Source organism: Symphalangus syndactylus, chromosome 11 (genome assembly GCF_028878055.3).
Source record: "Symphalangus syndactylus isolate Jambi chromosome 11, NHGRI_mSymSyn1-v2.1_pri, whole genome shotgun sequence".
NCBI lineage: Eukaryota > Metazoa > Chordata > Mammalia > Primates > Hylobatidae > Symphalangus > Symphalangus syndactylus.
Window position 1 is genome coordinate 17,533,704 of NC_072433.2, and position 70,020 is coordinate 17,603,723.

Here is a 70,020-nt window from a genome sequence, read left to right on the forward strand (position 1 = left end):
AGAGAAACCCTTCCTGAACCCCCTCACACCTAGACCAGCCCAGGCCTCCATGAAAACTCCCAGTTCCCTCACTGCCTGTGTGAGCCACCCCAAGCAAGGACAGCAGCTACATTCCCCACACTCTTCAGAGCCTGGCTCGGGGTAGGTGCTCAGAAAATCATGAATGAAAAGCAAACTCAAGCAAAAATCTTCACCGACCTAGGGGCACTCCCTGGAGGCTCCTCCCAAACTTTCCTATGGTCCCAGGCAGGTGGTTGTGGTGAGTGGGGAGTGCAGCAGTCCTGCCTTGGACGCAGAGCTTCACCTCTTAGCACATCTTCGACTTTGGGTGCATCCCTCGTCCTCTCAATTCCAGGGGAACATATTGAAGATCAAACGAAATACTACCCTGAGGCTAGGTGTGGCAGCTTACGCCTGTAGTCCCAGGACTTCAGGAGGCCGAGGAAGATGTATCACTTGGGCCCAGGAGTTTGAGACCAGCCTGGGCAACATGGGAAAACCCTGTCTCTACAAAAATTACCAAAATCAGCAGGGCATGGTGGCATGCACCTGTAGTCCCAGCTACTCGGGAGGCTGAGGTGGGAAGACAGCTTGAGCCCGGGATGTCGAGGCTGCAGTGAATCAAGATTGTAGCCTGGGTGACAGAGTGAAACCCTGTCTCAAAAAATAATAACAATGAAAAATATAAATACTGCTCTGAAATTATAGCTCTTGGTGTGCACTGAACATCTTTATTATGATTCCTTAGGAGGTGGCAGCCGATCCCTTGGAAAACTCAGGGACCCTGTGGTTTTGCTGAGCCCATTGTCGGGTGTGTGTGTGGGACTCCCAGGGTTCCCTACCCCATCCAAATGCAGTGGAGCCTCACACCAGCCAGCACAGAAAACATTGCTTTATTAACTGCGTTTGCCAACACACGAGGAGTGCAAAGGGCTCCCTATGACACAAGCCCTGGTGGGGCCGGGGTCTGGAAGCCCCCATGAGTGAGCAGGACAGGATGGGGCTGGGAACTATGCAGCAGCGGCAACACAGAATCATGCAGGGCACAGCGGGCATTGGCCACACCCAGGTGACCATACATTCTATTGCTCGTTAAGGGTTGCGCACATGGACAATGTACAAAAAGGAGAAATAGGTCTTTGCGTTAATGAAAAATACATTTTTTCTCTACAAAGGAATCTTTTCTAATACAAGAAAATAAATATTGCAACATAAGCCAAAAATAATTTAAAATTGCTCTTTTCAATATATTTTCAATATTTCTCTTGTATATTAACAAATGGCACATCTCTTTCTTTGAAACAAAGACAGAAGGTGTCTCCTCCTGTGACATTCATATCATCCCCCCACCGTCCCCTCAAACTGACATGGAACACAAAGTGTTTGTGCCTCTGAGGGAGAAAGTGGCAGGAGGTGCCTTAAAGAACAACCAAAGGTCTCAGATTCCAGCCCTGGCTCATTGGCCAATGTGGCCAGCGAGGCCAAGGGCATGGGAGAGTGCCCTCCCCAAGGGCCTTGCTACAGAAATCCAGATCATTTTTCAGTGGTTTGTGAATGGACAGAGGTTGGCCACATCTGGCAGTTAGCAACGAAATGCCAAGTTCAGCTGCTGCCAATGTTGGTTAGAATTGGGCAGTTGAATCTCTAGGAATTGTCCCAGCTAGTCCCACGGTGCGCCCATACACAGTACACACAGGCGTGCCTGCATGCGGACACACGAGATGTGGCCTGGCACACCCCCCACAAACAATTCAACATCTATGTCTGGAAACCTGGGGTGGCTTCTCCAAGGAAGCTGAGGCCCTTACATTGCAAATGCTCACACACTGTCACTAAGTCAGGCTCATTTAATAAAATAAACCCTTCTACCTTTCTTCTTCCCATTTGTTTCAAAATACATTTATGATACATAAAAATACTTTTCTTGCACATTATCCTTTGTCATGTGATGAGGCGGAAGGAGGTGGTGGGTGGTCAGGTCAGTGAGAAGGGGGACGATAGCCAGAATGAGTTACAGAGCCGCTTCTCCCTCCCTGCGGAGGAGCAGTGTGTGTAGGCAGACGTGGTCGAGAGAAAGATCCACCTCCACCTCTGGCCTGGAGAAGGGACCTGCCTCAGTCTCGGGCAGCAAAGCCCTCTACACTGGGAACAGTAGACTGGAAAAAGAGAGAAGAGGCTGTGACTAACAGGGGAAAGGCTGGGAACTGGGGAAGGATGGGTGGCTGGCATCCTTCTCCTTGCAGCCTGGTGGACATCCTGGAGGTGGAGACAGCTGCCTGGAGAAGACTGCTCCACGGCTTGGCCTGGGAGTGAAAGGGCCCCCCAAGTGAAAGGCCAACCCGCTCCCCTCCCAGCAGCCAGCCAGTCTAACAGACATCTGGGTTCTGCAGGACACAGGCTCAGCGACAGTCCAGTCCAAAGCAATAGCCAATGAAGAAGGGCCAGAATCCAGAGGCCAACGATGTGAGCAGAGCCCTCTTGGAAGAACACCAGCCAGCCCGAGGCAAGGGGCCAGACTCGTTGCACCCTCTCCCTAATTCTCCCCCCACCCCTGCCACCAGGGAGGCCCAGCCCCTGCCCCAGAATGCTGTGAAGGGGCAAGGGGTCAAGTGCTGAGACTGCTGGACCCTGGGCTTTCCGGGACCCCTGGCAGAGTTTGGTTGTTCTTTAAGCTCACCTCTTTGCTTCCTGCAGGGTCAGACCGGGCAATCTGGCACAGACAGGGTTGCAGCCCGAGGTGACCCAAAGCATGGGGAAGGAAGAAGTTCTGTCCAAAGGCAGTAAACAGAGACTGGGGTTGGGACACTGATGCTGACACTGACTGGTCACTACTACCAAGGCGGGCAGGCAGACTAAACTCTACGGGGTAGCTCATGCCATCCCAACGCCCAGAATTCTTGAAGCCCACCCCACTCCCTCCGAGTCCACCCGGACTAGACACATTTGTCCGATCCTCTGAACTGAGTCATTATCTTTGTTTCCTGTTTTGCTAAAATTCACATGAAATTGAGTGTCGATGACAATGCCACTGTCGTACCTTGATAGTTTTGGAGTTAGGGGTGGATGAAGGTCAAGCTGTTCCCCATCCTGCTTATTTGCTTTATGTATTTGGGGAGGAGGGAACCACATGGTAAAGACGTTTTCCATGCTGGTTTCACCATCAGTATCTTTCCCCTCTGTGAGTCTCAGAGTTTAGGAAAGCTCACAGTGGGCTCAGCCCAGGATCTGAAATCTAACACCCAGGTACACTTCAGCAGCAGCAAAGCATCCTCTTCCAAGCACTTGAGCTCTTCTCCTTGGGTGTGTGCAATGAACATGTTTCTATACTTTGTTGCTAAAGAACTCCATTTAAAAAAAGTCCAAGTGACAAGTTGTCAGGTCCAGGCTGTGCTGTATTATGGTCAAAATATTCTTTGGCATCCACATAATGATTCGACTGATTCACTGGACTTTTTAAAAGGTTCTTGTTGGAGAAGTTCTGGCTTTACCAGTGGCGGAAGTGACCCAGGAGTAATTCATCAAAGAAAAAAAAAATGTTTTCACGGAATTCCTTTTTTGTTGTTCCCTGAGCTATCACCCTGGGGCCACTCTACTGAAACTCTTCGGAGCAACTACCTGGGACCTAAGGGTGGGGTGGGGAAGGCAGGACAGGGGGGATGGCTGGGCGAGGGGTTAAGGCTCAGGAACAGGGGAACATCCAGCAAGACTTACAACAGCCCCAGCGGCCAACACCGGCCCGCCCTGGGCCCCGGGATCCCACTGCTTGTTGGAAGGAGGGGTTTCCAAAAGGAAACCACGGAAGAAGCTCATCTCTTAGCAGGACTAGGAAACTTGAAAAGGCAAACGGTCTGGTCTGGTCAGCTCTGTCTGAGAGTGACCAGACTTCGGCCGAGACTGGCCCCGAAGGAAGGAAGGAAGTTGGAGCCCCAGAGTGATTCTCTACAGTGGGCTGGTCTGAGCCCCATGACCCTGTCTGGGCACTGGCCCTCCCCTACAGCCCTCCACCTGCACTGGCAGCTGGCTGTTTGGGAGTCCCCTGAGTAAATGACACAGCTCAGGAGGGATTCTGGGAACCCCTTCCCAGAGCCGCTGGGCTGGGCACTGGCAGGGGCAGAGCAGCAAGGGAGGGGAGGGTGGCAGGGTGGGCAGGCAGGCCTCAGATGATACAGGCTGATCAGGAACAGCTTTCGGTTCCCCTGGAACCACCGGGCCCTCTGCACCCCCTCAGTGCTTTCTCATATAAACTCGTTGTGCTTGTGACAGTGAGTAGACTCTGGCTGGGTATCGTTTATTATACTTCCTTGGGGATCGGTGGAGTGCAGCAGGACCCCCCCAAATGGACCCCAGTGGGATCTGGGGACAAGGCGGGGTAGGCCCTGGACTGGCCCATCTGCCATGAAATAATGCCCAAACGACAGTCTGTGTCACCCAGTGGCAGCGGGCTGGAGTCCTGAGCTCTTCTCCACCTTGCTTGTATCTAGCCAGGAGCCCAGCAATACCACGTGGGCAGGGCAGGGATGGTGCACGGGACCTGGCAGGGTCCTGGCGGCCGGAGCCGTGGAAGGAATCCTAATGTCCTAGGCCAGCACAGAGGAAAGACAACAGTGTAGAATTCAAAACTCTCTCTATATTAAAAATAAAACCACGACGGAGTGGCAGCCTCGAGGGTCTGGGACACTCAGCAGAGACTGGAAATGGCAGTTGTGACTGGGCTGAGGCCTTGTGGGGGAACCAGGGCAGGGCCCGGGACAGGGAAGGGGGTGAGTTAGGAGGCCAGTACGCCCATGCGGACCACCTCCTCTGCCCCTGCCTCCCGGGGACCCCGCTGCACCCCACCGTCCTCAGCCTCTACATCTGAGTCGCTCATCTCCCCATCAGAGAAGTAGCCATCAGTCTCAGTGTCAAAATGCAGGCTGACCTTGGGCCTCTCAGCCACAGCTGAAGGTGGTCCCATCCCAGCATCAGGCCTGGCACCCGGCAATCTCCGGGTTACCTTGCTCTCACGGGGTGGCCGGAGCCGGCCCAAAGGCTTAGGGCTCGCTGCAGGGCCAGGCACTTGGACATCTGAGTCAGCAGCTATTGAGGCTGCCTCGTCCAGGGTCTCAGGGGCCAGTGGTGGGGGGCTTTCAGGGGCGGCTAGGATGGGACAGTCCCCAGCTGCAGGGCTGGACGGCAAGTGAGAAGACGTCCGACGTGGTGGCTTCCTGGTAGGTGGCCCTTGACCCCCCTTGCCGCTGCCTGCATCCTGGCCCCAGGTCTTCTTGGGGGCTTTGTCTGGAGTCGTCCGTGAACCAGGCCCGTCCTGCGGTGGTGGTGGTGGTGGTGGTGGTGGTGGTTTCTTCTTGGCAGGCAGGCGGGTGCGGCCTCGGGCCTTCCTAGCAGGGTCGCCAGGTCGCAGCGAGGGGTCCCGCATGAAGCTGAGCAGTGTCTCCTCGTCCTGCAGCAGCTCCTCTGACAGCAGCCCTGGAGCAGGGTCCTCACGGTGCCCATTGTTCAACGGCCACTCGCTCATGGCCATGTTCTCTGCTGTGATCTGCACCGACTGTGCCAGCCAGCTGTTGAAGAAGGTGCCATCGATGGGGAATGAGGTGGACAGGCCTGCTGAGGGGAGAGAGAAGGCAAGTGAGACGCCAGCAGACGTGTGTCCTGTCCCACCCTTTCAGGAAGCCCGCTGACGCTCCCAGCACACCACCATGCGTCGTCTTCTCTCTGTCCCCCTGTGCCAGACCCAGGTGAGCTATCTTGTTTTGTCCATCCCTCCTGCCAAAGAATAGGGACTACTTATACCTTTCTCTCCACATACACCACCCTTATACACTACTTATACCCTTACACACTACTACATACACTACTTACACCCTTACACACTACTATATACACTACTTATACCCTTCTCTCCTATACACCACCAAAGAGTAGGGACTACTTATACCCTTCTCTCCAGAAGGACATGCTGCCTCAAGATGGGCTTCATAATTTGTGGGATGGAGTGTAAAATGAAAATATAGGCTCCTTGTTCAAATATTATTAAGAATTTCAAGGTGGAGTGTTATAGCTCTATTAGTTTGTCTAGCAGGTTTTTTGGATTTTACCAGAAAGCCTGCCATGGGAAAGAAAATTCAAGGTGGCAGCAGCAGAGCATTAAACCAAGAACAAGGACCCCGTGGAACTGCACAGGTTGCTACCCACGAAGTTCGCCCTGCCCACTACCCCCATTCTGGTGGGGTTGCGGAAGGAGGAATCTGTAGGAAAATGCCCTCAGGCCACCAGAGGGCGCTCAGTCTTTATAAGCGTTGCAAAGAGCTTGGATAAAGGGATCAGGCACGAATAGGGGTAGCAAGCAGTATGCAGTCCCTCCTGGATGTCAGGGAGAGGGGAGGCAAGTGAGACGCCAGCAGATGTGAGGGCGGCAGAGCCTTCCTTCCTTACCGAGGTCCTGGGAGGGGGCAGCTGGCGAGACGTGAGACTGGGTTTCCTGTTAGACACCCAAGTTATCCCCTTCTTTTTGCGGGAGGGGTGTGAAATGAAGGAACATGGTCTTGCTCTGTCACCCAGGCTGGAGTGCAATGGCATGATCATGGCGCACTGCAGCCTCAACCTCCTGGGCTCAAGCGATCCTCCCAACTCAGCCCCCTGAGCAGCTAGGAATACAGGCATGCGCCACCATGCCTGGGTTGTCCCCTTCTTGAGACAGAGGGACAGAAAGGATGACCTGAGGCTTCCGTCCCAGAGGCAAGGTCTGGATGGGGACTCCATGATGCTCCCTGAGATCTCTGGAGGAAGCATGTGAGGTCCATGAGTCACACTGCTCCCATTAGGCTGCTCTGCCTAACAGGAGGCCTGGGACAGTGGAGGTGGTGGGCAGGGCCAGGCCCTGCAGCCACTCCTCTGGGTAGCTCCAGGAAAGTCTGCTGCTGTTGCGGGAAGGGCCTACTTAGAGGATTCTGGGAGAGTAGGACAAGGATGGGGCTTTCTGGCAGATCCTCCCCTCCCAGCATGGGGCTGTCCCATGGGCCTCTGGGAAAATCCAGCACCCAGGACCCCCCAGCCAGGGGAATGACTGGACAGTTCCTGAGTGGGCGTGGCCCAGCCTCCATCCAGGTCTACAGAAGGGGCATTTCCCAGGATGTCACACGTGGCTCTGAGATCTGTCTCCTTTGTGGGTGGAAGGTGTGTGCACCTGGGCAAGCAAGGGCCTGGTTACCACTCTTGAGCCTCAGTCTCCTACTCTGTGCAGCTGGCCTTCCGCAGGGCAGACAGAGCTGCAAGCGTGGTGATGGTCAAGCCTGCTGTGTCTGCAGGCCAGCATGGCCCTCACTCACCCAGCTGCCCCAGGACTGAGTCAGGCCCCGCCTTCACTTTCTCTTTCTTCTCAGTGCTGCCCTTGGAGCCCTCGCAGCCCTTCCTCTTCGAGTCACTCTTCTTGCCCTTTGCTCTCCTCCCAGACCGCTCTGTGTCAGGGAAAGTGAGAGGAGGAGGGAGATGGTTACCCTGAGCGGCCTCAGTCAGCACCAAGATCCCTGCGTGGCAGCCCAGGAGTCCTCCATCAGCCAGTGCTCACCCTCCACAGCAAAAAGGTTGGAGCCAGGGGATGGCTGGCATGGTGGGGTGAGCCAACTGTCCACTGTGGCCTGTGGGGGACTTGGGGTGGCCACAGGGCCACGAGGAGAGGCCCTCGCCGGACCTGGACTCCAGTCTGACCTGCACAACCCGCAGCCTTGGGAGAGAGTGTGGGTGGTGGGAAGAATGGCTAGAGGGGAGTCTGGACAGGGCAGGGCCTTGAATGCCAGGCTGAGGAGCTAGACATGTAGGTGGAAGGAACACTATCTGAGGGGTCAAGAGGCTTGGGTTCCATTCCTAACCCCAGGGTCAGCAACCCTGAACCAGTCTCCTGCCGTGGTCTCTTGGGTTGGCTTTCAAAGTCAGGCAGCAAACTAGATGGGAGATTCAGGGTGCACCCCGGCCCTTGTATCCTTTCAGTTCAGGCCAGGCCTCAGTCTCATCTGTTTTGGTTTGTTTTGAGACAGAGTCTTGCTCTGTTGCCCATGATGGAGTGCAGTAGTACAATCACAGTTTACTGCAGCCTTGACCTCCCAGGCTCAAGTGATCCTCCAGCCTCAGCCTCCTGAGTAGGTGGGGCCACAGGTGCATGCCACCACATCTGGCTAATTTTCAAATTTTGTAGAGACAGGGTCTTGCTATGTTGCCCAGACTGGTCTTGAACTCTTGGGCTCCAGTAATCCTTCCACCTTGGCCTCCCAAAGTGCTGGGATTACAGGTGTGAGCCACTGTGTCTGGCCACATCTGTTTATTTATTTATTTTTTAGAGACAGAGCCTGGCTCTGTTACTCAGGCTGGAGTACAGTGGTGTAATCATAGCTCGCTTGCAGCCTCAAACTACTGGGCTCAAGCAATCCTACTTCTGCTCCCTAAGCAGCTAGGAATACAGGCATGTGTCACCATGCTCAGCTAATTTTTGTATTTTTTTTTGTAGAGACAGGCTGGTCTGGAACTCCTGGCTTCAAGCGATCTTCCCACTGTGGTCTCCCAAAGTGCTGGGATTTTAGGCATGAGCCACTGTGCCTGGGCAATCTCATCTGTAACACGGCATGCAACCAATGCCTAGATACTCTGGAGGCAGGCTCCTGAGGCTCCCCACTGCTCTCAGGACAGTGTAAGCTCCTCCCCCAGGCTACAAGAAGATCTTGCACATGTGACCCTGGTTACCCGTCATCCCCACTTTAGGAATCTTCCTTCTGCCCGGTGCAGCCATTCCAGCCTCCTTCCAGTTTCTCTGCCAAGACATGCTCTGGCCACTAAGTCTCCAAATATGCTGTTTTCTTGTCCTATCCTTCACCTGATTCAGCTCACAGGCCAAATATCATCTCCACTAGGAGGCTTTTTCCAGCCGCCAGGCCAGACAGCCTCGTCGATACGCACACAGCCCATGTCCCACCCCAGGCGTCAAGCCTCTCAACACTGTGAGCAGCAGCTTTGGACAGGGCAAACCAGTCATCTCCAAATACCCTGCCCTGCCCTGAACAAAGAGCTGCCTGTTGTTGACACTCAAGACAAGGAGTTGCAAATGTCCCCAGAACCAATGTGGGGATGTGGACCCTCCAGGCTCTTGCCCATGCTTCTGGAATCCTGTGCCTGAGGGCACTGCTCGTGGCTTGCCACCCTCTGCTTCCTCAACTGTGGGTGCCTTGCATGGGCTTCTCCTTCTGCAGCCGATATGTGGCCACAGCCAAGCGCCTGAGATGTTGTTGGAGCATCACTGCTTCTGGGAAGATATCCCTGATACTTCTATCCCTACACTGGCAGCAACTGGAGCCTCTGCGATACCACATTCCTTTCTCTCTCCAGATGGTGCATTCCACAAGGGCAGGAACCCTATCCAGTCCATGCTCAGTTAATGCTGGCTGAATGAATAAACAGAAGACAGGGGGCCTGGAAAGCTCCAGCAGCCAGGAAGCTGCCACAGTCTTTGGGTACACTGTGAGCTCTGCATGGCCATGACTAGCACCTGAACTTGGCAAGGCTAGATGTTGGGGCCAGAGTGGGTGGTGATGCCAAAGCACAATCAGGTCAGCTCAGCTCTCGGGCAGAAGTAGGGGCAGCAGCGGTCCTCAGTCATTTGCTCCAATGGTGGCTCAGCAGCTTTCCTCTCCAGGCCCAGCTCAGCCCTGAGGCTGAAGTGGCATTGGCAGACCCTGGCTCAAAATCTCTCTCCATCCAGCTATTTCTGCTGCATGTAAATGCAACACTGGGGTACCGTTTTGGGGGCTAAGTGTTGCCCTTCTTAACATGTATACGCTCCAAGAAGCGCCCTGTGCCTGGCAATAACCACAATTAACAGATAAGATTAATGTCAAAGCTTCCTTCAGCCTTTGATTTCCAGATCCATTAAACGCATGTGACGCCAAGAGAATAAGAAGAATAAGAATAAAACAGTGAAAAACACTGCGGATGCAGAGCATGAATCCTGTTAGGGTCAGAGAGAAACAACAGCCAGGTCCTGTCACATCTCTGGGGCAGCTGCCTTCTTCGGAACTGACTCCCAGGCACACCAGGGTTCAGGCAAGCTCACCAGCTTCTGGCCCTTCCTGCCTCAGCACCAGCAGAGAGCCACTAGGACTTCTTCTCTGTACCTGTTCACATGCAATCAGCTCCTGAACTGCTGTGGCCTAGTCAACCAGAAAGCTCCCTGAGGGCAGGCCTGATGCCCACATTCCAACCTCTGGCTCTTTGCCTAGTGACGCACAACCCAGGATCCTGGCAGGCCCCCGTCTGGGCCTACTAATTGGATGGTGAAGGGTAGGAGCGGGGGCCAGTGGCCCTTGGCTCCAAGCACATACCCCACCGGGATCCAAAGACACGCCCTCCTTGGGACCCAGCCCCGCAAGAGAGGGCACACGGAGGTGGCGGCGGCAGGTGGGGAAGGCGCCTACCTCGACACAGATCCTGTTCAATAAGTTTCATCTGCAGGTGGAATATCTGCTCCTGGAGTTTGCAGATGGCGTGTTTCGTTCTCTCGCGCCTTGTCACCATGTAGCACAGATTTCTAACCTGAGAAAACAAGAGAGATTTTCCACCTTACTCACAGGCAACCACCCCAGACCTCCCAGCTCTGGGGACCTTGCTATGGGTGGAGGCAGTGCCAGGGGCACAGGCTACCACCACAGCCTATCCTGCCCAGAACATCTGCAAACCAATTCCCAGACCCTGAGCGCATCCTCAGCCCTGTGCTGCATGTCTCGGATCCAAAATCTAAGACCAAACACAGCCTCAGCTCTGTGGTGCCCGGCTGAGCCAGAGCAGCCAGGCGAAAGCATCTGGTTAGATCAACCCGGCATGCCCACCTTCCTCCTCTGAGTCTTACCTTCCTGGTAAGGTCAGCCAGGCTGCCTCCCAAGGCCCTGCCAACATGGTTGCTCTCCTTTATAACCACAGTGCCCGCAGACTCATCAGGGTCTCACCAGGTCACCAACTTCATCCCTCTGCCTCCTGTCCAAGGCCTTTCTTTCCCAGCAAAGAAATTCTTCAGACACAAACGGCCTGACAAAAACTAACACTTGTCCTGAGCCACAAATGGCCCCGGTACTTGCAGCCAGAGAGAACGCCATCGGAAGAGCTTTGAGCAGAAAGTCCTAACCCACCTGTGCCCAGCCTGCAGCCAATCCATGTCTATCCGCTGCACTGGGACCTGAGCCAGGCTCATGCCGTGCTGGTCAAGGCTTCCACATCCACACAGCCACCTTCACTCTGCCACAGTGACAGAACCCCTCAGCAGAGAGGGCAGAGGCCTCTCTGACTGCCTCAAGGCCAGCTGGGAAGAGCCCCTTGGGGCCTTAGACACCAGCTTGCTAAGCTCATGGGACATGGACCCTTCCTACAGGTGGTCCCACAGGAAGCACCTGCAGGATGGATCATGCTGCTGCCTGCCCACCTGGCACCTTACCCCAGTGGGCCATCCCTCCCTGGCTGCTCTCAGGGCAGGCCACACTTCTGGAGCCAAGACCAAGCCCCCTCCCTTGAGACACTTCCTTGGTCTTCAGCACAGGATGGAGACTCCATTATCAGGGACAGTTGGCCAAAGCTGCTCAGCTTGAATCCTGGGTCCCACCAGGGTCTTGCCAGCTGGGACCAGGCTGTTTCCCGTTGGGTTCCATCTTCAAGGCTGAGTTCAGTCTTCATGTCCTTAAGCTGGGGTGACCTCTGGTTCCAGACCCCCTGCTTGTTGGCATAACCATTTCTCCCAGTCTGAGGGCAGCCAAGATCAGACCTCTCTTCTGGGTACAGGTATCCTCCTTTCTTTCCTGAGCCCGGCCGTGAAGGATGTACCACAAAGGTGGCTCCAGCCTCAGGCCTCCACACGATGCACTCTGCATGGACTCTCCGTGGCCTTCCACGCTGGTGTGTGCACCCTCAGCTCAAAGACCGTGAGCACCAGGCCACCCACCTCTGAGCCTCAGCTCCACCTATCCCTATGGCCAGTACCACTCCGGGGGGCCACCCTGGGCTGCAACCACCTGGTCCCACCCTACTGGGATGACCCACCTTCCTGTCAAAACCTGGACCTCCTGAAAACCACCCTCCAACCAGCCTCCTTCCCCCACACCCTTAAGCACTGGCTACAGCTCTGTGGACTTGCACTGTGCGGGGCCTTGGACTCCAGTGAGCAACGCCGCTGGGGCCCCTTTCTTCTCAGGGGAGGTAGGTGCTGATCAACTACTGACAGGACCAGGTGGCTCCGACCCACACTTGGGGGTGCTGAGCAAGGCGTCTTGGACACACAGGCAGCCAGTGGGAGTGGGGTTGATCATACGGCGGGGGCAGAGCCTGGGAACAAGGAATCCAAGCCAGGCCAGGCCAGGGGAGGCAGAGTAGAGCCACATGGCAGGAGTCTAAAGGGAGCAGTGAGGAGTGTCGGGGCTTGGCCAGGGAGGAGGGCAGGCGCTGAAGCTTGACTGAGCCAGGCCAAGGGAAGCCAGGGCTGGATTTTTTTTTTTTCTTTTGAGACAGGGTCTCACTCTGTCGCCTAGGCTGGAGTGCAGTGGCACAATCTCAGCTCACTGCAACCTCGGCCTCCCGGGTTGAAGCGATTCTCCTGCCTCAGCCTCCCGTGTAGCTGGGATTACAGGCGCCTGCCACCACACCTGGCTAATTTTTGTATTTTTAGTAGAGACGGGGTTTCACCATGTTGGCCAGGCTAGTCTTGAACTCCTGACCTCCTGATCTGCCCACCTTGGCCTCCCAAAGTTCTAGGATTACAGGCGTGAGCCACCGCGCCCGGCCCAGGGCTGGATTTTCACAGAGTAATGAGACACTTCCCTTCTCCCCTTAAAACCTCCAGTGGCTTCTGTACGGGATTGAATAGTGTTCCCCCAAATTCATTTTTACTGGGACCCTCGCAATGTGACCTTATTTGGAAATAAGGTCTCTGTAGATATGAATAGTTAAGATGAGGTCATACTACATTAGGGTGGGCCCTTGATCTACTGTGAGTGGAGTCCTGACACAGGGGCCTACAGGGAGAAGGTCATGTGACCTGGCAGAGGCAGAGGCTAGACAGATGTCCGCAGGCCAATGAACAGCAAAGATTCCTGGCAACCACCAGAAGCTGGGAGGCATGGAAGAGACTCTCCCGCAGAGCCTCCGGCAGGAACTAATCCTGCTGACACCTCAACCTTGGGCTTCCAGCCTCCAAAACCGTGAGGATGAATCTCACCATCCAGCTGGTAGCACGCGGGCAGGCCTAGGAAACTAACAGGGATGCTGGGCATGAGATGCTGGCAGCCTTTTAAAGGGACTTGGTGTGGAGCTCAAGAGGGAGGGGCAGCCAGCACCCCCAAGTGGGGCAAAACTGTGGGCAGCCGTGAAAGACAGTGGAGCCTGAGGCCTCCAGCCCTGGGAGTAGGCAGTCAGGGGAGAGCAGTGGATGACCATTGAGGCCAAGGAGCAGCCAGAGAGGGAGGGGGGTAAACCAGGACCTCAGGGGGGACCTGGTCAGAGCATCACAGGAAAAGGACTCCAAGACTAAGGGCAGGTCTGACTGTGGCAGCCGCTGCTGAGAGGATCGGGGGATGGAGAGGTGGGCAGGGGAGGCTGCAGGCAGCCCAGGTGGCAGGCTCTGGGATGTGGCGGAAACCCGGCCAGAGTGGGCAGCAAGGATGCAAATACCATGAGGGATGACAGGAAAGGAGAGATGGGGGTGGGAGCGGAGGAACCCACGACTAGAGGGAAATAGGGAGGGAGGATTCGCTTTTGAAGATGAGAGAGGGTTGAACAGATTCAAATATTGGTGGAAAAGGACCCACAGAGGGGATGAAGAAAAGACAGACTGGTGAGCTGCAGGTGTGGGCTGGAAAAAAGCCCCTGTGGGGGAAGGAAGAGAGGAGGGAAGGGAAGAGAAATGGACTGAGAGGCTCGGCTGGCAGGAAGTTAGAGGCCCTGGTACGAGGATAGAGAGGACGCTGTCCTGAGGGAGGCAGGGCTCAGCACGTGGGCAGCAGGTATGAGATGGGGTGTGCGGCAGGGACTGCCCTGCTCGGCGCTGTGGGATTTATCCTGGTGGAGGGAGTGGCTCTTACTGGGTGAGGCTCTGCCAGGCGTCTGGCCTCAGTGAGGGACAAGAGCTGGGGCAGAGCAGGCCAGTGCCACACAGGGAGTGAGTGAAGAAAGCAGGACAAAGAAAGGTGGAGGGCCTGGGAGACAAGTGAGCAGGGAGAGCAGTAGACTGTGGGCAGGGAGCAGGATGTGGCAATTTCTGGGCTACTGACCTGGGAGCAGCTGGGGGTGGTGACTGGGCTTGGGTGAGGCAAGGGCACTAATGGGTTGGGGGAGCCCTAGAGATGGAAGGCACAGGGGCAGAAGAGCCAGAGGTCTGCAGGCTGGAGCTGCCCAGCACAAGGTTGGCTTTGGTGGGAGGCCAAAGGGACCACCATCCAGGCACCGAGGCCAGGACCCACTTCCTGCTGAGCCTTCCCCTCCTTGGGAAGTTGTCCCATATCATCCTCTGGGCAGGTGTGTGTCTTAGAGCCGCCTCCACCCTCTTGGCCTCCTCAGGCCAGGTCAGGCTCCCAAATAAACTCCTGGTGACCGGAGCCAGAGCCACAAGCAGCAAGTCCCTGCGCAGCCTGCTTGTCAGCACCGTTGCTAGGGGACACCAGCCGGCACTTGTAGGGCTGATCAACAGCGCTGCAATTTTTTTTGTCAGCCATAAATAACTCCGGGAGGCTGCGGTGGCCATGCCTTCCGAGTGTCTGCCGGGGCCGAGGCCCAAGGCTGAAATTTTAGGAAAGCACATCTGGTTGACCATAAAATGAGATTTCATGCCGGCAGCAGCCCCGGCTCCTGTTTCTCTCAGCAAAACCCCTGCCTGGCTGAGGAGGAACGAATCGATCTGGGAGGATGCTGGGTTCCCAGGCCCTAGCACTGGGCCTGCCCTTTTGGTCCTCTGTGGAGCCCACCCTCAGAGCACACGGGCTGGCCTCCCTTCTTCTAAGAGCCAAATGCTGAGGGGCCAAGACAGTAACAACAATCACGGCCAACAATGGAGGGCACTGTGCTAAGCTCTGTCCCCCACATGCACTGTGACCCCAAGGTCAGTCTGATTCTTATTCCCATTTTACAGACAAAGAAACTGAAACTCAGAGAAGTAGAAACTGAAACAAAGAAGGTACAGAGCTGGGAGTGCAGGAACTGGATGCAAAGTCAGGCTACCAAGGTCTCGACCTCAAGCCCTGCCCCATCTTCTGATGATTCCCGCCCAGGCTGGCTTAGTGCCCAGTTACAGGCTGGATACTCCCGGCTGCTGGCACTGGGCCACGGTCCGAGACTGGGCCCACTGGCCAGGCCACCAACCAACACGGGCCTTTGCAGAAAGCCTGCCCCGTGGCAGGGTTCTTGTCGCTGTTCATTCACCCAAGTTGCAAATGTGTGACCTGGAAAGGCCTTGAGGCTGGGCCGCTGATGGGGGTCAGCTTGGCTCATGGTTGTTCCTCCTCAGCCCTGCCAGGGCTGTGCATGCCCCTGCCCTCATCAAAGCTGGTGCCTGCCAGCCCAGCTTGGTGGCTGCTCAGGAAGCAGCATTTGACAGGGCCCCCTGAGCCGTAAGAGGCTGCACATACTTCAGAATTGGCCCTGCTTCCTCTTCCTGGAGGAGGAGTGGGATGGTTCACACCTGACTCTGGAGTGCTCTGGCTCCCACTGCAGGGGGCTATGCAGCAGCTCTCATTCCCCGGAACCCCAGAGCCTGCCAACCTCAGCCCCAGGCCCCACCTCAACCAGCCAACACTGGGGTGGGAAGATTAGGGGACTGATAAAAGGATGCTTTTGCCCAGGAAATTTACAGAATAGAGAATAAGCCAACAACTCCTTTTCTGCCCCCGACTGAGGTCCAAATTCAAGCTCAAAACCCGTGGAATGGAGTTCCTCTAAGACTTCCTGTTATTCGTCTCTCTGAGCCCCAGTTTCCTCATCTGCTCAGCAGGGCTGGGAGGATCTTCCTCGAGTCTCTTTTTCCAGGATGATGACTACATAAGTGAGTCAGCCCTTGACCTCCCTGGACAACCCAGCCAGGGACAGACACGTGGGCTGACCAGCACAGAACAGGGAGGTCAGTTCTGAGGGGTTGTTTGGGAAACAGTAGGAGTAAAAGCAGGTGTTTCCGCTGGAGATCCAGCGAGTGGAGACATGGTGGCCTGAAGAAGACTCTGGAAGCAGCTTCGGTCCCAGAAGGTCTTACACCTGACGCCCCTGCCACATGTGACAGGAGGCTGGGCTGGCCAGGAGGTGGTGGCTGCAATGTAGGTAGCCTTGCCCTCTATCCTGGCTGGAGCCAGTTACATCTGGTTCCTCCCACCCCCACCTCTTCCTTCTGGCCTGGTGGCAAGCTGGCTGCCAGGCAGTGAGGGCTCTCCGGGGCCAATAGGTCATTTCCCTCTTGAGCAGGCTCCAGGGCAGATGAGTGGGAAGGAGGGGAGTGGGGAAGCTGGGTCCAGTGCCCCTTCCCTGACAGTACAACACCCTCGGAGATGTTCTACCCATTTTACAGCCTTGCCCACCGCGATGCACATAAGAAAAGCAGGTGCCTTGGGTCACACAAAGCTCCCTGCATGCTCCTGCCCAGGGCTGTTTCCTGACAGGACCCAGGGAGAAGGTGAGCATGTATGTCTGAACCCAGGGGAGACACTGTGACAAAGTCCCATATGCTCTGGAACCCTAGAAATGTCCCAGAGAGTAGAGGCCAGAACAGCTTGTGGGGTTCAGAGGACTGGACAAGAATCCAGAAATCCTGCTTCATTTCACTCAGCCCCCTGGACCAAGCCACCGTCATCTGTTTCCCAGCACACAGCTGGGGGGTGGTTTTCAGCCAGCCCACCCATTCCAGACTCTGGGGCTTCTCCTCCAGGGAGTGTTGGGTGCAAGTCCCAGCCACAGTGTGTCAGTCCCTCCTTAGCACTTTTGCAGCTTCCAGACACACTGTGATCCACCAGCCCAGTCTCGTGCGATCCACCAGCCCCTTTCACCTCTTCCTTCCACTCCACCGTTCCTTGAGTCCACCCTGTCTCCTTTGTGCCTCTGTTCTGTTTGCCCAGCATCCCACGGAGCCGCGTTTACCCATCTACCCTGCCCTGGCACGGCACGTGCCTGTTTGGCTGCTCTTGGCTCTTGATGCCCCTGGCTTTCAGCATGGGTTACAGGGACACCTTGGGAAGCCCCAGTTCCTCCTCTGCCTCAGATTCTCAACGCAAGCTCATGTGTTAGGACCAGGCGGGGCCTACAGAGGCAAGCAAGTGCCAGAAGCCTGGGTCCTCGCCCTAGCTCTGGTGCTCTCAGCCTCATGACCTTGGCAGGGCCCCCACCATTCACCAGGCCTGTGACAGGGCTAGGACAAGAGGGACTCGGAGACTCAAGAACTGGACTCTTCTCTGTTCTATAAAGTGTCAGTCACCCCCATACTCTTTGGGACCTGAAAGCCCTCAGCCCTTTGGCAGACTCTTGCAGCAGGGTCGGTCCACCAGAGCTCACAGTTTGAGTCCTGGTGAGTCCTGGCTGCTCCAGGGCAGTGACTGTGGCATAGAAAGGACTCCTGGGCCGGCCGCGGTGGCTGACGCTTGTAATCCCAGCACTTTGGGAGGCCGAGGCGGGCGGATCACGAGGTCAGGAGATCGAGACCACGGTGAAACCCCGTCTCTACTAAATACAAAAAAATTAGCTGGGCATGGTGGCGGGCGCCTGTAGTCCCAGCTACTGGGAGAGGCTGAGGCAGGAGAATGGCGTGAACCCAGGAGGCGGAGCTTGCAGTGAGTTGAGATTGCGCCACTGCACTCCAGCCTGGGCGACAGAGCGAGACTCCGTCTCAAAAAAAAAAAAAAAAAGAAAGGACTCCTGGACCCACCAGGCAGGGAGTGGGCAGGCGGCATGGGGACTCACCCTCTCTAGGTCCTGCCGCAGATGGGTGAAGAGCTTCAGGCGGCGGTAGAGGACGTCCTGCTCCTGCTGGGCCAGGTTGTCCACCTCGTCGGTCTTGGGGGTCAGCAGCGGCTGGTTGGCATTGGCTTTCCTCTTCAGCTTCCAGTACTGGTAGATGAAGTCGACCAGCGCCTCAGCCACGTCCAGCCGCTCAGCCACCTCAGCCGGCTCCACCAGCTCGTAGAAGTCCTCCTCTAGCTGCTGCAGCCGCTGCTTGCGCAGGGTCACCTTTTCCAGGTCCTCGCCAGCCTGGCTGGGCTCCGCGGGCTCAGACGTGGGCTCATTACGTGGGCCCCCGTCACTATGCTCCTGGCAGAATGACTTGAACTTGACCTCATCGTTGTCTGCTAATAGAGTCCGCATTTCCAGGCCGTGGTCAAAGGCGCATGTGACATGGAACGCTGTGACGCAGGAAGGCATGGAACACTGAGGGGAAAGGAGGGGCAGCATCAGACATGGAGGGAGCCTGGTGGGAGGGGAGAAGACAGAGGGGCTTCCCCCAAGGCTCTGCTGAGAATGCGCAATGCTGGAGAGAACCTAAATAGAATGGCATGAGCTCTCAACCTCCTGTGCAGGATGGGAGTTACGGCAGGGGAGGAGGAGCAGCTCTGGGGCGCCTGGAAAGGTAACCCATTCAACACCACATGCCCTGGAGGAGTCAATCAGAAGACGGTTGAGAAACACCTCTGGGGACAAGCTGCATTTTTTTTTTTTTTTTTTTTTTTGAGACAGAGTCTCAATCTGTTGCCCAGGCTGGAGTGCAGTGGTTCGATCTCACTGCAAACTCCACTTCCCAGGTTCAAGTGATTCTCTTGCCTCAGCCTCCCAAGTAGCTAGGACTACAGGCATGCACCACCTAGTTTTTGTATTTTTAGAGATGAGGTTTCACCATGTTGGCCAGGCTGGTCTCGAACTTCTGACCTCAGGTGATCCACCTGCCTCGGCGTCCCAAAGTGCTGGGATTACAGGCATGAGCCACCGTGCCCGGCCTCAAGCTGCATTTTTGTGTGGGCAAAATGACTTTGGCATCACAGAGCTTCAAGAGAAAGGCTGATAATGGGTCACTGGTTCATCTAAGATAGGGACTGTGGTCCCCTTTGTGTCCTCTGGGAAGAGGGGCTGGACTTAGACCCCTTCCCTCTCCTTTCGTCCAGACAGCTTGAGGCCTGACCCTCTCTCTTCGCCTTGGATGATGATAACTGTGTCAGCAATCATGCACCCAACTACTATGACTGCTGATGCTGCACTCACAAATCCTTTCGAAGGTCCATGGATGGGTGGAGGCAAACTAAAGTTTACAATGACAACTCTGTTCCTAAAAGATGAGGGGGACAAAGGATGACTCCCACCTGCATTCCCAAACTATAGACCCGAGGCATCAACCTCCCCTGGGAGCTTGTTAGAAATGCAAGTTCTCAGCTTCACTCCAGACCTACTGAGTCAGAGCCTCTCAGGAGTAGGCCCAGCAGTCTATGTTTACCAAGCCCTCCAGGTAATTCTGATGCACGCCAGACTTGGGAATAGGCTTTGCTAAAGACAGACTGGTACAGTCCTTCCAGTGTCAGGAGAGTCTATTAGCTTAGCTAGAGGAGAGGTTTGATTCCTAACCCCTAACGTGTCAAGTTCAATGTCAGAAGTGAAGCTAATGTATTCATCAAGCCCCAAGACACTTGCTTTCAGGGAAAGCCAGAGTTCTCAGCACTCCAATGGGGTGGTGAGCCTTGGTTCCCTGGGTCTGTTCCCACTCCCTAGAAGACCAGGGGTTGGAGAAATTCTCCCCATCAGGTGCGATTCTGACTCTGTCTCCAGTCCCACACCTCTCTGGGGCCCATCAGTCTGCAGCCCCATGGAGGGGAGAAGGTGGTGGCAGCCGCTGTCTGAGGCCCCAAGCATGCCTCTCTCTCAGCCAGCTCCCAGCAGCAGGAGGTGAAGTAGGCCACATACCTGGATGCAGGTGCCTGTGCATTCCTTGCAGAGGCTGCAGGACAGAGCCCAGCGGCTGGCTGGGATATGCGAGATCTTGGTGATGGGCTCCATCTTCTCTGGGCAGCCGATGCTGACCTGGGCAGGACACAGGGGGCTGCATCATTCCTCTCATCCCCAGCCTGCCTCCAGGGATCTCCAAAATGGGGGGTTGTCTGCTGAAACTAGGTGGTGGGCAGACAGGGCAGTGGCTGAGCCCCTGAATCCCAAGTCCCTCCTGACACCAAACAAGCATGGCTCAAAGGCCGGAATTCCTCCTAACTCTCCCAAGCTGACCACTGGATGAGTGTGTTAGTGTGTGCTTATCTAAGACTAATCTTAAATGGTCTGTGAATGTGTGAGTGTGCCATCAGTGTGTAGTTGACTGCGTGTATGTGCTTAAGACCGTGTGGGCCTTGACAGAGGTGCTTTGGTGTGTGCATAGGTACATGCAAGATCCCCCTTCTTTCTGCACTCAGGCCTTTGTTAATAACATCTTCAGAGTTCTTGTTACAATTTGTATTTGTATTACTTATTTTTCTAGGCACCAAGAAAAAGCCTCATGGTGGGATCTCCTCTTGAAGGTCTTTAGGGCTCTCCTGGGGATACACCTTTGCTGAGCCCTTCCTATGGGGACAGGCCTACAACTATGCCCAAGTCTACTGGGCAGAGACCACCCCGCAGCCCAGAGGCAGGGCACGTTCATCTCCCCATTGCTAATGCCTGAGGATGGAAAAAGCAATTCTCTCCAAAGGTCCTGAGCCAAAGGGTCTTCATGATGGAGTCCCTGTTGGTTCTGTCTCTGCCATGCCCAGCCCAGGGTACACTCAGAGGTGGTCCCAGTCTTCAACATGCTGATCTGCAAGCAAGTGCCTACTGCTGACACAAACAACTGTTATCACAGAAGCCTGCATTGTGGGCTTCAGACTGTGAGCCCAGGAAGGACAGCACCACTTATGGACAGGGCCACCTGGCTTGCTTCTGGGCACAGGCAACACTGGAGTGGGGCCTCAATCTGAGTCAGTCCACACAGCAGGGCTGGGGCTGAAACTCTGGTGCATTTCAACATTTCACATTTCAAATAAAATGGCTGGCCTTCTGGGCACCCAGGACCTCTGCTAACTCACTGACTCTGGACCCAGCCTGTTGCCCGTGGCACTCCCACCTGGACTCAGAAACACACCCACCCCACCATCCTAGCCGCAACCATAGCAGCAGGCCCACTACCCAACTTCCCCTCAGGCTTACCGCCTGATTCTCTTTTTTTTTTTTGAGACAGAGTGTCATTCTGTTACCCAGGCAGGAGTGCAGTGGCGCGATCTCGGCTCACTGCAATCTCTGTCTCTCGGGTTCAAGTGATTCTCGTACCTCAGCCACCCAAATAACTGGGATTACAGGCATGTGCCAAGCCCAGCTAATTTTTTTTTTTTTTTGTATTTTTAGTATAGACGGGGTTTCACCATGTTGGCCAGGCTGGTCTTGAACTCCTCACCTCAAATGATTCACCCACTCGATTCTCTTTTAAGGTCAGTTGGCTTATCTTTGTTTTGAACATGTGGCTTGACTTTGGTTGGAACCACTGCCTAGGTTTAGATGGACCCCACAATCTGCTTTCCCCTCTAGTCAGCTGCCTGACTTCTGTCCAGACCTCATCCCTATCTCCTGAATCTCCTAGTGGTCCATAACCCCATTTTCTCATAGAAGTCACCACCTGAGCTCTGTCCAAGTCCACAAGCAAAGCTCCCTATAGCTGTGGCCTGGATTCTTCGCTGGTGCATCACCTGAGATCCCAGTGTGTGTGTTTTTGTTTTGTTTTGTTTTGTTTTTGAGACAGAGTCTTGCTCTATCACCCAGGCTGGAGTGCAGTGGTGCAATCTCGGTTCACTGCAACCTCCACCTCCCAGGTTCAAGTGATTCTCCTGCCTCTGCCTCCTGAGTAGCAGGGACTACAGGTGCCTGCCACCACGCACTCCTAATTTTTGTAGAGAGGGGGTTTTGCTATGTTGGCCAGGCTGGTCTTGAATGCCTGAACTCAGGTGATCCACCCGCCTTGGCCTCCCAAAATGCTGGGATTACAGGCATGAGCCACTTCGCCCGGCCGATCTCAGTGTTTTAATGTGAGTCCATCACCTTCTTTTCCCAGTGCTCTGCTACGTGAGTCCCATGCAGACCCACTTCCCCACGGGCTGTTCCTTGGGTTGCCTCACCTCCACGCTCACCCACCTCAGGAATCCATAGGGCGCAGCTGACGTGCACCCACTTGGTCCCACTTCTGGTGGGCTTCAAGGCTCCTCCTCGCTTGGGGCAGAGCAGGCACTTTGGCTGGACACCCAGGGCACACGTCCGGCACAGCCAGCTGCCCGTGGGCACCTTGAGGATCCCGTAGCATGCCTAGGAGAGAGCAGGGTGGTCAGCGGAATTGGCCAATCTGTGTCTGGTCAGCAGTCAGCTGCATTTGGTCCAGTGCCAGCCCCATGCTACACTGCTACACAGCCTCCAGTCTCTGGCACGTACACCTTCTGAGGAGTTACAATGCAAGGAAAGAAGGAAGGGCTCCTGGAAAGCCCTCCTTGGCCTGCTTGTATGCCTGAAATGCCACCATTTCAGTCCTCTGTGAACGGGTTCAGGTCTGCCCTCTGCTGGGAGGAGAGTCAGTTTAGCCGGAGGTTCCTAACCAGCAATAGACTTTAGGAGAGTCCAAGAATCCCCTTAAGTTGAATACAAAATTGGGTGTGTACTTCCTGGAAACAAGTCCCAGAGCCCTCATATTTCTTACACAGGGACCCATGAAGAAGGCTGCACCCCTCTATGGCTTGGGTGAGACACATGAACCTAACAGCTGCTGGGTATAAGGGATGTGTTTGTTTATATGAGACTTGCACTGCCCACCTACCTGCCAGCCTGGCAAAGTCCCTACCTCTGAGCTCCCCAGGGTCTATTCCAGCGATGATGCATAAGGGCAGCCTCAAAATCAGGGCCAGAGTGGGTTCACTAGGTCCCTGTCAGGTCCGTAGTCAAGGCCCAGAGATACTCAAGACCTAGAGCCTTGGGCCCCAAACCAAGGAGAGCCTGGCCAGGCTGCACTGGCACATAAAGCCAGTAATGGTGACAAATACATATAGCCCTTACTAGACCGTTCTAAGCAAAGACCCACAGTAAACAATTTAATCCGTGCAACAATCCACTCTTATTTATGCATAACTGAGAAAACACAGGTCCAGAGAGGTTACAAAACTTGCCTAAAGTTACATAGCTTGTGAAGGGCAGAGCCACGATTTGAAATCTGGCAGCTTTGCTCTCGGTCACAGCAGTGGGCTGCCTTTTAGTAAATTCAAGACACGAGGAGCAGAGGAGGAGGGGCAGGGACAGGGTGCAAGGTGGAGAGGGTCTGAGGGAGGCTGATGGGAGAGTGCAGAAAGCCAATGGGCTTTGGCTTGAGTCTGGCCAGCAGGTCTAAGCCGAGGGGCCCTGGGTGCACATGGCACCACGAAGCACCCTCACCATTCCCTTCCTGCTCCTTCTTAAGGGCCTCTGCCCACAGTGCCCCTGGAGAGCCAAGTGGGGGTCTGCCAGGCAGTGTGTGTATACATGGCACAGGTGAGGATGACTGGGGGGTCTGCCCACCTGATGCACACAGACGTTGCACTTGTCACAGAAGACCATCTCGTTGCCATCCTCGCCCTCAGGAGAGCGACACACGTCGCAGACAACATCCTCGTCGTACTCGATGCCCAGCCCCTCCTGCGTCTCGATGGCCCTGGCCATATTCTGGTGGCACAGGGTCTCCAGCTCCTCCAGCACACGCTCTAATGTCAGCTCGTCCAGCTCCGGTCTCTCTGTGAGGAGGACAGCAGGGCATGATGGTGTTAGGAGCCCAGCCTCCCTTGAGCTTTGAAGAGGACTTGGCTCCTGGAGTCGCAGGAATTCAGGGCAGATGTCTGGGAGAGTTTCTGCCCACCCACTGTGGGACCTGGGAGAAGTAGCTCCATCCTCTGAAAACTGAATGGTCTGGACCATCCCATCTCAAAGGCCCCTGATCTGTCCTGGTGTTCTGACTTTAGACAGCCTGCCTGTGACCACAGGGACACATGTGTACAATTAACATGGAAGTGTCTCTGGGATGCGGCCAGCTCCACGGAGAAGGCACTGCTTGTGCTGTGTGTATGAGGGGACCTCTGAGTGTGGCTGAATAGGGTCGAGTTAGCCGTTCCTGGGACACATTAGTGGGCTCCGACCAGGTGGCCCACACCTCCTGACCCCAGCCCCATTTGCCATCCTAGACTCCCCTGCATGCTCACTTACTCTTCATGTAACATTCATGCTTACCACTATAGTCCCAAGAGCCCTGTAACTGATGTGCTATTATTGCCCCCCCCCACCGATAGCTGCAGAAACTTCAGGTGGCAGAGAGACACTAACCAGTGAGGTCCCCATTCAGTAATGCAGTATGGACACTCCCTCCAGATCCATGCCATACCATAGCCCTGCCTGGGCCACTGCTCCTCTCGGGATGGGGAGAAAACCCTCCCTGCCTAGCCCTGATCCCATTTTTTTTTTTTTTTTTTTTTGAGACGGAGTCTCGCTCTGTCACCCAGGCTGGAGTGCAGTGGCGCGATCTCGGCTAACTGCAAGCTCCGCCTCCCGGGTTCACGCCATTCTCCTGCCTCAGCCTCTCCAAGTAGCTGGGACTACAGGCGCCCGCCACCACGCCCGGCTAATTTTTTTGTATTTTTAGTAGAGACGGGGTTTCACAGTGGTCTCGATCTCCTGACCTCGTGACCGCCCGCCTCGGCCTCCCAAAGTGCTGGGATTACAAGCGTGAGCTACCGTGCCCGGCCCCTGATCCCATTCTTAATGCAGTGGTCACCTACCCATCTCCTTAAGCTCCGAGTTGATGAGCTCCAGCCAGTAGGCGTCAATCTCGTCCAAGTCATAGCGGCTGCCCCCTGGCCAATCAGGCTGGGAGCCCTCAACAAGCGTGGTGCTGCTCGGGGATGCCTGGGCAGGGGGGCCTTCCAGTGGTGGGAGGATCCTAGAAAATCAAGACAGGATGTCACGAAGGGAGGGGCCCTCAGCCTGCTGCCCTAGGGTCTCCAGGGAGCTGACCAGTCCAGCTAAGGAGCTGATGGACAAGTGTGCTTTGACGCCACACAGGGCCCATCTCCTTCCGCCCCCTCCTTAACTTCCTCCTCCACCATCTGCCCACCCTGCAGAGACTCAGACGACTGTAGGTGAACAGGCAGCACACAGAAGACCCAAAGGGCAGTAGGGCACAGTGGGGGATGGGAGTCAGGGCTGATCCACAGCCTTGCTCACCCCATAAACATCCACCTGCCCAGAGCTCTTCCCACTTCCTGCCATCGGGGTAGCTGGGCCTTAGCTAAAGCCCCGCAGTTTGGATCTAACCCTGCTAGGGGCTGTAGGAGGTATCCTATGTGCCATCATGGGCAATGCCCTGTGCCAGCAACAAGTGAGGTAGTGCCAGCTGGATTCTAGGTCCTTCGGCATACCCCTCAAGGCTGCAGACAAGGCAGGAGTTGTTTACGTACTCTCAGAAGCCCAAGCCCCCTTTATACCAACAGCCTGAAAACTCCATTGACTTGAGTAGAACTGAGGCCACGTCTTCTCTGAGGTCAGGAGGAGCCCTACGTGGTTACATGGCTGCGGCCCAGGGTTACCCTTTCCAGACAAAAGGTCCACATGCCACCCTGCCCTTCTCCCAGGTACAATGTCATGTGAGCAGTGAGTGTCCTGCTACACAGTGTTACCCGGCCCCACCACCAAGACAGAGGTCAAATCCCCTTGGATACAAAGATGTGCCTGCTGCAGTCCCAGGATCCCTCCCCAGCTCAGCCTTCCTTTGTAGCCACAGCTCGGCCACTGAGGCAGCTTGGAGAGGCCTGGCTGCAGGGTGTGGACTCAAAGTCCAGCTTCACCACTTACTGTGTGACTCTGGGGAAGCCACTCAACTTCTCTGGGCCCCAGTGTTCCCATCCCCCAAAATGGGTTAATAATAATAGTACCAGGCTGGGCGTAGTGGCTCATGCCTGTAATCCCAGGATTTTGGGAGGCCAAGGCGGGTGGATCACCTGAGGTCGGGAGTTCGAGACCAGCCTGACCAACATGAGGAAACCCCATCTCTACTAAAAATACAAAATTACCCAGGAGTGGTGTGTATGCCTGTAATCCCAGCTACTTAGGAGGCTGAGGCAGGAGAATTGCTTGAACCTGAGAGGCGGAGGCTATGGTGAGCAGAGATCGCGCCACTGCACTCCAGCCTGGGCAACAAGAGCGAAGCTCCATCTCAATAATAATAGTAATAATAATAACAACAACAATAATAATACCTACCTTATGTGGTTGGTGAGAGGATTAAATGGATTAATGTTTGCAAAACTCTTAGGAAAGTGCCTGACACACAGTAATCACTGTGTGTGTGTGTGTGTGTGTGTGGTGTGTGTTTTATGTGATGTGTGAGGTGTGTGTGTGGTGTGTATGTGTTGTGTGATGTGTGTGTGTGTGCATGTGGTGTGTGTGGGGTGTGTTTTGTGTGATGTGTGAGGTGTGTGTGTGTGTATGTGTGTGTTGAGACCTTGGGATGTTACTCCTCTCCTGAAATGGAATATAGGGGGCATTTTGCCTCAGGAGGGCACGGTTTCCCCTTGGCTCAGCTGTGTGCCGCCCCTCAGTTCCTGATGCCAGTTCAAAAAGCCAGCTCTTCCCACCCCCCACTGGTTGCCATGGTTATTGCTTCGGAGCCTGGCCTCCATCTGGCCAGCTCTGCCAGGGCGGGGAGGCCCCTTACTTGAGAGGCGTCCTGGGGTCGGGGGCAAGGCTGCCAGAAGCTGTGACTCAGCGCTGACAGGGAGGGAGGGGCAGGGCTTTAGATGGCCCAGAGACATGGCAGAGCTGTGGCGAGGGCTCCTGGGCTTCCCCACCACCACACCCAATGTCAGCAAAAAGGGCGGGAAGGATGAAGGAGACGGGGAGGCAGGGGCCCAACCCAGGAGAGAGAATGGCCTCCAAGCCAGGAGGAAGGCCTATATAAGGTCGAGGGGGCACGGAGAAGGGGAAGGGGCTTGGCACCACCTTTTCCCACACAAGAGGCCCACATGAAAGAAGGTCCTAGGTCATGATCAGGGAATGACCACACCCCATACTAACAGGTGATTCCATGTGGAAGCAATACTAATACCCTTGGTCCAACACAATTCTGCCTTTCCCCATGAAACTGTTACTTGAACAAACACATTCTTTTAAAAACGCAGCCTGTAATTTGGTTGTGAACCAGCTTTGATTGTGCCCTAAGCACATGCTGAGTGGGGGTGTCCGGATGCCCACCACTTCCTGGCATAACTACCCACATCTGCTTGCCTGGTCAGCAGCCACCTGGCCAAGCCTCTTGGGATCAAGATCACTGTGCTCCTTCTGAAGAGCCAAGGTGAAGGGACTCACAATCAGAAGGTATCTGCTGTGCTTCCTGGGTCTCTCCTTTTCATCTGTTTGCCCCCTTCTGGCTCTGGCTCTGAGGGAAGCTCTCCTACCAGGCATGGACTGACCTGACCCTAGGCCAAGGCCTCACCCTCAGCTGTAGCCAGGAGGACGGAGGTCAGCTGGGAGGAGGGTATCAGCTGGCTGGGATCTATGGGAGGGGAGGGGGTCTTTACCCCAGAAGACCAGACGCACACCAGAGGTGGGTTCTGCCCTGGCTGAGACTTCTGGCCCCAGTGAGGGGCAGGACAGGCCCTCACTCAATTCAGTCTGGAGAGGGGTGAGACAAGTGCTCATTGTTCAGACAGATTTCAGACCATGAGGTGGGCAGACCCACCCAAAGGCCAGGGAGGGAGAGACAGAGGGGGCCTGAGGTGGCAGCTGGGGGAGGGCAGCCAGAACCAACATACTGGGATGAAGGAGGCACAGGGCTCTGTCTCTGGGCCTCACAGGGGCAGCCCAGGGCTTGCTCCCGGGGCCTTTGATTTCCTGGCCCAGCCCACTAGGCCCCGGTGGCCATGCAGGAAATTCCCCAGAATTTCTCAACTTCCTCATCTATAAAATGGGGACAGTTATATGTAGTTTGTAAAGCTAATATGATTGTTAAATGAGAAGATGAACACAGGCTCAGCATAGCAAGTCCTCAAGAACAGGGTTTCTCTAACAATTCTGACCCTGGCGGCTACCAGGCAGCCTTCCAGATGAGGGCTGTGCAGTGGGAGGTGCCAGGAGGACGCAGTGGCTGGGCTGGAGGGAGACAGCAGCAGAAGAGGCGTGGAGATGTCTCTAAGGGAGCACTTCCCCACCCCCAGTCCATCCTCTCCAAAGATCACGGACAGGCCGGGAGTGCCCGGCTCACGTCAGCTTAGCACAGCCATGCCTATGCTGGGAATGCACCTCGTAAAGCCAAAGCAGCCAGAACACGTGCTCTCCTCTTGATGTCAACAGATAAAGCACCCTACAGGCAGACCGAAGCCAAGCTACTGGTGTGGAAACATCTGCAATTAATTACCCAGGCCAGGAGATGTTTCCGGAACCAACTGACACTGACATCAAGTAGAGAGGACAGACCGCTGGGCCAAGCCTAATCAAGACTGACCTTGCTCTGCCCACCTGGTGGCCTGCCCTTCCCCCCGTCACCCTGGCACTGGTACGTGTGGCAGTGACCTGGCATGCATATTCTCACTTTTGGAGAGGCCTGGGTCACCCCGATTCTCCGAAGACCCCAAACAAGTGTTAATAAACACTCAGCCATCAGGAGTCACTGGAACAGGATTGCCTGCCCCCTCCCCTTCCAATCCCCACAGATCACCCTATTGGGGCTTCGAGTCTGCTGTGCCTATGATCCAATCATAGGTGCAGCTGCCAGGAAACGAGGGTGCCAACGTCAAGGGAGGTAACAGCTGTGATCTTTGCCCCAGGCCTGGTCTACATGGGATCAAGCAAGAGCCACGAGGCTGCCCAGGCCAGGAGTAGACAGCCAAAACCCCAAGCTGCCCAGACCAGGCAGACTGGTGGGTGGGGGAGGCCAGGACACAAGACCCTTCTGCCCTGAGACATGACTTGGAGGGTTTCCCAGGTTGCATAAAGAAGCACTTGGCTGAACTCCGTAGCTGGAGGCAAGACCCAGGGCCATGTGGCTACCTCCTGACAAGAGCGGCCAGGGGTGTCTCTGCCTCATGAGACCAGAAGAGTATAAAGCCCAGAGGACTCATCTCTGAACCAGCCCTGGCAGGGGAACCTACCCAGAGGCCGGTAATAGCAATGGCTTCCTGAGCATCTGCTGTATACCAGGCACTTGACTCCCCCTCTAAGAACTCCCGTAAAAGGTTCAAGAAGTCCAAAGCATGGCTTAAGGCCGGGCACGGTGGCTCACGCCTGTAATCCCAGCAATTTGGGAGGCCAAGGAGGGCGGATCATGAGGTCAGGAAATCGAGACCAGCCTGGCTAACACGGTGAAACCCCGTCTCTACTAAAAATACAAAAATTAGCCAGGCTTGGTGGCACGCACCTATCACCCCAGCTACTCGGGAGGCTGAGGCAGGAGAATCGCATGAACCCGGGAGGCGGAGCTTGCAGTGAGCCAAGATCGCACCACTGCACTCCAGCCTGGTGAAACAGCGAGACTCCATCTCAAAAAAAAAAAAAAAGAATAAAAGAAAAAAAAAAGCATGCCATATCTCTCTCTTAAAGACTAGTGAAAAGTCTGGAGATTTCCCTGATCAGAACTGCTTTGGGACTGGGCATGGTGGCTCATGCCTGTAATCCCAGCATTTTGGGAGGCTGAGGTAGGAGGGTTGCTTGAGTCCGGGAGTTAGAGACTAGCCTGAGCAACATAGCAAGACCTTGTCTCTACTAACAATCAAAAAAATTAGCCACGTGTGGTGGCATGTGCCTATGGTGGGAGGATCACTCGAGGGTGGGAGGATCACTTGAGGCTGGGAGGTCGAGGCTGCAGTGAGCTGAGATCGCACCACTGCATTCCAGCCTGGGTAACAGTGAGACCTTGTCAAAAAAAAAAAAAAAAAAAAAAAAAAGGCCAGGGCCAGAGGCTTATGGCTGGCTACCTGCAATCCCAGCATTTTCGGAGGCCAGCCAAGGCGGTGGACAGATCGCTTGAGCCCAGGAGTTCAAGACCAGCCTGGGCAACATGGCAAATCCCCATCTCTACACAAAACATGAAAATTAGCTAGGCATGGTGGCATGAGCCTGTAGTCCTAGCTACTTGGGAGGCTGAGGTGGGAGGACTGCTTGAACCTGGGAGGTTAAGGTTGCAGTGGGCCAAGATTGCACCACTGCACTCCAGCCTGGGGGACAGAGTAAGACCCTGTTTCTAAAAAATAAAAAAAGAAAGAAAAAAGAACTGCTTTGGGGCCCAGTTTGGATCAACATTACAGAGTGCTTGCTGTGTGCCAGGCCTGGTGCCAAGTGCCTTCCATGCGTCATTTCATTCCATTATCTCAACATTACAACTGCATGAGTAGGTTAGTTATTGTTAGCATTCCAATTTCATAGATAAGGAAACTGAGGCCCAGAGAGATTACATTTCTGGTCTAAGGCCACATTGAATATGAGTGTCAACAGGAATGCAAGCATTCTGGCTCTATAGCCAAGCCCGAGCCCAACCCCCTAGCCTCTCAGTTAAACCGCCAGTATTTCTGGAACATTTCAATGGTTTGTTGGAAAAGGGAATGTAATACAGAATAGAGATTGGACTAGAAAGGAATTCCAGGACTGGCAGGTCACCTACCTGGAAAGCGGCCTCCCCTTCCTCCCCTGTCCCAGTGGCCCCCTAGCCTGGGCTGCCTGGCTCACCTCACCACGGGCTCTGGGATGGCCTCTGCCCCGGCAGGCACCTGCACACCTTTCTCCCATTCCTGTCGCCATGGGTCTGCCAGGATGTAGTAGTCATCCGGGCTGAGCTGGTATGAGTCCGGGATCTTCATGGCTGTGATCAAGTCTGTCCGGAAAACCTGTGAGGGGCAAGAGGGGAGGGAGTGACTTCAGACTGCCTCAGGGCAGTCTGCCCCACAGGCCAGAGGAAGAGGCAGATACATGCAACTCAAGTGGACATTCTGCCTGCGCACTTACAAATAAGACGAAATAAAAGCAATCAGCATAATAAATAACATAGCTCTGAACTCTGCACATGTCTTGTGTCCTGGCCTCCCCCACCCACCAGTCTGCCTGGTCTGGGCAGCTTGGGGTTTTGGCTGTCTACTCCTGGCCTGGGCAGCCTCGTGGCTCTTGCTCGATCCCATGTAGACCAGGCCTGGGGCAAACAGAGTTTGAGGGATAGATGGGAGTGGACCTATGAGAGAAAGAGAAGGACTGGCAGAGAAAGGCAAAAATCAAAATAAAAAGAAGAAAACCTCAGAGGACAGAAAGGCTAATGTGAAAGCAATACTGATGGCCAGGGTGGTGGCTCATGCCTGTAATCCCAACACTTTGGGAGGCTGAGGTGGGAGGATTGCTTCAGGCCAGGAGTTCAAGACAGCCTGGGCAACACAGGAAGATCCAGCCTCTACAAAAAATTAAAAAATTTAAAAGAAAAAAAGGGGCCAGGCAAGGTGGCTCACACCTGTAATCCCAGCACTGTGCGAGGCTGAGGAGGGAGGACTGTTTGAACCCAGGATTTCGAGACAAGTCTGGGCAACATGGTGAAACCTCATTTTTACAAAAAATTTAAAAAGTAGCTGGGTGTGGTGGCACATGCCTGGGGTCCCAGCTACTCCGGAGGTTGAGGTGGAAGGATTGCTTGGGCCCAGGAGGTTAAGCCTGCAGTGAGCCATGATTGCACCACTGCACTCCAGGCTGAGTGACAGTGAGTCCGTCTCAAAAGATCAAAACAAAATAAATAAATAAAATAAAATAAAAAATACTGCCATTATGTGACTGTTCAAGACATTTCTACTGAGGTTCACAATCATGTTATCTATCTGCACCCACAGACACAAGTGGAGGTGTAAAACAGCACAGGGCGCCAACCCCAGGAAAGGCCTTATGCAAACCTTATGCAAACAGCTGGGGGACAGCCGGGGCTTAGGGCAGCCTAGATAGTGGCTTCACATGAGCTGGGACTTCCAAGGTCCCTCAAGAACAAGGACACTCTCGTAACTCGACAGGGGCTTTGTGTGTGTTGGGGGAGGGTAGGAAGGCAGGAAGGATAGGGTTGTCTTCCTTCTTAATCAAGCCCAGCCAAACCCCTCAGAGCAAAGCCATGAGGGGTCACACCCTGGTCACACTTACTCACTTGGGGCAAACTGCTCTTCCCAGAGTTTTGTCTGTTGCTCCCACCTCCACCCCCAATTCCACCTCAGAACAAACTCTAAACTCTGCCCCGGCTGGCACTGGCAACGGCTCCTGCCCCAGTCACCTGATCCCACTGCTGTGATCCCCCCACAAAGCGCTATTGTGGAATGTGGTGGCACCTCTAGACACCATGTGACTTGCTCAGGTACCAACTTTCCCAGTGATCATCATCATTTGAGAATCACAAGTTAAAGAAGAACTCACATCACTGAGACAAGAGAAACCACTTCAAGGAGTACTCCAGGCCTCAGACCAAACTCCAACCCCACATTCCTCCCTGGAAAAGTCAGCATCCACCGCTGTGCCCGGTGCTAAGTCAGTTCACTCAGCCTTCTGAAGGCTCATGACAGACAGATTCAGTGGTAACCTCTGCCTGCTATGTGCACCTCATTTGAATCTAGGTCCAAAACCACAAGGAGAACACTGGAATGGATGGACTGAGGGGCCTGGAAGCAGCATCTTGCAGAATCTAATTAACATCTGCATCTAGATGGAGACGGCCCTGGCTTGAAAAAGGTCAAGTTTCTTGAAGACTCTACTTGCCAATATAATTTAATTGTTAAGACTAACACCCTAACATTTAATTAGGGTGCCAGTGTGAAAAAATTAAAACCAGATTACAATTAAATGCTAATTAAACAGAAGATGGAATGTGGCTAAGATTTCACAGCCCAGATAATTTGCATATCTTATTAGCAAGTAGTAAGACAGCTAATGCAAGAGGGCACACTCAGGCACTGTGTGTTTTTAGGGGGCCCTTCAGTAGGGGCCTGTGCCAGCGAAGGTCTCTGGAGACTCTGCTGAGCTCAGCAGGGCTGGGGCTGGGTTATTTCCCTGTGGGCCCCAGCACAGGAGCTGGCAAGGAAAAACTGACCCCAAAGTGATTCATAACTGCCTCAAAGTTCTCCCCACCCAAGCAAGCCAAGTGCTGCATCATCCCAAGCCCTGCTGCTCTGAAGCCATGGAGAACCACCCACTTGGGACAGTGCATCATTCTGCCCCAGAAATCAACCCTACAATAGCCCAGTGTCACTATGTGCCCTCTAAAGAGGCATAGGTGGGTTAGAAACCTTTTGCTGTTCTCTCATCCTGGGCTGTAACTTTCTTTTTTTTTTTTTTTTTTGAGAGAGAGAGTCTTGCTCTGTTGCCCAGGCTGGAGTGCAGGTGCACAACCTTGGTTCACTGCAGCCTCCGCCTCCCAGGTTCAAACGATTCTTCTGCCTCAGCCCCCCAAGTAGCTGGGATTACAGGTGCCCGCCACCTTGCCTGGCTAATTTTTGTATTTTTAATAGGGGGTTTCACCATATTGGCCAGGCTGGTCTCGAACTCCTGACCTCAAGTGATCCACCCACCTTGGCCTCCCAAAGTGCTGGGATTACAGGTGTAAGCCACCCGCACCTGGCCTAGTTTTTATATTTTTAATAAATACGGGGTTTCACCATGTTGGCCAGGTTGGTCTCGAACTCCTGACCTCAAGTGATCTGCCTGCCTCAGCCTTCTAAAGTGTTGGGATTACAGGCGTGAGCCACCGTGCCCAGCCCTGGGCTGTAACTTAACTGTCGCCTCCTCAGGGATTCCTTCCTGATCACCAACTGAGGGAGTGCCGACTGCCTTTGAGCCACTTTCCATCCCAGCCCTGCCTCATTTTCTTTCCAGCACTTACACTCGTGAAAAGCACCTGGTCGACTCACGTTGCTGGCTTCTTGTCATCTCCCCTGCCACGCCTTGTCCTACTGTCGGCTATATTCTCAGTGCCTGGCACTGAATACGAGGGCCTCCCTGGGGAATTTTCTGATGAATCTGAGGCCCCTAGCTGGCTCCTGGCAGTGCTTTCTGAATCCCCATAAACAGGGTGAGATACTTCATGGATATACCCAGTGGCCAAAATCCCCAACCACATGGACCTGAACAAGCGCCTCCGAGCAACAGGCAGCCTTTGTTCTGCTGGGCTTTAAGCTCAAGGACCAGCATTCAGCCCAGGCTGGAGTGGGTGAGACCAGAGTGTCCCACCACACCAGCTGGTAAGACGTGGTCCAGACCCAGAACCAGGCCTGGCAGTGAGAACTCAGAGCAGGAAGGGCTCCCAGGGTCAACTTCAGAGTCCCTTCCCACTACAGTTAGGGAGATTGAGGGAAGACAAAAGAGTCTCGTTCCAAGACAGTTCCACGTTTCATCCTGGGTCACACAGGGAGCAGGTGGCAGACTGGACACTACAGGCTCTAGCAGGCAGGAATCATGGACGCACAGGGAGGGCAGCACTGTCTTAATGGTGTCAGCCCATGCTTGGAGAGACTGTATGCAGAGTGACACTGTAAGCGCTGTTCCTGAATTAATCTATTATTAGCCCCTCCACCCACTCTGTGAGGTAAGTACTACCATCATCCCTATTTTACATTTGAGAAACCTGGGACTCGGGTTAGTTAAATCACCCACCCAAGGTCTACATGCTGGAAGTGGCAAATGATCCCAGGCCAACACAACTCCCGAGCCACGCAGCCCTCCCTGCCCCTTTTGGCCATGTGCTCACTGCCTAATGCCCTTGAGTTAACTTGATGCCAAATCAGGTGACTTCTCCAAGGGTTGAAATATGCAAAACCAACTGTGGTCTTTGTAAGTTCCGAGGCCTCCAGTCGCTCTCCACTGTCCTCTCACTGTGCCCAGACTGAACTGCAGAGCCAATGAGGCCCTGTGACCACACAGATGCACTTGCAGTCTCCCAAGCACATTTAACCCTTTGCACATGGGAGAACACTGCCTGGGACACTACTCCCTTGCCAGAGTAAAGCTGGCACACTTCATCCTTAAGGTCTTAGTCCAGCCCACATCTGCTCTAGGAAGCCTTCCCCAATCCTAGGCTGGGTTTTGGGCTTTGTCTGAAATTCTACGGCCCCTGTATTAGAATCTCCTGTTTTTTTGCCATGTCTTCCCCACTATAAGGGGAGCTCAATGAGGTCTGGCTGAGCCGCAGGGCTGGAGCCCAGGAGTGCAAGCAGGGTCTGGCACATGCTAGGTGCTGAGAAATCTTGAATGACTCAAGATCCTTCCATGGGCCAGCCACCTCCTTCTTTGGTTGCTGTCCAAGACTACAGCTGGGTACTCCATGCCTTCCAAAGGAGCCTCTGTGCATTTATATAAAAACTGCCCACAAATATGGCAGCCAATTGTAACCTAAACATCATTTTGTGTTGAATTTCCAGGAGGTAGGCTTGGAAAAGGCTTAAATGTTCTCCTAAAACTCCTTTGAATGATTTATGAAAACTAAATAAAGAATAAAATGGACACTGATGAACGAGAAGCCTTGCTGTGGCAAGAAAGTTGGAAGCTGGAAAACAAGCAATTTTCTTAGAATGTGAATGTTTACTATTTTTCTCTCTTTTGGCAGAAATTGACAAATTGTCTTTAAAGGTCTGCTGCCTAGCAACCAAGTTCTGCTGAGCTACTTGGGAGATGTTAATTGTAGCTTCTTCAAACAGTATGAAGAAATGTTTAAAGGCCTCAAACTCTAATTGAATCACCAATCTGAGTGCTAGGGGTGCCAATGTAGCCCCGGAGGGGGCTAAAGAATCTGCTCTGCCCAGATGTAGGGACTCTGCTCCAGAAACACATCACGTGGCCTTGTCTTCACGTCTTTTTCTGAGACTGCAGATCACAACCATTCAAAAGTCTAGCTTTCTGTACCTATTTCCCTAGGAAGAACTCTGCAAGAAAGCAGAGCACGAGTGACCTCTAAAAGCAAATAAAGATAATGACAAAAGGCAACTTTCACTGTGCACTAACCACATGGCCAGTAGACACCAGGCTACAAGGTTTAATATACAATCTCAAGATTTGTAGCTAAGACTTGAACATTTCATCCTGGGACTTTGGTTCTCTGCTTCCTTTTCTCAAGGGGTGAATTACTGTATCACAGAGTATTTCAAACTAAGAGGCACCAAGAGGAAATTTAGTTACTTAAGAGAAAAGCTCCAGCAGTTATCATCACACTACAAAATATAATTACTTGTGTAATTATATATGTATATATAATTTTTTTTTTTTGAGACGGTGTCTCATTCTGTCACCCAGGCTGGAGTGCAGTGGTGTGATCTCGGCTCACTGCAACCTCTGCCTCCCAGGTTCAAGTGATTCTCCTGCCTCAGCCTCCTGAGTAACTGGGATTATAGGCACCTGCCACTGCGCCCAGCTAATTTTTATATTTTTAGTAGAGACAGGGTTTCACCATCTTGGCCAGGCTGGTATCGAACTCCTGACCTCAAGTGATCCGCCCACCTCAGCCTTCCAAAGTGCTGGGATTACAGGTGTGAGCCACCACGCCTGGCCTATTTGTGTAATTACATTTTTAATGTCCATCTCTTCTAATAGTCAAGCTGCAAGGAGACAGGGACTGCATATGTCCTGTTTATCACTGTTCCTGCTTTTGGCACAGTGTTTGACACACAGCAGGTACTCAAGAAATGCTTGTGGAACAAAAATTAGCCAGTTATGGTGGCTTGCCTGTAGTCCCAACTACCTGGGGGGCTCAAGCGGGAGGACTGCCTGAGCCCAGGAGGTAGAGGTTGCAGTGAGCTGAGATCAGGCCACTGCACTACAGCCTGGGTGACAGAGGGAGACCCTGTCTCAAAAAAAAAACAAAAAAAACAAAAAACGAAATGCTTGTGGAAAGAGTCAGTGAACGAAATAATGAATGAATCCCAGGATTTGTATGAAGTATGACTAAACTATAAAATTTCCTGCCCTGTCTTAGCAGGGAGAGAAGAGGCAGGAGGCTGGTGAAACTGAGAAACTGGTCTTGGTCACTGTCCCAAAGCCAATTAAATGGCTTTGGCCAGGACAATCTCTCCTGGACATCTGTCTACACCAAAAGTCCCAACGTAGAGCTAGAAGTGGTCCCTTCTTCCTCACCCCTCAAGGAATGTTTGAAGGTCTGTACTTAAAGAGCCAACCTCATCACAATTGTTTTCTGAGCACCTCATCTCATTAGAAACAACGGCTAACAGAGAAAGGTAATTGCCCTGTTAAGGCATGTCAGGTATTATGTTAAAGTTTTACATATATTGTGGCTCCTAATTCATATTACCCCCGTTTTACAGATGTGGAGACTGAGATTCAGAAAGGTGAAAACACTTGTGTGAGGTCCCCACTGTCCTTTAACCACAGCGATACTGCTTGCAAGACACAGAGGGCTCTTCTTTTAAAAAATCTTTTCTGGGCCAGAACCTGATAAAGAGTGTCCCAGCCAAGAGCAAACTTATGCAGTTAAAATTCAGTATAAAACATGAAAGAAGGGCTATGAGAATAGCTACCCCCTGTCCAGTCGTGTTTCAAGCTACCACTAGGCTAAGTTCGTAAGACACTTAAAAAAAAAAAACAAAAAAACCCACTCAACGTCTCTTTCTTTTATTTTCATGAGGATAACAGCACTTCCTGCTCTTAAAGAGAATTTATTACACACATTTCTTTTGCAAGACAAGTCCCAGAGGCCAGGAGGCCCTTCCAGCTGGCGGAGCAGCAATGTTTCCAACTATAGAAGTGGATCCTGCCCCCCACCCCAGAGGAAGGCAGTGTGAGTCTCAGAAAGCAGGCGCTTAGCCTAGCGGAAGGGCTCGCCCCAACCCGCCTGCCTCAGAGGGTAGCAAAGGAACTGCTGGTGGGCTGGAAACTTGGCTCAAAACCACAAGGGCAAGCACAAAACCTTTTTTTTGGATTCTCCTGTTTTATCTATCAAATTATGGGTATTCTGCATTTTACTGTACCATATGCCTTCATTGTTTTACTATAAAATGGCATTTCAAACATCTGGATAACACCTCTGCTCCTCAGAAGGCATCTTATTTACCCTGTGGTTTGGAGCCCCAACACAATCTGGCCACCCCTGTCTTTACCCTTCACCCAGGGTAGAAGGAGGATTCCATTTTTAAAAGCATGGGTTGAGCTGAGAAGCTGCATCTCCACTCGCTGCATTTTCTTGGGGAGTGGGGGGTGGCACTCCATATAGAGGGACTTTCAAGGACACTGGGTCTGGGGAACACCCTCTTGCTGGTAGCAGAGGCTTCTCTCAGGCCCCTTCCCCAGGGACTAGGTGCTACACATTGGTGAAGGGCCTCGGTGGTACATGCATGTACAAGGGATGTACTAATTTGTCACCAGAGCCTATAGAGGAGCTGACAGCTGAATCCCCACTCCCACCATCCAGGCTTCCAGCTCAGGGTGGCCTGCTTTACCCGACACTCCCCACCTCCTGCCCCACTCACCTCTGGGGTTCCCTTCACCCCCCAGAGCTCCATGAGTCTCGGGAAGGAGTCACATCTACAGATCATCAACTCCCTGGGAGGACCCAGGGCAGAACTATATAATAAGGGCTCTGAGGCTCACTCGCCTGGGGTCACAGATGTCCTTGGGCAAAGCCTGGGCGTTTTGGCAAAGCCAGGCTGCACCTCCCGTAACAGACACCTTCCTGTGTAGCACCTGCATCCTGCTGACAAAGGACAAGCTCCCCAGGGACAGGGCCTGTGCTTTCTGTCCCCAGCACTGAGCTAGGCCCACTAGGTACTCTTGAGCACTTGCTGATTTTGATCAGCATCAGCAGCTCCCGGTCCAGAGACCCAGGCCTCTGCCCACTGGCTGACTTCTGGGGACTCTGACTTCCTGAAAATGCAGCTTTCTACCACAAGACAGCCTGCCTGGGGAAACCCCCACCGCTTGGCCTGCCCTTCCGCCTGTGTCTCTGCCCAGGCCAGAGGAGGACACCACCTCAAACAGTAGCCCCGCAAAACATGCGGCTGGCCTCCAGGTCTCTCCCAGAACTGTCCTTCATACCTCTGGCAAGTCAGGGCCGGGGCAAAAATTTGTTAATCCCCCAGCCCCTGTGAGAAGGAGATGGAGTGGTGGACTGCCCCCACCCACACTCTGTGACGTTGTTTAGATCTTTGAACCAGGCTGGAGAGCCTCCCTCCCTCTCTTTCAACCTAGCCACAGCTTCCACTCCCCACCCCCTCAAATATACTCAAAGCAGCTCCCAGGGAACAACCAAGCCAGGAACTCCTGTCTTAGGCAAAGGGAAGGGAAAAGTCTATGGCAGTTGTCTTTTTTTTTTTTTTGCTTTTTTTGTTTTTGAGACAGAGTCTCACTTTGTAGCTCAAGCTGGAGTGCAGTGGTGCAATCTCGGCTCACTGCAACCTCCGCCTCCTGGGCTCAAGTGATCCTCCTGCCTCAAACTCCTGAGTAGCTGGGATTACAGGTATGCATCACCATGACCAGCTAATTTTTTAAATTTTTTTTAGTAGAGACAGGGTTTCACCTTGTTGGCCAGGCTGGACTTGAACTCTTGACCTAGGGTGATCTGCCCGCCTTGGCCTCCCAAAGTGCTGGGATTACAGGCATGAGCCACTGCGCCGGGCCTATGGCAGTTGTTCTTAACCCTGGATCCCAACAGGAGGTCTTGTTAAAAAAGCACAGGTACTAGGGGGCACAGTGGCTCACGCCTGTAATCCCAGCACTTTGGGAGGCCAAGATGGGCGGATCACGAGGGCAGGTCGACTAGCCTGACCAACATGGTGAAACCCTGTCTCTACTAAAAATACAAAAATTAGTCAGGCATGGTGGCGTGCACCTGTAATCCTAGCTACTTGGGAGGCTGTGGCAGGGGAATTGCCTGAACCCAGGAGGTGGAGGTTGCAGTGAGCCGAGATCACACCACTCCACTCCAACCTGGGCGATAGAGTGAGACTCCGTCTCAAAAAAGAAAAAAAAAAAAGAGTACAGGTACTGGCCAGGTGTGGTGGCTCATGCCTGTAATCCTAGCACTTCCCGAGGCAGGCAGATCACTTGAGGTCAGGAGTCTGAGACCAGCCTGGCCAACATGGCAAAACCCCGTCTCTACTAAAAATACAAACATCAGCCCGGCGTGGTGGCAAGTGTCAGTAGTCCCAGCTACTCGGGAGGCTGAGGCAAGAGAATCTCTTCAATCCGGGAGGTGGAGGTTGCAGTGAGCTGAGATCACACCACTGCACTCCAGCCTGGGGAACCAAGTGAGACTCCATCTAAAAAAAAAAAAAAAAAAAAAAAAGGCCAGGCATGGTGGCTCATGCCTGTAATCCCAGCACTCTGGGAGGCCAAGGCAGGCAGATCACCTGAGGTCGGGAGTTCGAGACCACCCTGACCAACATGGAGATACCCTGTCTCTACTAAAAATACAAAAATTAGCTGGACGTGGTGGCACATGCCTGTAATCCCAGCTGCTCGAGAGGCTGAGGCAGGAGAATCACTTGAACCCAGGAGGCGGAGGTTGCAGTGAGCTGAGATTGTACCATTGCACTATAGCCTGGGCAACAAAAGCAAAACTCCATCTCAAAAAAAAAAAAAAAAGATATAAGTACCTACGGTGCTACTCCAGACCATGTAAGTCAGAATACCTGGGGTGGAGTGGTATTAAAACAATAATCTCTGCTCTGTGAATTCCATCAGATTCTCAGAGATGTGTTCCACAAAGGGTTAAGCACTAACAATGGCTACACCACTTAGTGAGCCAGGCAAGGCCAAAAACTCATTGTGTAAATTATTATCCTAGCTCCCTAGGCCAGGCTCAGGACTTCAGGGCCAAAAGATAGACAGTTCTGTTGGGATGCCATAGGCAGCAGAAGGCAGCAGGCTGAGTTTTCAGGGGCAGCTCCACCTTTTCCTTCTACTGCCTTAAGGAGCTCCTTAAGGAGCTTTGCGCACTTCCACCAAAAATCCTAGCCCAGCCTCCCAAGAATCCCAGGGCCCATGCCTTCAGCTGGCAGCTCAGAGGCCTGCACTCACTCCCCTTTCACTCTGGCTGAGGGAGGGGCCAGCCACTGGGCAAGGGCCAGATGGGAAGCTGGGCCTCCAGGCCTTAGCCCTGTCCAGGGTCCTGACTCCTGGTCAAGCGCTTTCTTCAGCCCCGAGGCACCTCACTTGCTGTAGAGTGCCCCTTGACTTGCGCCCTTAGGGTGCACTGGGAAAGGGCAGCTCCTGAAAAGTCATCAAAGGGCATCCCTGCCTATCCCACCCAAACCCAACCCCAGCCCTTCCACAGCTGTTGGATTCACTGTGTCCCCCACCCCGTCACTGCCCACATTTAGAGATGAGGAGACAAGTGAACCACGGGTTCCATGGCTCTGCAGCCACCAAGGAGGGGGTTTCCACAGCACACACATCACTCCGTAAGTGTTCCCACTGGGGACTCCTGCCACACTAAGCAAACCACGTGACCAGCCTGACAGCCACCCCATAGGCTTCATACTCCAGGGGATTGAGTAGATGGGGCTCCCAGAACCCCTTTCACCAGGGTATCCAAAGCCCAGGCTCAGCAGACCATAAAGGCCCTGCCCAAGCCATTCACAGAAAGAGAAGAGAGCAGTCCGTGAGATTTAGTGCAAACATTCTCTGCCGCCAAATCCTCGCTTTCATCTCCGCCCTCTCATGAGCCAAATAACTTGGAAGCTTTCATTGATGGTTTCCTCTCTGCCCCAAGATAAGTTGGAATTTGTGCCGGCCACAGCTCAACCTTGTCACTTAGAGGACTAGGAAAACCTCTCAGGCTGCTCTCCAGCCTACTGTGGGAGGAAAAGCTTGTGCTGGGCAACAGTTCAAGGGTTCTGGGCAGGGAGGATTTCACTGGCCCTTCTACAGCCCAGGACTTGAGGTGGGGGGGTGTCTCCCAGGCAGACCTCAGAGCCTGCGGAGGCTCCTGGGCTTGGACCCAGGGCCATGTGGAGCTAGTCCCCAGCAGGGTTGGGCATCGATACTTGTACCATGGGTTTGACTATTTTTAGGTGTGGAAAGGTATAAAGGCTCTGGGCTGGAAAACCCAAGAGGCAGGGGAATTTTCTGCCCCATGCAAATTGCTCTTTCTTCTCAGCCTCCGCTGACACCTGTTTCCTCCCAGGCAGGCCTGATCCTGGGTGCAGATGGCAGCCTTGCGCCTGGGAGGTGGCCCCTCCTCCCACTGGAGATTGGAGGAAGCAGAGCAAGGGCAGGAGACTGGCTTAAGTTCCCCCTGGAGTCAAGGAGATAAGCCAGCCCTAGGAGCTCCCCAAAACTTCCCCATCCCACTTCAACTTGAACAGCTACGGTAAACAGGAGATAGGCGGGATTCTCGAAAGGCAGGTTCCTCATGTCTGAAATGGGCACGACAATTCTTGCCTTCCAGGATCAGGAAGGCACATAAAGGTAGCTACTGTTTTACTACTTCAACCACAGCAAGTGGGGAGTCCCTGTAGTTCTCAAGACTGGGGTGAGGCTAGGCGCAGTAGCTCATGCCTGTAATCCTGACACTGTGGGAGGCCAAGGTGGGAGGATCGCCTGAACTCAGGAGTTTGAGACAAGCCTGAGCAACACAGTGAGACCTTGTCTCTACTGAAAAAAAAAGACAAAAAAAAAAAAAAATAGCCAGGCATAGTGGTGTGCACCTGTAGTTCTAGCTACTCGGGAAGCTGAGATGGGAGGATCACTTGAGCCTGAAAGTTTGAGGCTGCAGTGAGCCGTGATTGCACCACTGCACTCCATCCTGAGTGACAGAGGGAGACCTTGTCTCAAAAGGAAAAAGGGAAAAAAAAAAAGACCAAGGGTGGGGAAGGTCCCAAACAACCAAGAGCCAGCAGGGCTCCCCAAGGCCCCACTGGCCTTTTGCTTCCTTGGCTGCACTTAAGCACATCCCATCCCCCTACCAAGCAGGACTACCCCAGGAGGGCAGTAAGAGTTTCAACACTGTCCCACCCCCACCTCTACCTCACCTCCAGCACTGCATTCCCCTCTCTTAACAGCATTCCCAGAGAAAACAGTGTCTATACACTACCCACCATGGGGCCATGGAAGTCAGGCTTGGGGGATGGGGCATCAGGTCTCAAAGAATCCTGCCCCCACCTCCCCAGGGGAGAGTCCTAGGGGAGGGCAGCTGCTGGAGGAGGCAAGGCGGAGTCCTTTTTCAGATGCAAGGCTCTGCGGAAGCCCCCCTCCAAGGGCTGGCTAAAGACAGTGGAGCCAGGACTGCATCTGTGGTGAGGGAGCATAGAGGAGGGGCCAGCATGGAGCAAAGACATCCTCTCCAACCCATGCCGAGGGCCCTGCTACCAAACTCTGGGCCTTTCTGTCTTTGGCATTGTGAGCTCCAAGGATTTAAGGTCTTGGCTAAATGACCTTGGGATCCTCACTTTCCTCATTTTCAACAGGACTGAGAAATTCTGAGCTAGTTTTAATGATTAAAAAGGAGCGTCCAGCCCCAGTGCCTGGCTACTTCTTGGCTGTAGTACAGTATCCTACTTAAGAGCCAGGATTGGCCGGGTGCGGTGGCTCACACCTGTAATCCCAACACTTCGGGAGGCCGAGGCAGGTGGATCACCTGAGGTCAGGAGTTCAAGACTAGCCTGGCCAACATGGTAAAATCCCATCTCTACTAAAAATACAAAAATTAGGCCGGGCACGATGGCTCACGACTGTAATCCCAGCAGTTTGGGAGGCCAAGGCGGGCGGATCACAAGGTCAGGAGATCGAGCCCATCCTGGCTAACAGGGTGAAACCCCGTCTCTACTAAAAAAATACAAAAAATTAGCCGGGCGTGGTGGCAGGCGCCTGTAGTCCCAGCTACTTGGGAGGCCGAGGCAGGAGAATGGCGTGAACCCAGGAGGCGGAGCTTGCAGTTAGCCGAGATCGCGCCACTGCACTCCAGCTTGGGCAACAACGCGAGACTCTGTCTCAAAATAAATAAATAAATAAAATAAAAATACAAAAATTAGCCGGGTGTGGTGTGCACACCTGTAATCCCAGCTCCTCGGGAAGCTGAGGCAGGAGAGGCATTTGAACCCAGGAGGCAGAGGTTGCAGTGAGCCAAGATCACGCCACTTCACTCCAGCCTGGGGAACAGAGCGAGCCTCAGTCTCCAAAAAAAAAAAAAAAAAAAAAAAAAAAAAAAAAAAAAAAAGAGCCAGGATTAAGACCCTCCATCTCTCCAAGCTTCGGCAGCCCCATCTGTGCCAAAGGCTTCTTCTGTGGTCAGTGCAATGAATACCTTGTGGCATTAGCACTGAAGACCTAAAAGAAGGAGCAATAAGGCCCTAGGGTAGGAGTTTTCAGGGACCCCAGGAAGGAGGGTCCAGGTGTCCAGGAGTCTACCCACCCCCAGTGCGCTTCTCAGTTGCAGAGGCCATAAACCTCTACCTGCTGTAAGAAACATCCCAGGTCAAAGTAAAGAAGCTTCAAATGCAAATGCCTGTGAAATGGGTACAAGGAACCTATGACTAATTGGATGGCTCTGAGAACCCCACCCCTTATCCCCGCACCAGCAAATCCTTATCACTCTTGGCTCGGCCTCCAAAATGTCACAAACCCTGCTGCTTCTCATTCCACTGCTACCACCCAGCTCTAAGCCACCACTATTTACCTGCTGGACGACTGCAACTCTCCCTTGTCTCACAGCGGCCAGGGGGAACTTTCACTAAAACATCAGGCTGTGTCATTACCCTTTCTGAGATCCTTGAAAGGCTTCTTCCCTTGCTTAGCTCAATAGAAACAGCTTCACAACAACCTGGAAGGCTGAGGGAAACTGGACCCTACTCCCCTTCATTCCACTCAGCCACGCTGGCCTCCCTCTGCACTGCCCGTGCCCTCTGCCAGGAATGCTCTGCCCCCATCTCCGCAGGGCAGCTCACTCTCACTCCCCACAGATCTCTGGGAAGCTCGTCACTACCCACCTCGGAGGGCTTCTTTTCGTTCTGTCGGGGCCAGCCCGACTTGGTGCTGCTGGGCAGTTTGGAGCATCTTGATGCAGATGTAGATGTCGCATGACCTGCAGAGAGGGAACAGTCCATTAGGGGTCCTGGAGGGCCAGGAACACCACCCACTCATGCCCAAGAATAGGAAGCTTCTAAGCAAAGCCCCGGCTAGAATGTTCAGGAGGGAGAAACCTCTGTGAGACCTAGTATCCCTGCTCTGGGCCTCAGTCTCCCCACTGATGAATGGGGACATGAAGCCTCCTCTACTCGCCAACCAGAAGGCTGGAGAAATCAAAGGCTGTTACTGGGGCTCAGTATTAGTTTAATGTGTGACCCCAGACAACTCCTTGGCCCTCTTTGGGACTCTGCTCAAAGAGAGCTGGAATAAAGCCTTTCATGCCCACGCTCCACCCTGCCCCAGGTTAGGTACTGTCCCAACACTCTGGGATGATGCCAGTGGGTATTCAGAGGCAGAGCAGGGCAATGGGAAGAGAGATGCTCTGAAGCAGATCCAGGCCACCAGCAGAGCCCTGACCCAGCCACTTACTAGCTTGTCATCCCAGGCAAATGACTCAATCTCGCTGAGCCTTAGTTTGTTCTTCTGTAAAATGGGGGCAAAAGAATAACTATCTTCAAAGGGCTGTGGTAAGGAATAAGTGACATCATGCCTGTAAAGTCTTAGCACAGTCCCAGGCACACAGTGATTCCTCAATAAACATTAGCTATAATTATTAGGGTCTAAGGCCCTTGCTGGATGACAGTGCTGTGGCCTCCACCCCTATGAATCAAAGGAGCAGCAAGATATAGGGCGACACTATGGTTTTGGCTGAATAGGAGTAGCAGCCATGGGTGGGCACAGTGGAGGGGGCTGGTGGGGAGCCTTGCAGGTACCTGGCCCTCTCAAAGGGTTCCTCTGTCTGCAATCAAGTTAGAAATGGAGGATGTGGTTTTTGGTTCTACTGAGCCAGGCCACAGGCAGCATGTTGTAGCCACAAAAGGCCAGATGCTGTGATCTCCTGCTGTAGGGAAGAAGGGCTGGCCAGGTGGGACGCCAGAGCCAGACTGAGCAAACAGAGCCCAAAGGACAACAAAAGAGACCTGGAGGTAGGGACGGGGCTGAGACCTCCTTGGCCATCCTAGTGGATCTACCCTTAGGCTTTTGGGGGGGCTGTGGAACTCTGGGAGCTAGGAGGGGCCTTGGCAAGCCCCCTAATCTTACTTGCTCATAAGTGTGAAGAAACAGGTCTAGAGTTGCACAGCTCCAAGCCCGGCCTCCTCGGCAGGGCAGCCTCTTCCTTAGCCTGGGCCTCCAGCAGGGCAATCATTGCTAGGTGAGATCTTCCTGGCAGCACAACCCTCCTACCCACAGCAGATGGAACTCCTTACTCCAACAGGCACAGGCAGGCCTGCCTTTCTGGGCACCTGAGAAGAGCTGCCTTATGACCTAGTACCAGAGCCCTCACTCTGCATAAACCTCCCTTCTCTTCTCCGAATTTCAGGGGAGGCTCCCTAAACTTCTTCTGCTGCTTGATAATACATTCCACGCACCCCTCCCCGCAACCATCACATCCAATTGACACGCCAATCCATACACAAGTCTACCTCTGGGATTCTATTGCCAAGATTCTATGAAGGTTGGGTGTCTTCATTGATTTGTTCAGCAAACATTTACTGAGCATCTACTATGTGCCAGATCGTAGCTGGGGATATAGTGGTAAGCAAGACAAGAGACCTCTTATCAAGGAGCTTACCACTGATTGGGAAGTGGTACTTATCCAGTAATTATGGTAAAAGGTGATTGGTTTTGTATCTGTTGTACACAGACTTTCTATATGGGCCTTGACTTAATGTATGCAGAAGCCCAGAGCAGAGCCGATCTGTTCCAACCAGAGCAAAACAAACGGAGCTGGGACCTAGAGGGTAAGGGGGAGTACAGCTGGAAGAACAAGGCCCTGGAGGTCATGGAAGGTGCAGGGACTTTTTTAGAAGTGGAGGGGCAGGAGTGGAGAAACCTGACTTGATTTATGCTTTCATCAACATGCCTCTTAGTGAAATTAAGACCATAGGGCAGCCTCCTCCCATCTGGGCCTGTAGGCCTGATCACTATTCAAATGCTTTCCCTGTAGGAGCCCAAACTGGAAGGCCTTACTGTCAGTGGTGTCAGAGTTGTCACTGCTGATGGAGTATTTTCGCCTCTTCTCTTCCATCTGCAACAAAAGGCAAGCCCATTATACTCACGGATGGCTTGGGAAATCCTCAACCTCTCAGAAAATCACCCCATAACCTACCACCCCACACTTACTCCACTGCAGAAAGATAAGAATAAAGCCCTGCCCTAGCCTTCTTCTCTGCCAGCACCACCCTCTCCCACCCACCCACAGAGGCCCTGGGATACTAAAAGGCTGCATCTCCCACCTCCTGAGCCCAGAGCCCTTGGTTGAGCAAGGGTCTAACCAAAGCTGTTGTAGAGGGCGAGGACACGGGGGCGTCAGCAAGCCCAAACTGAATAGTGACCATGACCTGCCCAGTCCCAGCTGCCACTCAAGGACACTCAGGCCCACCACTGCAAAGGCCTCCTGAGCCACAAGTCCTCTAGGGAGGTAGGTGGATAGAGGACAGCAAACAAGACTGATTCTTCCAGAAGGACTGTGCTGTCGGAAGTTAGGGACAAGCCAGCACAGACAACACTGAGGGCCTAGTCCTGTGAGTGGTGGTCAGCAGTGGGAGAGGCAGGGGACACTCCAGGCTGGGTCCCTGAGACACATCAGGACCAGGGTGACTGGTCCTGGGCTCGGCTACCCTGCCCTCCTACTCCCCACCATCCTTCCCAGATAAACGTACAAATAAACTCTACCTCAACCGCAACATCTAACTTCACGGTATTAAGGACAACTCTCACATAGGCGCCTCGTACTGAGCTCACGCGGAGTCTTCCTTTATCCACATCATCTCCTGTTCCTAACCAGGTGAGCTGTGAGCTCCATTTATAAGTGAGGCCAGCACCTTGTCCTGCTAGTAAGTGGCTGAGATGGGACTGAATCCATGAGGTCTGATCCCCAGGCGCATGCTGAGCTGCCTTTGTATCCTCCATCAGCTCCTGGCTGCTGAAAGTGTTTTCCCATCACTGTTTCCTATAATCCTCACGAGTCCCAGGAGGCAGAGCCTGCTCTCATCCCCTCAGAGGGGAGCATAGCAGGTGATGCGTTAACCTGCTCTGGGTCTTACAGCTCGCCTGTGGCTGAGTCCTAATGTGGGAACACATTGGGGGCTCAGGGTTCAGAGCACGCTCCCCTGTGTTCCCTGACTGACTCCCCACAGCAAAGGATAGGGAGGGAGTCTGTGTCAGTAGAGAGAAAGCCCCACTGCCCAGCCCATCTGCACCTAACTCCAGCTGCCCCCAACACCAGTCCATTCCTGCTGAGCCTTGGGATGCCACCATCTTACTGCAGCCCTGCAGAGACTAGGGAGCATCTGCTAAGGTGGGTGTGAACACCCAGATCTCTCAGCTGATCAGGTTGGCCCTCCTGCCTTGGACTTGATGTTAGCCGGGAGCTTCTCTCTACCCCAGTGCCCACCACCAGCAGGATCAGGATGGCAGGAAGGCTCATTGAGGCTGCCTGCCGCCCAGCTTCAAAGGTGCCGGTAAAGTGCCCTCCACAGGCTGAGGTTCCAAGGGACACTGGTGGTGCAAGCAGCACAGAGGCAGGAACAAGGATGGCTAAGACTGCTAAGCACTCACAGTAGCGGGAGGGGGGTCCACAGGGTCCACAGGGACCTCAGTGAGTCCTTAGAGCAGCCCTGTGTTATAGGCATATATCATGGCTGCTTCCCTTTTGCAGAGGAGGAAAGTGAAGCTCAGAGGTTAAGTGACCTGCCCAAGATGTCAATGACTGTATTTGATTCAGGAGACCGTGCTCTTGACCTTCTGACTTCTCTGCCTCTGTGCAGCAGAGTACAAACAGCTCAGCAACCCACAGCTGCCACCTTCACTGCCTTCCAGAGTCTGTGTGTCAAGGGCGTGACACCTGTAATCCCAGCACTTTGGGAGGCTGGAGCTGGAGGTTCTCTTGAGCCCAAGAGATCGAGACCAGCCTGGGCAACGGAGTGGGACCCATCTCTACAAAAAATTTAAAAATTAGCCAGTTGTAGTGGCACATGCCTGAGGTCCTAGCTATGCAGGAGGCTGAGGTGAGAGGATAGCCTGAGTCAGGGAGGTTAAGGCTGCAGTGAGCCATGATCGTGCCACTGCACTCCAGCCTTGGCGACAGAGTAAGATCCTATCTCAAAAAAAAAAAAAAAGAAAACAAAAAAAAAAACAAAGAGAGTGTGACAAAGGCTGACTGACAGAATCCTGACTCCTGATTCTAGCCTACGTCTTCCTCAGCTCAGCCCAGCCCAGTGCAACCCAGCTTTGTCCTGACATCGGTGGGTGGAGTGGGGGGGAGGTGCTAAAAGCGCACCCACCCATTTTCTTTTGCAATCCTGTATGCGAATTCCATTTCTCTTCATTTCCTGCAAAGAAGGCACTTCCGAGCCAGCATCTCCCACAGCATTAAAAGCAGAAGTTGTTGATGGGTTCAAATCCTAGCTCCTTTCCTCATAGACAAGGGACCTTGGGAAAGACATACCTCCCAGAGGAGATAAACTGGAACTGGCTTTTTACATAAATGTCCTGAATTTAAAATGTTGGCAACTGAGTCAGAATTTTTACAACACTTTGAAAGGGCCAAACTAAACATATCTGTGGGCCAGAATCAGCTGGTGAGAATAAATAAGAACAGTGTAAAGCCCTCAGCACAGTGGCTAGAGATCCATATGTTAGTAATATCATGGCAGCCTTGGACCAGGTTGGAGAGTCCTCGAGGAGGGGCTCCTAAAAAAGAGGCAGTGACCCTATACAGTAAGGAAGGTGCCCTAGAAAGGACTCCTTGACTGCCCAGGGACCATGCTGACAGGTGACTGTCAGCATGCAGACCTACATCCCGCACCAAGCCAATTCCCCATCCAACCCTGTCCTCCACAAAACACCCGAGTGCCTAGGGATTATTCTGGGTCAGGGCTGTCCCATGGGAGGCTATTATTAAGGGAGCAGATTTTGTGGTGGCTTAATTGTTATAACAACTAGGCTTGAGAAGGAAGCCACTGTTTTGTGAGTGCAGCTTCTTTCCTTTAAACCAAGTCTTCCAAAGGCCTCCTTGCTCCAGCGAGCTCCCACTGTCACAGTGGCTAATGAGGCCTGGGACCGCACTATGTCAGCTTTTTGCCCCATGGATCACCCTCCTCACAAACTCAGCAAGAGAGACAGGGAGGACTCCTTTCCCAAAGCTGAAATCCAGGACTGCGAACACACTTGGGGGGTGGAGGTGCTTAGATATGATCTTGGCCTCTGATTTTTCCTCTCCACTGGCTTCCCCCATCTCCCCCAAAGCAAGGTCTGCTGTGGGAGAAGATTTCAGTGTCACAAGGCACTTGCTTTCGAGGACAGAAAGTGCTCCCGAAATCCTACCTATAAAGGAGACTCTGGGAAAGAAAGGATCTCCTTTTCCTGCCATTTGCACTGGTCTATTGGCACTTCTCATGCAAACCCCAGCATGGAGACACAGGTAGGAAGCTCTCCTTCAAAGTGTGGGTGTCGTAGAGTCCCCTCAATGAAGCAAAAGCCCACAGCCTCTCTGTATCCTCGGCCCCACCAGGTCCACTAGGCTCTGCCTCCAGAACACACCCACTTTCTTCCTACTATCACCACACTGGTCCAAGCCAATCTCATCTCTTGCCTGAACCACTTGTTCATCTCCCAGCTTCCACTATCACTTCACCCATGTCCAGGCTCCACACAGCTGCCAGAGTGATGTTTAAAAAGCATAAATCAGTCGGGGTGTGGTGACTCACACCTGTAATCCCAGCACTTAGGGAGGCCAAAGCAGGCGGATCACTTGAGCCTAGGAGTTCAAGATCAGTCTGGGCAACATGGCAAATCCCCGACTCTACAAAAAATACAAGTTAGCTGGGCATGGTGGCGTGTGCCTGTGGTCCCAGCTACTGAAGGGGCTGACGTGGGAGGCCAGGAGGTTGAGGTTGCAGTGAGCTGTGATTATGCTACTGTACTCCAGCCTGGGTGACAGAGTGACACCCTGTCTCAAAAAAAAAAAAAAAAAAAAAAAAGCCAGGCACAGTGGCTCATCCTTGTATTCCCAGCACTTTGGGAGACCAAAGCGGGTGGATCACTTGAGAGGTCAGGAGTTTGAGACCAGCCTGGCTAATGTGGTGAAACCCCATCTCTACTAAAAATACAAAAATTAGCCAGGCGTAGTGGCAGGAGCCTGTAATCTCAGCTACTCTGGAGGCTGAGGCAAGAGAATTGCTTGAACCTGGGAGATAGAGGCTGCAGTGAGCCGAGATTGTGCCAATGCCTTCCAGCCTGGACAACAGAGTGGGACTCTGTCTCAAAAAAAAAAAAAAAAAAAAAAGGTATAAATCAGAAGCTGGGCATGGTGATATGCACCTGTAGTTCCAGCTACTTGGGAGGTGGAGGCAGGAGGATCACTTGGGCCCAGGAGTTCAAGGCAAGCCCAGGCAACACAGCAAGACCCCATCTCTAAAAAAAATTAGAACAAAATAAAAAATTTAAAAGGCATAAATCAGATCACATGATGCCCCTAACTGAAAATCTTTCAAAGGCTTCATAGATCAAAGAACAAATCCTAAGCTCCTGACCACAAGACCCTACACAATCTGGCCCCCACCACCTGGACAAGTTCATACTGACCACTATCCCCTTCCTCACCACCTTCTAGCCATGCTGGGCTCCTTTCATTCCTTTGAACAAGCCAAAGATTCCATACTTCGAGCCCTGTGCACACGCTGTACTCCACTCTGCCTGGAATATTCTTTTATGTGGTCTATGCATGTCTGACTTTTCAATCTTCAGGTTTAAGCTTCAGTGTGGCCCATGGCAGTCTATGCTCATCACACTATCTGAAGAAATTCACCACCCAGTGTCCACGGAATACTCATCCCAGCTGTGCTTGTTAAGCTACTTGTTGCATGTCGTTCCCCTTGGGAATGTATATTCCATGAAGAGTAAGGAGCATTCCATCTAGACTCCGGCCAGGACCCCAGTGACATACTAGGGAGTGCTGAGTGTGCTCTCGCTCCCTCCCCCAAGAAGTGTCGGGACCACACAGTCCAGCTGGCCTGCCTGTGGCTTGCAGGAACAAACACCCTAGCCCAAGATTTCGCCCTTGTTTTCACAGCCTGCCTTCCCCGTCTTAACCTCACACATTTTCCAGGAGGCTTTATTTGGTTGGGCTCCTGGCTAATGATCAATGTCAACTCAGTAATAGGGCAGCAATTTGGTGGCAGATGTTTTCCTGGCAGCACTAGTGATTGGTCTTAGTGGGGGCCTCAGGTCTGGACTTAAAACACCAATGCCCAATGCCAGCCCCCTTTAAAGACCTCTCTGCAAATAAACTCAAATAAACACCCTGGGCCTCCATTAACGCCCTTCCAGCTGACCCTGGGAACAGTGGGCCTTTCAGGCCTGCCACTGCAGCCACTCCCTGGGCAGTTAAAACACCCCAACCTGGCCTCCAGCCTCTCCTCTCCAGGGGCCACTAGGCCTGGCCTGCCCGCCACCACACAGCAGGATTTCGTCCTCCTCCTTAAAAAGGGGGGAAAAAAGGGCTTTCAAGCAGGCAATTTACCATTCCAGACACAATCTTTCAAAGAGAAACAAAAACTCTCCCTGTCTGAGGCAGACCGCTAAGGCGTGTGTGTAATAAGATGCTAATACAATTTAATGATATTTCGGCTGGAAAACCTGTCCTCAGAGCCTCCTTGTGTTGGGAAGGCCAGACATTCAGAAAACAAGAGCTGCACACTCCTAAACGGCTTTAAACAGGGGTCACAGCCCCACTCTTTCCTATCTTTCATTAACTTTAATGCCTTCTCAGGGACAGTAATTGCAGTTACAAAAATGATTTTGTATACAGAGTAGAGGGCTGCTGCCCGGGATCCTCCAGTCAGCTTCCTGGACCTGCTTCTCCAAGTCTAGAGGAGCCTGAACCCTCCTCCAACACCCGCCACTGCCTGTCTGCAACTTCGAGTGTCCCAGAGAGGACCCAGCTCCCCTTGAAGACGCTGCCACACCCACCCTCCAGATCAGTTCTGGGGATGTACCAAGGGGATGGTGGGAGAATGAAAAGGCTCTACTTTGTTCTTCAGAACCTCCCCACCCTACTCTTTGCCCCAGACAGGGTAGAGCTCCGTCTACTCGCTCCCATATCTGCTGCCCATTGGCACCTGCAGGATCCTTCTGATCCCTTCTGCAGAGAAGCGAGCTGGCTCTCTGGCCTAGCCTAAAGGTGAGAGATCAAAGGTCAAAGCTGCATCAGGGGCCCTCCCCAGGTATAATAAGGATGACTAATACTAATCACGTGCCTATCGCATGCCTGCTTTGGGCTTAGTCTTTTTTAGGTAATCACTTATTCTATACATCCACCATGAGATAGGTAGTTATTAATCCCATTTGCAGAAAGTGCTCCTTGTAACAGAAGGAACTGAGGTATAGAGCCATTATGACAGTTGGTAACTGCACAGCCAGGATTCAAACCTAGGCTGTCTGACTCCAGAAGGTGTACCCCATCTCCAGTGTGCTAAAGTGTACAGGCCCACAAGTTCCCGGGTATGGGTATTCCAGATTCCTATGGGCTGTCTGAAAGGAGCTTTGAGCAGACCTACAATTGTAAGCTTTTGAGCCACATGGTAAGGGTCCTATCTAGAGGACAGGGCAAGCCAGGGGTATCCTGCTCCCCAACTCTGACCTGTTCTCCCCATCAGAGAACCTAAAGGGAGAACTGTGAGGTCCCAAAGAGCCTGCTGCATGTGCTATGAAGAATTTGGACTAGAAGCCTCTTACCTGTGTCATGAGCATAAGACAACTGCCTTCCTGTTAAGTGGAACACTAGGTTAGAGCCAGAATACCCTGCCTCCCAACCTCAAGGGTGTGGGGGTCAGTGTCAAAGGCCTATACGGTGTCAATACTCTGTGGTGCATCTAGTGCCTGGGGACTGGCAGTCCCACCTCACCAGTCAATGAAAGCTAAGTGGAGATTTCTGACAACCTCTTGGACCACTGTTACTGGCTCTTTAGCCAGGCAATTTAGGGAAAGGAAAAGCATTTTGGATGGGAAACATTCTGGAAACGTTTGCTGCATCCTGAGCCCAAACAACTCTATCCTTAAACACTTCATCTCCAAAAGTGCTGGGGGGACCCTTGGCCAAACAGTTTCAAAACCAACATTCACTGCAAGTCCTGCTGCCTGGGGCGAGGACTTCCCTCTGTGAGGCATTTGCTGCAGAACCAAATGCTTCTCCACTCAAAACAACAGCCAACAGCACTTGGGACAACCTAGAGGGCTCCAGATCAAACAAACATCCCTTTTTTCCTCTACCATGCAAACTTGCTCAATAAATTATTCGCCCACTTCGGATCAAAGCCTGTTTTTGCAGCCTGTGACCCAAAAAGCAAATAGCATCTCTTAAACATGAAAGCCCTCCTCCCTGCCTGGGTCAGCTTTATTACTCATTCCTTCCCCCTTATAGTTATTCTGTTGTTAGTTTCCTCCTCTGCTTGTTAGATGGCTCTGCGAGTCCCAACCCGTCTAAGGAAGATGGGACAAGACGGATGGTGCGTTCATCTGGGGCCCTAAGGTGAGAAAGAAAGTCAGGGTAGGGGAGAAGCCCTGGGAACCCAGGAAACAAAGCCAGGCCCGGTTGGCAGCTCCATGCCGAGCCCTTTTGCCAAATGTCCTACTGGGAATTTTACCAGTGAAGGGAGGGAGTTAATGCCACTCCGAGAGGAGGGGCCAGGCGGTCCTACCACCTCCCAGGCCCAGGACTCAGTTTGCAAACATAAATGCTAAAGGGGCGTCCTGACAGCCTGTCTGGGATCAGAGCTCAGGGGTCCTCCTTCCAACAAAGGCAAGGCAGCAGGTCCCACTCAGCCCCTTCCTAGCCGCTTTGGAACCGCTCTGAATGGAAACACGACACCTCTCGATGACCCCCTACAAACTCTGACCCGGGATAAAACTTTGTGCCTCGGGATCCTGCAGAAGATGAGCCAGGGGTGCTAGACGCAGCGGCGAGGTTTGGAAATCTGCAGAGACCAGAATCGCCGGCCGCAGTGTGCCTTCGGCGTAGGGCAAAGACACCCAGTGACCCTTCACCTCCCCCAGCCTCCAGCAAGAGGCCAGCAGCCAAGCTGGTAAAAAAGTGCCCAGGCCAGCGGCAGTGGCTGAGGGGATTGGGAGGGGAGTTGCGCGCGCCTCCAGCCCGCCCCTGGAGGCAGTCCGCGGGACCGCAGGCTGGAGGCGCGCCGGCGTGATTCCGACAGCGAGCCGGGAGGAGGAGCCGGAGGAGGCAGCGGGGGGCTCCGGCCCAGGCGAAGGAAGGGCAAGAGGCTGTTCGACCGGGGGCGGCGCCGGGAGGTGGGTGGGCTTGACACCCAGGTCGGGGGAGGGGTTTAAGAGACACTGGGAAGCGCAGCCGAGCCCCAGGGGCGGGTGGGGTGGCTAGCTGTATGTAGTAGGGGACAGGGCTGGGCCTCTGGAAGCTAGAGTGAAGCCTTCCTGGCTGTCTCGCAGGCAACCCCATCCTCTGGCAGAACAGCTGCGAATCGCCAAATTGACCCCTCTCGTCCCTTCGCCGAGAGGAGAGGGTGTCTCAGGACCCAGGGATGGGCGGGAAGAAACCATGGGGAGCCACAAGTCTGCACCCAGGCGGGGAGGTGGCGGGCGGGCGCCGCTCCGCAGGCGCAGGCGAGTGGGTGGGAAGAAGGGAGGGACAGGGAGGAAGGAGGTGAGGCCGGGAAGATGCCACTGCCGGGGGCGGGGCGGGGCCGGGTATCCGGCAAAGGGACTGCAGCAGCGCTAGGTGGGGGCGGGGGCTGCAATGTCACTCATTTGAGACTCAGGTGTGTGCGTCCCAAATGGGGTTCGCCACAAGCCGGCATCTTCCTGGTACCACCCATGGTTCAGGGCCCGAGGCAGAGGGCAGGGGACTGCGGATCCGTCCCTGAAGCGGGACGCGAACCGGCAGAGTTGGGAGAAGGTAAACAAGGGCCACGCCCCCTGCCGTCGCCCCGCGGGCGCGCACCCGCCGCTCCGGCCGCCGCCGGTACATTTCCACTCTCCCAGCGCCTCTCCCCCGCTGGACTCCCGCGCGGCCCCGGAGGTGGAGGCTGCCCGCGACCCCAGTCCTCACCCCTGGCGCGGAGGCTCCGCACCCTCCACACTCACCTGGAAAGGGTGTCCCCCGCCCCTCCAAAAAAACTGTCTAATTTGTGCAGAGCCTCCAACCCCAGGAGCCGAGCATGCTCCCCCGCGTGCAGCGCCCGCGTGCACCGGGCCGGGAGAGGGGGCGACAGGGCGGAGGCGGCGGCCCCCGGAAGGTGTCTGGGACCGGACCGGCTGCACGTGAGCCCAGCGCGAGGTCATGTGCACCGGCTCAGCCCGGTTCGGCGCCCGGACGTGCTGCGTATCAACAAAATGAAACTCGGGGAGACAGGAGGGCAGATAGCTCCAGGTTCTCAGAGCCCCCGCCCGGGCCGCTCGACCTCCCCACCGTACCCATCTCCCGCCGCAGCCCCTACGCCCGGCCGGAGCCCGCGGGGCAAGTTGCAGCCCTGGCGCGCCCTCACCCGCCCGCGCCCCCTCGCCGGCCCGGGGGCGCTTTGCCGCAGTCATTAATAAAGAAGGTCGCCAAGCTCACCCTTCCAAAAGTTGTTGTTGCATGCGCCCCTCTCAGCCTCCCCGCACTGTACTCTTTAAAACACGACTGACCAACATGCGCAATCTCTCTCCCCTGTGCTGTGCATCCCCCCCCCTCCGCGCTGGCTTCCTAGAACAGGCAGCCAGCAGGAGAGAGAGGGAGCGAGCGAGCAAGAGAGAGCGAGGGAGCGAAGAGGGCTGGCAGATCTGTTGCAAAAACACCAAATAACGTCGTGGAGATGCGCAGGGCCCATCCGCCGGGGGCTGGATCTTACCTTGCTCCGCGGTGCCCCCCTGACGGGCGCTGCCCTCGGCTACGCGCCGCTGCAGGGACCGGCGCGGGAAGGATGCTCCCGAAGCCGGGAGCTCCTGGGGCCGGCGCGGGAGGGCGGGGGGCGCGCATCCATCCGGGGTCGCAGCGAGGGAGGCGGCCGGGCCCGCGGCGTCCCAGGCCCCACGCCCCCCGCCGGGGACGGTCGGCCCGCAGGACCTGAGCCGGTGCCGCTAGGAGTGGGCGCAAAGTAACTCCATGGACGCTACTCACCCCCCCAAAAAATAGCCTCCAACTGCGATGGCCGCGGTCGGCACCATTCACCAACCCCCTGTGTATGTTTCTGTTTCTTTTTAAACCAAGACTTCCTTGTGATCTCTTTAGAAAAAAAAAATGTGTTGGGGTGGGGGTGGGGTGGGGGCGGGCAGGAGGAGCGAGGGAGGGGGAGTAGCCACTTTTTTCTTATTCACTCGGATCTCCGCTCCCGACACCCCCGTCGCCGCCCCCCCAACCCCCCGCCCAGTTGTTTGGCTCCGGCGGGGAGTCCAGGTAGCGTTGCGGGCGCCGTGGGGGGAGGGTGCCCTCCCTCGCCGCCCCACCACCACGCCTGCTGGCACCCTGGGCCCGGACTCCCCATGGACTCTGGGGCGCCCCTAACCCGCCCTGTCCCCAGGGCCGGGCCCGAGCGGCGGCTGCGCCCGTGCAAGTCCCATCAGGTCTGCTCACACTTCACACACACACACACACACACACACATATACCCCGCCCCTCCACTCTTTCACTCACACTTTCTGCTCACACCCCGCCCCCTACGCGCCCCAGACCCGGGCGGCGCCCCCCGCAACCTTAAAAAAAAAAAAAAAGCAAGCTTATACTTAAAAAAATCTTTTGGCGCCATATTAATGACGTACTTAAAATTTGCCATTTCTCCCTGCGTCAAAAAGACGTTTCTTTGCAAATAACAGCCTGGAGGCGACACTCGCGGAGGGAACGAGGTTTGCACTGAGCACCCCGCCCCCCGGGGCTCGGGCGCTGGTAGACCCTCGCCCTAGGCCCTGCTTCTGAATCGCTGGTTTTAAAATGAGGATCGAATAAATCGCGTGGCGTTTTGCAGCACCAGAAGTGAGCAGAAAGTGCTGGCAGGAGGGGAGTGGAGGGACGAACGCGAGTCTTGGGGAGGGGGCGCGGCCCTCCTCCCCGCACCCACTCCAAATGGAAAACTAACATTCCGGGCGGGGGAACTTGAAATTGTAGGCGACCTCAAGAAAAGAGGGGCGGTCCGTAGAGAGGGTCCCTATTGGGCTCGTCGCCCCCTCCCCCCTCCCGGGTGCCTCCTGGCGCCTAGCGCTGCCCCGCATTTCCGGGGGGTGGAGAAGGCAGTGATGGGTGGGTGGGTGGTTGCACATCCTGGCCCCAGTAGGATTTTGCCCCGGGGCGACCCCTTCCTCCTTGCTCTTCCTTCCCATTACCCCGAAAGGGTTAAAAACCGAGGGGTAACTTCCAAAGCTGGCACATGGCGAGGAAGCGGGGCGCCCCTCTCCCCACCCTTCGCCTCCTCGCCCCTCCTCCTCCTCCGGCTCCACTTCCCGACTTGACCTTGTGGTGCACAAACAGTGCGCTCGGATCCTCGCAGTTTCTGGAAGAAGAGCCTGCGCTCGCCAGGCGGGCGGGCTGTCGGGCTGCTAGCCGGCGGTGGCGGGGCCTTGGGTCTGTTCCCGGAGCCGCGGGCCACACCCACCCAACCCGCTGCGCCCGCCGAGCTCACCTTCTCTATAGGAAGGAGAAGGACTGGCCTCCTGGTTGGGGAGGAATCGGGGGTCAAGCTCCAACCTCCTCGGAATGCCTCTAGCTGGGGAGGGGGTGGTCTGGCCTCGGGAGAAGGTTGTGGGGAGCCTGGCCCAACATCCCCAAAGCATCGTGGCCAACTTTTTCTTCCCCCTCATGCTCGGCTGCCCCTCAAAGATTATCCAATAATTTTTCAGCTCACCTTTGGCTTTGAAGGCACGTGGGTGAGTTGTGAATGGACACCGGAGTCGCCTTCCCTCTCCAAGACTGAAGATTGTTTATTCTTCCTTTCCCCTCCACCCCCTTCCATGGGAAGATAAATATTCAATTTACATAAGATGACATTTATGTGACAATTAAGAAGATTCCCCGATGGAATGTTGTGAACACATTTGCTTATAGGAGAAATAAATCTAATAATAAACAAACTCATAATAACAGCACAAATCCTCCGACAGGGCGGATTGTCTACCCAACAAAGAGGGAGATGATGGATGCTGAAATAAGCAGTTTTTGCAACAAGAAAGAAACATGAGCTCAACAACATTTCTTCTTCCTGGGCCTTCATTCACAAAGTCTGAGGAGAATTGTCTGGCAAGAGGAGGGTCTGGGTATTACCTCCCAGTTAGACCTGGCTGTGGCTCTCAGTGGTCAATTGGTGGGATTTTTCCCTAGCCAAGCTCAGAGTCTGGAAACAGGTGCTGCAGACTTGGAGTGTGTAACAAAATAGTTAAATACTTAGGTTCTAATCCTGGTTTTGCATTTCAGAAGCTGTGTGATGTGGGCAAGTGAATTCATCTCCCTGGATCTCTTTTTACTTTTGGGTAGAATGGGGCGGTTGGAGGATTCTTGAGGCCATGTGTGCACATACACATATATGTATGTATGTACATATACATGTGGTATGTGTAAAGCAGCAACTGGCACAGGGTGCATAGTGCTCATTAGCACTTTGCCTGGTACCTAAGTGGGTTTTTTTTTTTGGAAGGGTGAAATTGTTCTCTGAAGCTTGATGGTCAAGGTCCAGATGTCCATTCTAGGGTGGGAGTGAGGGTACTAGTTTACAGTGGCACAGTCTAAAGAGATGACCTCCAGAGATGGATGAGGGAGGGGTGACCATTTAAAGTGCACCTGCAGTGTACCGGTCACTTTGTGAGCCATTCCATCTCATCCTCCCCCAAACCCCTTCCTCCCTTTTCAGAAAGGTTTAGTAACTTACCACAGCCACACAGCTAGTAAGTGCTGGCAGAATTGGCTCTTAGGTTTAGCTGACCTTGAGACCTATGTGGTTTCTATTTTACCACACTGCCAGAAATAAAAAGTATTACTGTTATTGGTTTGATTGGGGATGGGGGAGATCTGATTGCTGTCTTGGCAAGAAAGAATTTTATGAGCGGCACTTTGCTTCTGAGGTGGTTCCCTGACTTGGGGTGAGACCCAGGCCTTCTAATGAGCCCTTGAAAATACCTCTTGCTTAGATGGAAGCCCTATCAAAATCCTTGGATTCCCACAGCTCTCTGCTGCTGTTTAAGGTTAACCTTGGAAGCTTTAACAGAATGATAACGATAAAGCTAATTGTAACTCCTTAATCTTTATTAAAAGTCTCACAAATCATTCATTAACTTTTTTTTTTCCTTTTTCCACAATCTCTGCTTTGGATGTAATCATTCATTAACTTTTTACAGGAAAGAAATGAGAAGAAACAGAGTTCTTGGAGATGTAATCCTTCATTTTTTTTCAACAAGCTTCCCGTATGCCAGAGACCATTCTTGGTGTTGGGCACACAGCACACGCACACACACAAAAATAAGTAAATAAATAAAATAAACAAATGAGGGGCGGGGCAGGGAGAGCATCAGGAAAAATAGCTAATGCATGCTGGGCTTAATACCTACGTGATGGGATGATCTGTGCAACAAACCACCATGGCACACGTTTACCTGTGTAACAAACCCGCACATCCTGCACATGTATCCCAGAACTCAAAAAAAAAAAAAAAAAGTAAAAATGTTAGCTGCTAGAGTGAGCAGGTTATTAAAATTGGACACGATTTTATTCTAAACTCCAAAATATAAAAATAACTATATATTATGTTTGAAAGTGATTAAGTGCTGTGGAGAAACTCTTAAGTAGGAAAGGGCGATACACAATGTGGGAGTGCAATTTTAAATAAAATAGGGAAGTTCTTACCGAGAAGACAGTCTTTGAGAAGAGGAGGTAAAGGAGTGAACTGTATGTGGGAGTATGTGTGTATGTACATGGGGGAAGAGAAGCCAGCTGTTCTTAACCTGGAGACCACAGACTCTCCTCTCCATGGGTCTGTGGATAGAATTCAGAGGATCTTGACCTTAGATGAGAAAAAAATTACTTTATTTTCACTAATTAAAATGTAGCATGTTCTTCCATTATGAAGAGATAACTAATCAGTGATATTAGCAGCACCTGTGACATTATTGCTGGTAGAAATCACAGATATTTTCATATCACTTTAGAGTTGTTGCAAATATCTTAAAATATTACACTTTATGAGTAATTTATTGAAAAAGTATCATTTTACTCATCACTACTTCAAAATCATGCTGCTAGCTCTTGTAATTTAATGAGTTAATAGAGAAACACATATATATGTTTAAATATTTTGAGAGTTGTATTTCAATACAATTTGTTTTCTTTATAATTTGTGGAATTTATTTTATGGATTTAAAGATACTATACTCAGAAGGAGTCCACAGGTGTCACAGACTGCCAAAACAGTCCATGGCACATGCACAAAAAAGGTTAAGAACCAAGGTCTCTAGAGACCAGCAAGTGCAATGCCTCCGAGGCAGGAATGTGCTGAAGAAGTAAATGAAAGAGATTATATAGGGCCTTTTAGGTCATTGTTAGGAATTTGGCTTTTGCTAGAGTGATATGGAGAGTTTTGAGCAGAGGACTGAGATGATCTGACCCTGGGTTTAACAGGTCTCTTGGCTGTTACATGGAGAACAGATTTAAGAGGCAAAGCTGAAGCAGGAAGGCCAGTTAGGAGACCACCTGAATAAACCAGGTGAGAGATGATTGGACCAGTGCGGTAGCAATGGAAGTGGTGGAAAGCGGTCATCTACATTTTGAAGGTAGCTCTGACAGAATTTGCTGATGGAGTGAGAGAAAAAGAAAGAAGTCAAGGACAACGATAAGTGTTTTACCTTGAACCACTGGAAACATGGAGTTGTCGTTAACTGAGATGGAGGAAACTGGAAGGAGTAGGTTTTGGGGATTAGGAGCTCAGTGTTGGACATATGAAGCTTGAGATGCCTATTAGACATCCAAGTGCAGCCATTGACAGGGAGCTAGATATGATAGCCTCAGCTCAGGTGCAAGGTCTGGGCTGAAGATGTCATTTGAGAGTGGTCAGTGAGCAGATGGATGGTACTTAAATTTGAGGTCATCAACTAAGCAAACATAGAGAAGGGTCTCAAGGATGGTACCCTTCAGCACTGCAAGGTGAAGAGGTCTGGAAGATGAAGAGGAATCAACAAAATTGTTGTTAATGTTGTTTAAAGAAAGAAAAAAAAAAGCATTCAAAGAGATAGGAGGACTATCCTGGAAGCCAAAGGAAGTGAGAGAGAGTTTCAGGAGGGAGGAAAGCCCTATGTCCAAAGCTGTGGAGGGGTCAGACAAGCTGGAGGCTGAGAATTGATCATTGGAATCATCAACATGGAGGTTACTGGTGATCTTGACAAGAGCCATGTCAATGGAGTAATACTAGCAAAAGCTTGACTGAAATAGTTCAAGATAGAGAGGGAAGGTTTCACAACTTGTTGTCACAACTTGTTCTCAGATGCTACCTGAAAATGAGATGTCCTCTGTATATATTTATCTGTGAATGTGTATAGAGATGGATAACTACGTATCTATAGAAATTTAATTCAAACAGCTTTTGTTGAGGATCTTCTGTGTACTAGACATGGTAATGGATGCTACAAATACTGAGAGAAATAAAACACATTAATTGCCTTCCAAGAGTCACTACAGGCACGTGCCACCACACCCGGCACTTGCTATGTTCAAGGCGGTATACAAAGGTTGGAAAGAGACAGAAAATATCTGACTCAACAATTTGTCTGAGTCATCAAGGTAGGCAGAAGCCGCAGATGTAGTTAGCCACACTCCCCAGCAGCCCACCTCTGTGCCAGGTGAGAAGTCCTCATTTGGGTTCTAGACCTGTATTCACATACTCACTGCTTAGGGCAATGCTTGTCCAACTACACTATGCACACAAATTACCTGGGATCTTGTTCAGATGCAAATTCTGATTCATTAAGTCTGGGAGTGCTAAAAGTCTGTATTCTTTTACATTTATTTTTTATTTATTTTATTTTATTTCAAGCGATTCTCCTGTCTCAGCCTCCCGAGTAGCTGGGATTACATACGCATGCCACCATGCCCGGCTAATTTTTTGTATTTGAGTAGAGACGGGGTTTCACTGTGTTGCCCAGGCTGGTCTCGAACTCCTGAGCTCAGGCAGTCCACCTGCCTCGTCCTCCCAAAGTGCTAGGATTACAGGCATGAGCCACTGTGCCCGGCCTTTTTTATTTTTATTTTTATTTTTATTTTTTTGAGACAGGGTCTCACTCTGCTGCCCAGGCTGGAGTGCAATGGTGCAATCACAGCTCACTGCAATCTCGACCCACCTCCTAGGCTCAAGAGATCCTCATGCCTCAGCCTCCCACGTAGCTAGGACAGCAGGCATATGCCACCATGCCTGGCTAATTTTTAGAAGTTTTTGTAGAGACGGAGATCTTGCTGTGTTTCCCAGGCTGGTCTTGAACTCCTGGCCTCAAGTGATCCTCCCATTTGGGCCTCCCAAAGTGCTGGGTTTATAGGCGTGAGCCCCTGCGCCCAGCCAAGAGTCTGCATTTTAATTATTATTGTTATTATTATTATTATTTTTTGAGATTGAGACTCTCTCTGTCGTCCAGGCTGGAGTGCAGTGGCACAATCTCAGCTTACTGCAACCTCCACCTCCCAGATTCAAGCGATTCCCCTGCCTCAGCCCCCCGAGTAGCTGGGATTACAGGCACCCGCCACCATGCCTGGCTATTTTTTTATTTTTATTTTTTAGTAGAGACGGGGTTTTGCCATGTTGGCCAGGCTTATCTTGAACTCCTGACCTCAGGAGATCTGCTCCCCTTGGACTCCCAAAGCGCTGGGATTATAGGCGTGAGCCACTGCGCCCTGCCAAGTCTGCATATTTAACAATCTCCAAGATGCTGCTCATGCTGCTGGTCCACAGATCACACTTGAAATAGCACAGGTTTAGAGATTAGAAAAATTGGGCCACAATACCTGCCCTGTAACCTTAGGGTTCCTGGAGAATTCCTGGGAATCCTAAAGGGAAAGAATGGAGTGGAAAGACTTGCTAATTGCACAGATCCAAGTAAGGTTTGCTCACATTTCCTTCTGTTTCTTCTGTTTCTGTCGTCTCATCTTTACCCTGCCACATATATCCAGTGGGATGAGGTGGCCTCCTCTAAAGGAGGATGAGCATTCATTCAGTAAATATTTCCTATGTGCCTACTATGTGCCAAACTCTGTGGAAAACATATTATTTGGCATTCAGGAGAGGACAAAACCAGCAGCTTCCGCCTTCTGGGCTCCAGGCAGAAATTGCAGCTTGGGTTTGGAACAGAGGGAAAATCTACCCAGGTCTGTGTTCATGGCTGAAGACACTGCCCTGGAAAGATCCAGACTTGGCTCTTCCTGGGGTGCACTACAAATGCATGCCTGGGAGAGGCACCCCTCTGCAGCGTTAGCCAGCCAGTTTGGAGACGGTACTGCCCAGTCCCAGGAGATGTCTGGATAATGTGTCAGCCAGGCCACCTGTCCCTCTTAGACTCTCAGATCCAGCCTGGTGGCTACAGATGGCAAAAGGAAATGAAGATCCCTGGGGCCTCCAAACGCTTCCCCGGAAACTGGCAGCAGCCAATAGCCAAGTCAAGGGCCAGCCCAACCAGAGTCAAAGTGTGAGACGCCCCATTCTGAGCTGAGAGGCCTGACCCAATCCAAGGACCACCAAGAACTGAAGGTGTTGGCTCTAAGTCAAGTTGAGCAGTATAAGCAAAACCCTTTCTTTCACCTTTCCCAGGGTTTCTGATCAATCAAAGCAAATCTCCCCACATCTGATAGTCTTACAAAGACCCTTTCCTTGTATTTACTGATTTATTTTTATTTTTTATTTATTTAATTTTTAGACACGGGGTCTCACTCTGTCACCTAAGCTGGAATGCAGTGGTGCAATTGATCATAGCTCACTGTGGTCTCAAGCTCATCTTGGGCTCAAGTGATCCTCCTGCCTCAGCCTCCCGAGTTGCTGGGACGGCAGGCATGAGCCACCATGTCCAGCTAATTTTTTATTTTTTATAGAGACAGGGTCTCACTATGTTGTTCAGTCTGGTCTTGACCTCCTGGTCTCAAGTGATACTCCTATCTCAGCCTCCCAAGGTGCTGAGATTACAGGTGTGAGCCACCACACCTGGCCCCATGTATTTACTGATTCACAGTCACCCTGGAGGTAACTTGGCTTATATTAGAAATAGCATTACACTGGGGCAGGGTATGGTGGCTCATGCCTGTAATTCCAATAGGTTGGGAGGCTGAGGCAGGAGGATTGCATGAGCCCAGGAATTCGAGGCTGCAGTGAGCTAGAATTGCTCTACTGCCTTACAGCCTGGGTTACAGAGCAATACCATGTCTCTAATAATAATAATAATAAAAAGTATGGGGCTGGGCGCAGCGGCTCACGCCTGTAATCTCAGCACTTTGGGAGGCCGAGGCGGGCGGATCACGAGGTCAGGAGATTGAGACCATCCTGGCTAACATGGTGAAACCCTGTCTCTACTAAAAATACAAAAAAATTAGCTGGGCGTGGTGGCAGGCGCCTGTAGTCCCAGCTACTTGGGAGGCTGAGGCAGGAGAATGGCGTGAACCCGGGAGGTGGAGCTTGCAGTGAGCCGAGATCACACTGGGCGACAGAGCAAGACTCCGTCTCAAAAAAAAAAAAAAAAAACAAGAGTAGCATATATTTACAAACACTTACACCATCAAGGCTACGCTAAGGCAGTGAGTCTCAGATCCAGATCTCCCTTCATTGGATTTAGGCCTATTTAGGAAGACAGGTCCTTAAGCACATGCAGGATGGTCAAGGTACAACAAGCCATATGAGGACCCTGGAGGTTGAAATGGGCAAGAGAGAGTTTCTTGAGAAAGTCCTGGAGGTGGACCTGCATAGTGATGGTGATTCATATGAGATGGGGTTTGGGGTGGGGGAGAAGTGGAGGTGGGAAGATATAGGGGGAGTCAAAGTCAGACAGATGGATGGTGTCTGCCTGGTTTATAGCATGCAGTGGGGTATGGAGCATGATGCTAACCCCTGGGGGCTCCTTCTGAGGAGGGAACTGCCCTTTGTTCCAGAAACTACATTTGTGAGCTGCTTGAAGTGAAGGTGAGACCCTGCAGTTGCCTCACATTGGAAGGAGATGAGAGCATGCAGCTCTAAATCCAGGAACTCTCCCCCACCCCCTGCTGTGAGACCCTCTGATGTGGGCACAAGGATGGCAGTTTAAGAACAGCCATTACAGCATTGTTTGTAACAGTGAAAATGTGGAAACAGCCTGAATGTCCATTCACTGAAGGACTAACTAAATAATGCACAGTGCAAATAGAACAAAGCAGCCAGCTGGGCATGGTGGCTCATGCCTGTAATCCCAGCACTTAGGAGGCTGAGGTGGATGGATCGCCTGCGCCCAGGAGTTTGAGACCAGCCTGGGCAACGTAATGAAACCCTGGCTCTATAAAAAAATACAAAAAATTAGGCCGGGGGCGGTGGTTCATGCCTGTAATCCCAGCACTTTGGGAGGCCGAGGTGGGCGGATCACCTGAGGTCAGGAGTTCAAGACCAGCCTGACCAACATGGAGAAACCCTGTCTCTACTAAAAATACAAAATTAGCTGGGTGTGGTGGCACATGCCTGTAATCCCAGCTACTCAGGAGGCTGAGGCAGGAGAATTGCTTGAACCTGGGAGGCGGAGGTTGCAGTGAGCCAATATTGCGCCATTGCACTCCAGCCTGGGCAAGAAGAGCGAAACACCATCTCAAAAAAAAGAAAAAAAATTATCTGGGTGTGGTGGTGTGCACTTGCAGTCTTAGCTACTTGGGAGGCTGAAGTGGGAGGATTACTGGAGCCCAAGACTGCAGTGAGTCGTGATTGCACCACTATACTCTGGCCTGAGCAATAGAGTGAGACCCTGTCTCAAAAAAAAAAAAAAAAAAGAAAGAAAGAAAGGAAGAAAGGAAGAAAGAAAGAAAGAAAATAAAAAAGAACAAGAAAGCCAAAGAAGTGGCATCGTGCAGTTTTGTATGCCTGGTGTATAAAGAACATTAAGAAAAGTGTTGGTTGGGCGCGGTGGCTCACGCCTGTAATCCCAGCACTTTGGGAGGCGTAGGCGGGTGGATCACGAGGTCAGGAGATCGAGACCATCCTGGCTAACATGGTGAAACCCCGTCTCTACTAAAAATACAAAAAATTAGCCAGGTGTGGTGGCAGGGGCCTGTAGTCCCAGCTACTCGGGAGGCTGAGGCAGCAGAATGGTGTGAACCCGGGAGGCGGAGCTTGCAGTGAGCCGAGATCGGGCCACTGCATTCCAGCCTGGGCGACAGAGCAAGACTCTGTCTCAAAAAAAAAGAGAAGTGTTAATTGACAGACAACTTTCAGGGTAATATGTGCAGTATGAGCCCACTCACAGTAAAAAAAAAAAAAAAAAAAAAAAAAGCAAACAAAACAAACAAAAAAAAACCCTACAAAATGAAAGTTTACATTTTTATCTGAACACACACAGAGACACAAACATATGCATTTTTGTACGGGAAAAAAAAGGTCTGGAAATGTATGTACCGAATTCATGAATTTGCTTGTACTGGAGTATGTAGGGAGCAAGACTGGGAAGGGGGGAAGGGCAGGGGCAGGAGCTGTGGAGATGGAGGGGAGGAGTCGACCTTGCCCTTATTGGGGGAATCCAAGAAGCCCTCTGCATTTGGGCAGTGCTGGTTGCCCCGCAGGTGCTTGGAATCCACCCAAGGACAGAAACATCATTGGTGTGGTGCGGACACGCTTCTCCTGGCAGGAAGGGGCAAGAAACCTGCCCTCTAGGCTAGCCTCTGGGCTGCCCTCTGTGTGGCCTGGGGCCTGTTTGGCTCTCTCTGGGTCCCAGGATTAGGGTCTCTCTGGGCTGTTTCAGCTGGACCAGTCTCAGATCCTAAATGCATTCCAGAGCCTTCTCATGGATGTTGGGCTCCAGCAGGGGCACAGAAAAGCCTCACTAGGCCTTTGGCCTGCTGAGACCTGGGTGGGCAGCCTGGGGCTGGAAGCTGTGTGGGAAGAAAGTTTCTGAGCGGCATGGCCTCCAGGAGGTGCTCCCTCCTCCAGCAGGTGGAGTGCCCTTTCTTCCCAACAAATTCAATCTGAGAATACCTGGCCCAGCCTGGCTCCTGAGACAGCAGAGTGGGGACAACTCATTACCTGGTGGATTCTAAACAGTTCATGAGAACTCACTGAGTTGGGGCTCTGGGCTGGCCTCAAGGGAAGTGGAGATTGCCTGAGGCCAGGGCTTGGGCTCTAGGCCTGCAGGGAAGCTGGTGCTAGCTGTGCTCAGGGACAGATCTGTGCTGCAGACGCAGTAGCTCTGGGCCAAGCACTGGGCTGGCTTCAGGCCACAGAGATGTGTTACATGAGGTCCCTGCCCTGAGGATACCACAGGATGGGGGAGGGGCAGACACTAGATTCTAACAGGGTCAAGTATGTGGACAGATCAAGGTTCAGAGTGGGGCGAGAAGCAGCAAGGCCAGCTGGCCCTGAGATGTCTCACCCCAGTCAAGGCTTCATTAATGGTGTCCTGGCCTTGATCTGCCTCCCACTGCTGGGAATGTCTCCAGGGTACAAGGTGGCTGCCCTGGGAGCCTCCTTCAGGCACTAGTGAGCAAGCTGTTCTTCCCTCAGGGCCTTGGGCACAGTGACTTGTGAAGCTGGGGTGGCCCTGGGTACTGTGATTGCTGGATATTCTAGGACCTGTGGCTCTGGCACACAGCGAGCTGCCTCCAAATATGCTGGATCTCCATCCCGCGCACTGGAGAAGAGACTTGGACACAAATTGGCACTGGATGCCCATGTGAGGGAGACGCTTGGAAATAAGGAAATTCTTGTTGAGTTGATCCCCAGCTAGGCCAGCTCTAGGCAGATTATCTACCTAATGCAGCTCCTCTAGGAGAGTGCTACAGAAAGAAGAAACCTACGTTATCTGGCATCCAGGTTGGGCAGGAGAGGCAGATTCCTGGGGGGGCAAAGGGGCTGCCCTAGAGAGCGTCTACCACTGGACGTCTAGCTCCCTTGCCTCCCGGATCCTCAACTGCCCTCAGAGCTCAAGGAAAGGCAAGCAGATCCTAGGTGTTCAGTCCTCTGGCTGATCAGACTAGGAGGGCACACCTAAGGAGAAGCAGACACCATCTTTGCCCCAGAAGACCTCACAGCCCAGGTGGGGAGGTGAGACTCCTAGGCTGGAAACAAGATGAGGTAGGACATGACTCAGTGCTGAAGTGTTTGCTTTGGCCCTTTGTGTGAGTGAGGGGCGGAGGAAGCCAGGAAGGAGCTGCTAGTGTGGGGGCAGAAGGAAGAGAGAAGGTGCATTTGTGTGTACCCACATGCGTGTGTGTATGTGTGTGTGTGTGTATGTGTGGTGTGTCGTGTGTCTGCATGTGTCACATCTGAGGTCATATCTCTGGATTCCCCCACCTTCTGTGCTATTTGCCCAGACAACCTAAAAATAATTTCCATTTCACTTTAGGATTCGTTATTTGATGCACTAGATGCTTGCCCAGCAGATATACTTTTCCACCCACACTTTATGTAAGATCAACATCAAGTTAAAATGAGTCTGCATTATTTATGCATATACAAGGAGGCTAGTAGGCAAAAGGCAGACTAGAACAGCCTGAATTTCACTAGAAAGTTTATATAAAAATGGTCCCTGGCCAGGGCCAGTGGCTCATGCCTATAATCCTAACACTTCGGGAGGCCAAGGGAGGAGGATTGCTTGAGTCTAGGTGTTTGAGACCAACGTGGGCAACATAGCGAGACCTTGTCTCTTAAAAAATACAAAAATTAGCTGGGCACGGTGGCACTCGCTTATAATCCT

General features: G+C 52.9%; 1 protein-coding gene and 1 non-coding gene across 21 annotated transcripts; one reads left to right on the top strand and one right to left on the bottom strand.

Annotated features, from left to right (window-relative positions):
- Window positions 1-877: 877 nt before the first annotated feature.
- On the bottom strand, window positions 878-58,779 carry JADE2 (jade family PHD finger 2). Of its 20 annotated transcripts, none has more exons than XM_055299535.2 (12): window positions 58,607-58,779; window positions 47,122-47,179; window positions 44,952-45,046; window positions 30,748-30,905; window positions 24,813-24,973; window positions 23,566-23,777; window positions 22,165-22,332; window positions 19,924-20,040; window positions 17,941-18,405; window positions 10,452-10,569; window positions 7,323-7,451; window positions 878-5,598 (listed from the first exon to the last, which is right to left on the bottom strand). In XM_055299535.2, exons 2-12 carry the CDS (start codon window positions 47,177-47,179, stop codon window positions 4,766-4,768), a joined length of 2,514 nt encoding a protein of 837 aa, XP_055155510.1. In that variant the 5' UTR covers window positions 58,607-58,779; the 3' UTR covers window positions 878-4,765. The 20 variants fall into 20 exon arrangements, with proteins under 20 accessions (XP_055155510.1, XP_055155505.1, XP_063467644.1 ...); XM_055299530.2 differs by having other exon boundaries at window positions 878-5,601; window positions 58,607-58,737; XM_063611574.1 differs by lacking the exon at window positions 58,607-58,779 and adding an exon at window positions 57,284-57,383.
- Window positions 6,045-6,104, top strand: LOC129457897 (U7 small nuclear RNA). The gene has a single exon (XR_008649438.1). It is a non-coding gene; the product is annotated as a U7 small nuclear RNA (small nuclear RNA).
- Window positions 58,780-70,020: the final 11,241 nt, after the last annotated feature.

Bases quoted from the DNA above. Each gene is read 5' to 3' on its own strand.
- JADE2 (XM_055299526.2), bottom strand. From the start codon at position 56,466: ATGACCTCGCGCTGGGCTCACGTGCAGCCGGTCCGGTCCCAGACACCT. The intron at 23,778-24,812 runs GTAGGTGACCAC...TCCTCCTCACAG, and splicing joins CTCGGAGCTTAAGGAGATGG to AGAGACCGGAGCTGGACGAG. The intron at 20,041-22,164 runs GTGGGTGAGCGT...TGTCCTGCCCAG, and splicing joins GCGCCCTATGGATTCCTGAG to GTCAGCATCGGCTGCCCAGA.